The sequence below is a fragment of the Hordeum vulgare genome, chromosome 3H, assembly GCF_904849725.1.
Source record: "Hordeum vulgare subsp. vulgare chromosome 3H, MorexV3_pseudomolecules_assembly, whole genome shotgun sequence".
In the NCBI taxonomy this organism is placed as follows: Eukaryota; Viridiplantae; Streptophyta; class Magnoliopsida; order Poales; family Poaceae; genus Hordeum; species Hordeum vulgare.
Genome location: NC_058520.1, coordinates 127,215,719 through 127,287,807, shown reverse-complemented (window position 1 = coordinate 127,287,807; position 72,089 = coordinate 127,215,719). Strand labels below are relative to the sequence as shown.

The 72,089-nt window shown below is 43.5% G+C and overlaps 3 protein-coding genes, 1 long non-coding RNA gene and 1 pseudogene across 14 annotated transcripts; 3 read left to right on the top strand and 2 right to left on the bottom strand.

Annotated features, from left to right (window-relative positions):
* The first annotated feature begins 20,520 nt into the window (after window positions 1–20,520).
* Window positions 20,521–55,476, top strand: LOC123441563 (annotated as a pseudogene).
* On the top strand, window positions 23,219–34,379 carry LOC123443221 (replication protein A 32 kDa subunit B-like). Of its 6 annotated transcripts, none has more exons than XM_045119533.1 (11): window positions 23,219–23,548; window positions 24,418–24,518; window positions 26,312–26,744; window positions 31,054–32,915; window positions 32,995–33,102; window positions 33,180–33,277; window positions 33,347–33,388; window positions 33,461–33,538; window positions 33,654–33,741; window positions 33,880–33,946; window positions 34,028–34,379. In XM_045119533.1, the coding sequence occupies exons 4-11, from the start codon at window positions 32,700–32,702 to the stop codon at window positions 34,141–34,143; spliced, it is 813 nt and encodes a 270-aa protein (XP_044975468.1). In that variant the 5' UTR covers window positions 23,219–23,548; window positions 24,418–24,518; window positions 26,312–26,744; window positions 31,054–32,699; the 3' UTR covers window positions 34,144–34,379. The 6 variants fall into 6 exon arrangements, with proteins under 6 accessions (XP_044975468.1, XP_044975467.1, XP_044975472.1 ...); XM_045119532.1 differs by having other exon boundaries at window positions 23,222–23,548; window positions 33,844–33,946; XM_045119537.1 differs by having other exon boundaries at window positions 23,223–23,548; window positions 34,054–34,379.
* Window positions 24,525–25,659, bottom strand: LOC123443223. The gene is made up of 4 exons (XM_045119538.1): window positions 25,299–25,659; window positions 25,110–25,208; window positions 24,748–25,010; window positions 24,525–24,661 (listed from the first exon to the last, which is right to left on the bottom strand). Exons 1-4 carry the CDS (start codon window positions 25,461–25,463, stop codon window positions 24,538–24,540), a joined length of 651 nt encoding a protein of 216 aa, XP_044975473.1. The 5' UTR covers window positions 25,464–25,659; the 3' UTR covers window positions 24,525–24,537.
* A 1,495-nt stretch (window positions 55,477–56,971) lies between the features above and the next one.
* LOC123439666 lies at window positions 56,972–61,422 on the top strand. Of its 6 annotated transcripts, none has more exons than XR_006630131.1 (8): window positions 56,972–57,374; window positions 57,967–58,044; window positions 59,485–59,685; window positions 59,819–60,113; window positions 60,198–60,282; window positions 60,396–60,471; window positions 60,780–60,925; window positions 61,059–61,422. It is a non-coding gene; the product is annotated as an uncharacterized LOC123439666 (long non-coding RNA). The 6 variants fall into 6 exon arrangements; XR_006630134.1 differs by adding an exon at window positions 60,573–60,635 and having other exon boundaries at window positions 59,485–60,113; XR_006630135.1 differs by adding an exon at window positions 60,573–60,635 and having other exon boundaries at window positions 59,485–60,113; window positions 60,768–60,925.
* A 389-nt stretch (window positions 61,423–61,811) lies between these two features.
* Window positions 61,812–63,443, bottom strand: LOC123439665. Its single transcript, XM_045116355.1, has 2 exons — window positions 63,142–63,443; window positions 61,812–62,208 (listed from the first exon to the last, which is right to left on the bottom strand). The coding sequence occupies exons 1-2, from the start codon at window positions 63,340–63,342 to the stop codon at window positions 61,933–61,935; spliced, it is 477 nt and encodes a 158-aa protein (XP_044972290.1). The 5' UTR covers window positions 63,343–63,443; the 3' UTR covers window positions 61,812–61,932.
* Window positions 63,444–72,089: the final 8,646 nt, after the last annotated feature.

Here is a 72,089-nt window from a genome sequence, read left to right as displayed (position 1 = left end):
GATAGGAGATCACTGTTACCATGGTTTATGTGATATGGGAGCTAGTGTTAGTGCAATACCCCGTTCCCTATATGATGAAATCAAAGATGAGATTGCACCTGCTGAGCTAGAACCCATTGATGTCACTATTACGCTGCTAATAGAGACACTATCTGCCCTCTGGGAATTGTGAGAGACGTAGAAGTCCTGTGTGGTAAGACAAAGTATCCTACTGATTTCCTCGTCCTTGGTACTACACAAGATAGCTTTTGTCCCATCATATTCGGTAGACCCTTTCTCAACACTGTCAATGCTCACATTGATTGCATTAAGCAGACTGTCATAATTAGTTTCGAGGGTGTGTCTCATGAATTCAACTTCTCCAAGTTTGGAAGACAACCTCATGAAAAAGAGTCGTCTAGTATGGATGAAATCATTGCTCTTGACTCTATTTCCGTACCTCCTACGGATCCTTTAGAGCAATATATGCTTGAGCATGAAAATGATATGCATATGGAGGAAAGAGATGAGATATATAAAATTGTCTTAGAACAATATCCTATTCTCAAGAATAATCAGCCTGTTGAACTGCTTGGGGATCCTCCCCCACCAAAGGGTGATCTTGTGTTCGAGCTTAAACAGTTGCCTGATACTCTTAAGTATGCCTATCTTGATGAGAAGGAGATATATCCTGTTATTATTAGTGCTCTCCTCTCAGAGCACAAAGAGAAGAAGTTACTAAAAACTCTGAGGAAGCACTGTGCTGCTATTGGATATACTCTTGATGATCTTAAGGGTATTAGTCCCACTCTATGTCAGCACAAGATTAAAACCGATCCTGATTCTAAACCAGTTGCTGATCATCAAAGGAGATTAAATCCTAAGATGAAAGAGGTCGTTAGAAAAGAAATATTAAAGCTTCTGGAAGCACGAATCATTTATCCTGTTGCTCATAGTGATTGGGTAAGTCCAGTACATTGTGTACCTAAGAAGGGAGGTATCACCGTCGTTCCTAATGATAAGAATGAATTAATCCCACAAAGGATTATTACTGGCTATAGGATGGTAATAGATTTTCGGAAACTGAACAAGGCAACCAGGAAAGACCATTATCCTTTGTCGTTTGTCGACCAAATGCTAGAAAGGCTATCCAAACACACACACTTCTGCTTTCTAGACGGTTATTCAGGTTTCTCGCAAATACCTGTTGCACAATCTGATCAGGAGAAAACCACTTTCACCTGCCCCTTCGGTACCTTTGCTTATAGACGTATGCCCTGTGGCTTATGCAATGCACCTGCCACCTTTCAAAGATGTATGATGGCTATATTCTCTGACTTCTGTGAAAAGATTGTCGAGGTTTTCATGGATGACTTCTCCGTTTACGGGTCTTCCTTTGATGATTGCCTCAGCAACCTTGATCGAGTCTTACAGAGATGCAAAGATACCAACCTCGTCTTGAATTGGGAGAAGTGCCACTTTATGGTTAATGAAGGCATCATCTTAGGACACAAAATCTCTGAAAGAGGCATTGAAGTTGATAAGGCTAAGGTTGATGCAATTGAGAAAATGCCTTGCCCCACAGATATCAGAGGTATACGAAGTTTCCTAGGTCATGCTGGTTTGTATAGAAGGTTCATTAAAGACTTCTCTAAGATTTCTAGGCCTCTTACCAACCTATTGCAGAAGGATGTTCCTTTTGTTCTCGAGGAGGATTGTGAGGAAGCTTTCGAAATACTTAAGAAGGCTTTGATAACCGCACCTATTGTTCAACCACCTGACTGGAACTTGCCCTTTGAAATCATGTGCGACGCTAGTGATTATGCTGCTGGTGCTGTTCTAGGACAAAGAGTTGACAAGAAGTTGAATGTTATTCACTACGCTAGTAAAACTCTAGACAGTGCCCAAAGAAACTATGCCACTAGGAAAAGGAGTTTTTAGCAGTCGTGTTTGCATGTGAAAAGTTTAGATCTTATATAGTTGATTCCAAAGTCACTATTCACTCTGATCATGCTGCTATTAAGTACCTTATGGAGAAGAAGGACGCTAAGTTTACGCTGATCAGATGGGTTCTCCTGCTACAGGAATTTGATTTGCATGTTGTTGACCGAAAGGGTGCCGATAACCCTGTAGCAGATAACTTGTCTAGGCTAGAGAACGTCCTTGATGACCCACGACCTATTGATGACAGCTTTCCTGATGAGCAATTAAATGTCATCTGCACTTCACATAGTGCACCATGGTATGCTGATTACGCAAACTATATCGTAGCCAAATACATACCACCCAGTTTCACCTATCAGCAAAAGAAGAAATTCTTCTTTGATTTGAGACACTACTTTTGGGATGATCCTCACCTTTATAAGGAAGGAGTAGATGGTGTTATTAGACGTTGTGTGCCTGAACATGAACAGGGGCAGATCCTGCAGAAGCGTCATTCTGAAGCCTATGGAGGACACCATGCTGGAGATAGAACTGCTCATAAGGTATTGCAATCAGGTTTCTATTGGCCCACTCTCTTCAAGGATGCTCGTAAGTTTGTCTTGTCTTGTGACGAATGCCAAAGAATAGGGAACATCGGTAAGCGTCAGGAAATGCCTATGAACTATTCACTTGTCATTGAACCGTTCGATGTTTGGGGCTTTGATTATATGGGACCCTTCCCGAGTTCCAATGGGTACACTCACATCTTAGTTGCTATGGATTACGTCACTAAGTGGGTAGAAGCTATCCCCACTAAAAATGCTGATCACCACACCTCTATTAAGATGCTTAAAGAAGTCATTTTCCCAAGATTTGGAGAACCTAGATATTTGATGACTGATGGCGGTTCACACTTCATTCATGGTGTTTTCCGCAAGATGCTCGCTAAGTATGATGTCAACCATAGAGTTGCATCTCCTTATCATCCTCCGTCTAGTGGTCAAGTGGAGTTGAGTAATAGGGAGATCAAATTGATCCTACAAAAGACTGACAATAGATCTCGAAAGAATTGGTCTAGCAAACTTGACGATGCACTATGGTCTTATAGGACTGCTTATAAGAATCCCATGGGCATGTCGCCGTATAATATGGTTGACGGTAAGGCATGTCATTTACCTCTTGAGCTAGAACACAAAGCTTATTGGGCAATCAAAGAGCTCAACTTCGATTTCAAACTTGCCGGTGAGAAGCGGTTGTTTGATATCAGCTCATTAGATGAATGGAGGGCCCAGGCATATGAGAATGCCAAGTTTTTCAAGGAAAAGGTTAAGAGATGGCACGATAAACAAATACATAAACGAGAGTTCAATGTAGGTGATTATGTCCTGCTATACAATTCTCGCTTAAGATTCTTCGCAGGCAAGCTTCTCTCTAAATGGGAAGGTCCTTACGATATCGAGGAAGTATATCGTTCCGGTGCCATCAAAATCAATAACACGGAAGGAAATTTTCCTAGAGTGGTAAATGGGCAAAGAATCAAGCATTATATCTCCGGTACTCCCATAAACATTGAGACCAATATCATCAATATCATAACTCCAGAGGAGTACATAAGGGATGTTTATCAGCTTGTTTCAGACCCTGAAAACGAAGATGTATCTGTTTCGGTAAGTAATTGGACTCCGAAGATTTTCCAATAGGAAATTTCCTCCGTTTTGGAATTTTGGAAAATTAGAAAAATAAAAAGCAGCCCGGAGAGCGCACGAGGTGGCCACAAGCTTGGTAGCCGCCACCTACCCCCTGGCGGCGGCTACACGGCTTGTGGGCACCTCGTGTGCCTCCCGGACTCTGTTTTCTTGCGGAGCACTCCTTCTAGTCCAGAAAAAATTATTATATATACGCCCGAAGGTTTTGATCTCCGTATCGCGCAGTTTTCCTCTGTTTTCGTTTCGAGCCTGTTTCTGTGGCAGATCTAGATCATCATGACTTCCCCAAACGCTCCTAAGGACAAGATCTTCGAGAAGGTCATCAATCCCTACCTCACGGAAATGCTGAAACACCCTCAATCTATCAAGATGAGCGAGGGGATGTTGCAAATCCGTGATGTTGAGGGGCCTAAGAAGACCGGAAGCATGGAGACGAGGCTCGAAGCAATGGAGCAACAAGTCTTCAAGTGCCAAGGGATGGTGGAGCGTGGACTCAACGCCAACCACATGATGATCACGGAGTTCACCAGCAATCACAAGATGGATGCCATTGACATTGGGAAACACCTCTCCAGGCTCTATGACAGGGTTGACCAACTTCAGGGCCAAATCTATGACCTACAAAACCAAAACTGTGAGTATGAGTATAGACTTAAATCAATAAGGTTGGCTGCAGATTTGAGGATTCCGGCGACTCGTTCATCCTGCCATGATGGAGCACCTATGCCTTGGAAGACGGAGGATCAGACTGGTTCAGCAACTCCACAACCATCACCACCAAAGGAAGACAACTAACATTGGTATGGGCCATCCCCTTGGCTTCCGCCAAGCTTGGGGGATTTTCCCTGGTATCGTATCACCTTTATATTTTTTGCTTTTACCTTTGTTTTAGTTCTTTCCTTTTCAGTTTTTATTTCTTCTCCTAGTGGACTAAGTCTTTAGTGTTTAGTTTGAGTCTTGTGCCTTGTGTCTCCCCCGACGTATTCGAGCTTGCGAGCTATATAATAAAGAGTATCTTAGTCAAGGGCTTTGCTTTGTGTCGTGATCAAAAGTATGAAAAGAACGATAGCATGAAAGATCATGAGATGATCTTATGGAAAGTGATAGCTTCACATATGACACGTATGATGATTGAAACTTGTTGAGAATAAATCAACATAGACCTCAGTCATTGTTGCAACTAATAAGAAGTAATCAGGACAGAGAGGTTCACATATAAATATATCATCTTAGACACTTTTTACAATTGTGAGTAGTCACCAAACTATTACGTGCTTAGGAGTAGATGTTGGACAAGGAAGACAACATAATAAATTGTGTTTGCTTGGTTCCAGAAAATGTTATATGATTAGAGATCCCTTAGCATGTGACGATTGCTTCCACCTCATATTAGCCAAAACTCCCGCGCCAAGTAGAGATACTACTTGTGCATCCACAAACCTTCAACCCAGTTTTGCCATGAGAGTCCACCATACCTACCTATGGATTGAATAAGATCCCTCAAGTAAGTTGTCATCGGTCCAAGCAATAAAAATTGCTCTCTAATATGTATGATCTATTAGTGTGTGGAAAATAAGCTTTGTACGAACCTATGATGAGGAAGACATAAAAGCGACAGACTGCATAATAAAGTTCTTTATCACACGAGGCAATATAAAGTTATGTTCCTCCGCACTAAGAGGACACGCATTCAAACCTCAAAAGCACATGACAACCTCTGCTTCCTTCTGCGAAGGGCCTATCTTGTACCTTTACTTTTTTCCCTTGTAAGAGTCATGGTGATCTTCACCAATTCCCTATTTTTTCCTTTGTCTTGGCTACCGTCACATGCTTGGGAAAGATCTATATTCATATATCAACTTGGAGTTGAGTACTTATGCTTTATTATTGTTGACTTTACCCTTGAGGTAAATAGTTAGGAGGCAAAACTATAAGCCCCTATCTTCCTCTGTGTCCAGCTGAAACTTTGATACCATGAGTACCACGTGAGTTGTAACAATTGTGGAAAATAAAAGAGATGATTGAGTATGTGGGTTTGCCTTACAAGCTCTTATTTGACTCTTTCTGATGTTATGATAAATTGCAATTGCTTCAATGACTTTGGACTCTTGTTGGTTACTTCTTGGTAAGGTTTTTGCTTCATACTTTGCTTTGTGAAGGAATTGTTACTTTCCCATAAGAATCTTTATGTTGTATTGCTGTTCTATGTGTGATCATGATGCCCTCATGTCCGTATTATGTTTTATCGACTCCTTCGTCCCTAAACATGTGGACATGTTTATGGAACTTGGTTTTCGCTTGAGGACAAGCGAGGTCTAAGCTTGGGGGAGTTGATACGTCCATTTTGCATCATGCTTTCATGTTGATATTTATCGCTTTATGGGATGTTATATTACTTTGTGGTACCATAATTATGCCTTTTCTCTCTTATTTTGCAAGGTTTATTTGAAGAGGGAGAATTTAGGCAGCTGGAATTCTGGACTGGAAAAGGAGCAAATCTGAGTCCTCTATTCTGCACAACTCCAAATGCCCTGAAAATTTACGTGGAATTTTTTGGGAATATATAAAAAACACTGGGCGAAAGAAGTACCAGAGCGGAGCTACCACGGCCCCACAAGCCTGGTAGCCGCCACCCCCCTAGTGGCGGCTACAGGGCTTGTGGGCTCCCTGACGGCCCACTGGCCCCCCTCTTTTGCTATATGAAGGGTTTCGTTCCAGAAAAAATCAAGAGGGAGCTTTTTCATGGTTTCGCCGCCGCCACGAGGCGGAACTTGAGCAGATCCAATCTAGAGCTCCGGCAGGACGATCCTGCTGGGGAAACTTCCCTCCTGGAGGGGGAAATCGTCGCCATCATCATCACCAACACTCCTCTCGTCGGAGGGGATGCATCTTCATCAACATCTTCATAAGCACCATCTGCTCTCCAATCCCTAGTTCATCTCTTGTAACCAATCTCCGTCTCGCGACTCCGATTGGTACTTGTAAGGTTGCTAGTAGTGTTGATTACTCTTTGTAGTTGATGCTAGTTGGATTACTTGGTGGAAGAGTTTATATACAGATCCTTGATGCTATTCATCACACCTCTGATCATGATTATGATTATGCTTTATGAGTAGTTACTTTTGTTCGTGAGGACATGGGATAAGTCATGCTAATAATAGTCATGTGAATTTGGTATTCGTTCGGTATTTTGATATGATGTATGTTGTCTTTTCCTCTAGTGGTGTTATGTGAACGTCGACTACATAACACTTCACCATACTTGGGCCTAGAGGAAGCATTGGGTAGTAGTAAGTAGATGATGGGTTGCTGGAGTGACATAAGCTTAAACCCTAGTCTATGCGTTGCTTTGTAAGGGGCTGATTTGGATCCACTAGTTTAATGCTATGGTTAGACGTTGTCTTAATTCTTCTTTCGTAGTTGAGGATGATTGCGAGAGGGGTTAATCATAAGTGGGATGCTTGTCCAAGTAAGGGCAGTACCCAAGCACCGGTCCACCCACATATCAAACTATCAAAGTAACGAAGGCGAATCACATGAACATGATGAAACTAGCATGACAGAAATTCCCGTGTGTCCTCGAGAGCGTTTTTCCTCCTATAAGACTTTGTTCAGGCTTGTCCCTTGCTACAAAAGGGATTGGGCCACTTGCTGCACCATTGCTACTACTTGTTACTTGTTACTTTTCACTTGCTACGTTTCACCTCGCTACATCATCACTTGTTACCGCTACTTTCAGTGCTTGCAGTTATTACCTTGCTGAAAACCGTTTATCAGAGCCTACCGCTCCTCGTTGGGTTCGACACTCTTACTTATCGAAAGGACTACGATTGATCCCCTATACTTGTGGGTCATCACCGACCAGGACGGAGGAGTTAGCACGGCCGGCTGCCCAGTGGCCTGGGCCACGAGCCGGTCGAGCTACTTCTTCTCCTCAGCAATCACCAGTGCCTCGGCCAGCCGGCTGTTGTCGCGTGCACACTTGATCGACTTCTTGTAGTCACCAGCAATGGTTATGATGCCCTTGGGCCCAAGCATCTTCATCTTAATGTAGGCATAATGGGGGATTACCATGAACTTGGCGAGCGCCGGCCTACACAGAAGTGCGTGGTAGGGGCTATCGAGGTCCACCACCTCAAACCAGATCGGCTCGCGGCGAAAGTGAGCCTTGTCGCCGAAGAGGACGTCCATCTGGATCTTGCCGATGGGGCAACAGGACTGCCCTGGCACGATGCCATGAAAGACAGTGTTGGATGATACGTCTCCGTCGTATCTACTTTTCCAAACTCTTTTGCCCTTGTTTTGGACTCTAGTTTGCATGATTTGAATGGAACTAACCCGGACTAACGTTGTTTTCAGCAGAATTGCCATGGTGTTGTTTTTGCGCACAAATAAAAGTTCTCGGAATGACATAGAAATTCACGAGGATTTTTTGTGGAATATATAAAAAATACTGGCGCAACAATCAACCGGAGGAGTGGAGCGAGGAGCCCACAAGCCCACAAGGCGCGGCCCCCCTGGTCGCGCCTAGCAGGCTTGTGGGGCCCATGGAGCTCCACCGCCTCCAACTCCAGCTCTATTTAGTCCCTTTCGTCCAGAAAAAAATCAAGGGGGAGAGTTCATCACGTTTTACGATACGGAGGCGCCGCCACCACCTGTTCTTCCTCTAGAGGGCAGATCTGGAGTCCGTTCTGGACTCCGGAGAGGGGAGATCATCGCCATCGTCATCACCAACCTTCCTTCATCGCCAATTCCATGATGCTCTTCATCGTTCGTGATTAATCTCATCGTAGGCATGCTGGACGGTGATGGGTTGGATGAGATCTATCATGTAATCGAGTTAGTTTTGATGGGGATTGATCCCTAGTATCCACTATGTTCTGAGATTGATGTTGCTACTACTTTGCCATGCTTAATGCTTGTCACTAGGGCCCGAGTGCCATGATTTCAAATCTGAACCTATTATGTTGCCATCAATATATGTGTGTTCTTGATCCTATCTTGCAAGTTGTAGTCACCTACTATGTGTTATGACCCGGCAACCCCGGAGTGACAACAGCCGGAACCACTCCCGGAGATGACCATAGTATGAGGAGTTCATGTATTCACTAAGTGCAAACGCTTTGTTCCGGTTCTTTATTAAAAGGAGAACCTTAATATACATTAGTTTCCATTAGGACCCCGCTGCTACGGGAGGGATGGACCATAGATGCCATACAAGTTCTTTTCCCTAAGCATGTATGACTATATACGGAATACATGCCTACATTACATTGACAAACTGGAGCTAGTTACATATCTCTCCATGTTATAATTGTTGCATGATGAATGTCATCCGGCATAATTATCCATCACCGATCCAATGCCTACGAGTTTTTCCTACTGGTCCTTGCTATGTTACTTTGCCGCTACTGTTGTCACCGTTGTCACTGCTGCTACTATTACTGCTACTGCTGTCACTGCTGCTACTGTTACCGTTGCTACTGTTGCTATCACACTACTTTGCTACTGATACTTTGCTGCAGATACTAAGTCTTTCAGGTGTGGTTGAATTGACAACTCAACTGCTAATACTCGAGAATATTCTTTGGCTTCCCCTTGTGTCGAATCAACATATTTGGGTTGAATACTCTACCCTCGAAAACTGTTGCGATCCCCTATACTTGTGGGTTATCAAGACTATTTTCTGGTGTCGTTGCCGGGGAAGCATAGCTCTATTCTCTGAGTCACTTGGGATTTACGTCTGTTGATCACTATGAGGAATCCGAGAGATCCAAAAACTAAAGTCTTGCCCTCAACTACGAGGGCACGTAAGGAACAGCCATCTAGCTCTACACCTGATTCACCTTCAGTTATGAGTAAGTTTGCGACACCACCTCCTGCTAGAAATTTTGATGTGTCGCCTGTGCTTGATGATGCTACTTCTGCTATCCATGATGCTTGTGATGATGCTTTGCTTGATACTACTTTGCCACTAGGTGCATTCCTTGATGCACACATTGCTAGAGTTGGTGCTAGATGTGATTATACTTCTAAGACTGCTGAGATTATTGAAGTAGAACCTGCTGCTTCACCTGTTAGAACTAGATCTCCTAGATATAAATTGCCTGATATACCTAAGGGTTATGTTATGGAGGGAGAGATAGTTGAGGACTTTCTTGCTTGTAAGGATAGCTATGATGGTGAGAATTTACTGCACAAGTGGAAAGAAAAATCTCTGAACGCTAGGATGAAATACGACCCGAAGTTTGCTACTTCGCCTATCTTTGTGACCGATAAGTATTATGAATTCTTTGTTGATCCTGAGTTAATCACTCTGGTCGAATCTGATCCTTTTCATGGTTATGAGTCTGAAACGGTTGTAGAACATCTTACTAAGTTGCACGATATAGCCACCCTATTCACGAGTGAGGAAAAGATCCGCCACTACTACCATATCCTTAAGTTGTTTCCTTTCTCTCTAAAGGGTGATGCTAAGACTTGGTTCACTTCTCTTGCTCCTGGTTGTGTGCGTAGTCCCCAGGATATGATCTACTACTTCTCTGAGAAATATTTTCCTGCCCATAAGAAGCAAGCTGCCTTGCAGGAAATATATAACTTTGCGCAAGTTAAAGAAGAGATTATTCCACAAGCTTGGGGGAGGCTTGTCCAGCTGCTGAATGCTTTGCCTGATCACCCTCTTGAGAAAAATGAAATACTTGATATCTTATATAATGGACTAACCGATGCTTCTAGAGACCACCTAGATAGTTGTGCTGGTTGTGTTTTTAGGGAATGAACTGTGGAACAATCTGAGATTCTATTGAATAATATCTTGTGCAGTGAGAATGCTTGGACTATTCCCGAACCACTTTCGAAGCCAACTCCCAAGAAAAGAGGTATTCTATTCCTCAGTATTGAAGATATGCAAGAAGCTAAGAAATATATGAAAGAGAAAGGCATTAAATCTGAATATCTCAACAGTCTACCACATATCGAAGAGATCCATGGTCTTGATAACCCGACACGGGTAGTAGAGGTAAATTCTCTTCGTAGATTCAATGAGAGTGATATTCCTTTCGATACACATGCTAGCTTATGCTTGGATGAATTTGATAACTTTGTTGCCAAACAACAAAGTTTCAATGACTATGTTAGCAGACAATTGGAACAAAATGCTCGTATGCTTAGTCATTTAAGTGCTTGTGTGGATAGAAATGTCAATGATCTTAAGCTCTTGAGTAAACATACCTCTATGTTCACCACTCAAGTAGAACAAGTACTTAAGGCTCAAAATAACTTGCTCAATGAGTTGAATGACAATTTTGTTAGAGTCGTCACTAGAGGCGGTAGAATGACCGAGGAACCTTTGTATCCTGAGGGCCATCCTAAGAGAATTGAACAAGATTCTCAAGAAGTTAGCACTGATGCACCTAGTCATCCTGGTTATAGGAAGAAAAAGAAAGATGATAGGAACATGCATGCTAGCAAACCTGTTGCTGTTGCACCTAAGAATCCAAACGATGTCTCTGTTTCTGATGCTGAGACACAATCTGGTGATGAACATGAGCCTAGTGATAATATCAATAGTGGTGTTCATGATGATGCTCAACATAGCAACGATAAGGATGTGGAGATTGAACCAGTTGATCTTGATAACCCACAACCTAAGAATAGGAGATACGATAAGAATGACTTCATTGCTAGGAAGCATGGTAAAGAAAGAGAACCATGGGTTCAGAAACTCATGCCCTTTCCTTCCAAACCATCCAAGAAAAAGGATGACGAAGATTTTCAGCGCTTTTTTGAAATGATTAGACCTGTCTTTCTGCAAATGCGTTTGACAGATATGCTCAAAATGTCTCCGTATGCTAAGTAGATGAAAGATATTGTGACCAATAAAAGGAAGATACTGAGGTTGAGATTTCCACCATGCTTGCCAACTACACTTTTAAGGGTGGAACTCCTAAGAAACTAGGTGATCCCAGTGTGCCCACTATACCTTGCTCCATTAAAGGAAACTACGTTAGAACTTCTTTATGCGATCTTCGAGCTGGTGTTAGTGTTATGCCTCTCGCCTTATACCGTAGACTTGAATTGGACAAGTTGACACCCACTGAAATCTCCTTGCAAATGGCCGACAAATCAACTGTTTTCCCTATCGGCATTTGCGAGGATGTGCCTGTTGTGGTTGCCAACGTTACTATCTTAACAGACTTTGTTATTCTGGATATTCCCGAGGATGATGCCATGGCGGTCATCCTTGGAAGACCCTTTTTAAACACTGCAGGGGCTGTTATTGATTGCAACAAAGGCAATGTCACTTTCCATGTCAATGGTAATGAGCATACGGTGCACTTCCCGAAGAAACAATATCGAGTACATTGCATCAATGCTATTGAAAAAACTTCATCGATTCTTATTGGGAGCTTTGAATGCCCTATACCTAATGTTAATATGAAGTATGATTTGCTTGTTGGGGATATGCACATCCCCATTGAGGTAACCTAGTGACTATTCAAAAATTCTCCGTTTTTTCTTGTGAATCAAAAAAGTTTGTCAAGGAGACTTGATCAACCTCATTGATGGATTTCTTTTGATGACCATGAGATGGATGAATCTAAGAGTCACAAACCTCTGTTCCAAGTTTTTACCTTCGGTTGCTTAGAATAAAAATGATAGATTTAGCTTTAGTTTTCCCTGTTTTCTGCTTTTTGCGTCCCATAGAAAATTGTCCCGAAAATAAAAATTCTTCAAATGCCCTGAAAATCAAGTATGATTTTTTCTGGAATTTTTGAAAAATTCTGAGATGGAGAGCTAGTCAGGGGGATGCACTAGTGGGCCACAAGCCCAGGAGGTGCGGCACCCCCTGGCCGCGCCTACCAGGCTTGTGGGGCCCACATGTCCCCCTCCACTTATTCCAGCTCCCATCTCCTTCTCCTACCTCCAGAAAAAATCGTTCTACAGCTCAAACCCGTGTTCTTGCTCTTCTTGCTGCGATTTTCGATCTCCTTGTGCAAAGCCCCATTCACCAAACTGTTTTGGGGAAATTGTTCCTTGGTATGTGACTCCTCCATTAGTCCAATTAGTTTTTGCTCTAGTGCCTTATTCGTTGCGTATTCTTGCTGCCTTGGTGACCCTGTTCTTGAGCTTTGCATGCTAATTTTAGCTGGTCCCAAGTAGTTTTGATGCGTGATATGGCCTCTAGACACTTGTAAGAGTAGTTGCTATGAGTTTCGTTGAGCCTTGTTCGCTTTTCCTTTGAGTGACTGAAAATTTCAGAAAAGGAAGATGTTCAGGAGAAACTATCATGGTGGTTCCGCAAGCAAGAAGGGTCCCCGTCTCGCGATTCGGGAGCCTGATCCTTACCAACAGAGGAACGCACAGGTACAACCATGTGAATGGCCTTCTGATGAATTCATGATCGAGGTAGGTTTCAAAGATGAGTTTGATACACTTGTTCACAACGTCGGACTCGAAGAATTCATCTTCGATAAATGTGAACAGTATGCTACTCTCACTGCCTCTTTTGTTCGTAGATTCAAATTTTCAGCTGGCCGTGAAACATCCATACTGTTTAATATATACGACAAATTGTATACCATGGATTTAGAGGATTTCAATAGAATTTGCAAGATACCAGTTTGGGGTAGTCTCAATGATCCTCCTAAGTCTTCGGTTAGAGATTTCATCTCTAGTATAACTGTTGGAGAAACTAGAGACATTACACAGGCTACCATGGGGAGCATTCATTTTCCTGCCTTGCATTACTTTGCCCTCTTCATAGGTAGATGCATTAACGACAAAATTTAGCATTGTCACCTCTGCGCACCTGACCTTAGTATTCTTAAGAGCGCAGTAACGGGTGATAGAAGATTCAACATGGGAGCAATAATCGCGAGGAGGCTAAATAATAATCCCAATGAAGGGGATTTCTTTCGTGGGATCTATGCCACTCGCATAGTCAATTTTCTTGGAGTACCCATCCGCGAAGGAGATCCCCCGCTCCATACAGCCTTCCTTGATCGTGCAGCTATGACACGCTATTAGTTCCTTGAGAGGGATAATGAATCCCTCCTATACCGGTTAATATTTAACCAACAGCGCGTTTTCCATATTACCCTTCCTGCTCCTGCCCTCTTTGACTTTCAGGTAAAACGGAGATATTACATAACCAGAGGAGAGGCAGAGGAGTATGAGAGGGAGGCAAAGGTTGCTCGCCTCCATGAGGCAACTATTCAGGCGATAGCTGCCGCGCTCCCGTACAACCCCCATTATGATTTTGGATATCGCTCGGACCAGCCATGGGAGTAAACCAACTTAGGCCAAAAGCCTAAGCTTGGGGGAGTACGTGTTTCTCACCGACCTTATATTCTTGCCCATGCTTTCTCTTTGTTAGTCGGTGTTCACACTTTGCCACTGTATCATCCATGCTAGTCTATTTCTTTTTCTCGCTTTCTTCTCGTGTGTTTGTCTAGTTTGAGAAAACCCAAAAAGATTTCCCTTTCTTCTTTTGCTTGTTGGGAGCTTTCCCGTGTAAATAGTTTACTTTTTCTTTGGGTCAAGGTAGAAGATCATGGTTACAATGTTTAGTGGCTCTCGCATGCATATTTGTTTATCTGTCAATGAGCCATATTACTTTGTATTCTCCTTTGTGTTTGCTTGCACATTCCAGCGTAGTCCAATGCACGAGCACTCTTATTATTGTTCACATCATTCGTTCGTGCAAGTGAAAGGCAATAATGACGATACATGATGAAGTGACTGAGCTTGGAAAAGCTGGTATGAACTCGATCTATTTTGTTTTTGTAAATATGACTAGCTCAACGTTCCTGATTCAACTTTGTTGTGAGAGAAACATGTTTGCAATGACAACTTAGAGATCATAGTTTCTGATGCCATGCTTAATTAGCTAGAAGCTTATAATGGTTTGTCCTGGATGCCAACATGAATTTCAAGATGATTATGATGTAGTATGATAGGATGGTATCCTCCTTTGAATGATTCAAGTGGCTTGACTTGGCACATGTTCACACATGTCGTTGAAACAAAATCAACATAGCCTCTATGATATTCATGTTTATGGTTATTTATGTCCTACTCATGCTTGCACTCAATATTGGTTAATTTCAATGCATTTTGATGACTGTTGTCGCTCTCTAGTTGGTCGCTTCCCAGTCTTTTGCTAGCCTTCACTTGTACTAAGCGGGAATACTGCTTGTGCATCCACTTCCATAAACCCAATGTTGTTCCATATGAGTCCACCATACCTACCTATATGCGGTATCTACGTGCCGTTCCAAGTAAATTTGCATGTGCCACTCTCTAAATCTTCAAGAAATAATCTGTTTTGCATGCGTGAACCGCTCATGTGGTGATAAGGGGCGATCAATATCTTCCATGCTAGGCGTGTTATCCTCGATATGTGTTTATTCACTATCATTTACGAGAACGTGGCCAGTAATTGGAATGCCCAGTTCCATGCTGAAATCAAAAAGATAATTGCAAACAAAACTCCCCTTGGATTGATGTTGGTATGGACGGCACCCGAGTATTCGGCTAGTCGTGGAGTGTGATTGATCGGTGGTGGGGGAGTCAAAACTTTATTTTTCTGTTTGGGAACCGCCTATAGTATGTGTAGCATGGAAGATGGTGAAAACTCTTGGTCATCGTGTTGACAATGAAAGCATGCCACCCAAAATTATTTATCTCTGTCTTCAAAGCTTGAGCTCTGGCACCTCTGCGAATCAATGCTTCCCTCCGCGAAGGGCCTTTCTATTTATGTTTCTGTTGAGTCATCCTCTTCTTATAAAAGCACCAATTAGAGAGCACCTCTGTCATTTTTATGCTTTGCTTTTAATTGATATTGAGTATGACTGTGACTGGATCTTCTTTGCCATGAATTACAATGTTTAGTTAGTCCTTGGTCTTTGAAGATGCTCTGCATTTATGTTTTGCGGTCTCAGAAAGAGCTAGCGAGATACCATCTGTTCATATTGCTTCATGATTGTTTTGATTGAAGTGTTGACGTTTGAAACTCATTATTATTGCTCGCTAGTTGATTATGCCATTGATATGAGTTTGCCATGAGACCTGAATGTCATTGCTTATGTGGTTTGCTTATGATATTGCTAAATTTCTGAATATGAGTTAGACATAATTGCAACAACAAGATCAAACAAAGTTCGTAAAAGATTTTCTTTTGTCTCTTTCAGTTTGTCAACTGAATTGCTTGAGGACAAGCAAGGCTTTAAGCTTGGGGGAGTTCATACGTCTCCGTCGTATCTACTTTTCCAAACTCTTTTGCCCTTGTTTTGGACTCTAATTTGCATGATTTGAATGGAACTAACCCTGACTAACGCTATTTTTAGCAGAATTGCCATGGTGTTGTTTTTGCGCAGAAATAAAAGTTCTCGGAATGACCTGGAAATTTATGAGGATTTTTTGTGGAATATATAAAAAATACTGGCGCAAGAATCAACCGGAGGAGTGGAGCGAGGAGCCCACAAGCCCAGAAGGCGCGGGCCCCCCTGGTCGCGCCTAGAAGGCTTGTGGGGCCCACGGAGCTCCACCGCCTCTAACTCCAGCTCTATTTAGTCCCTTTCGTCCGGAAAAAAATGAAAGAGGAGAATTCATCACGTTTTACGATACGGAGGCGCCGTCACCACCTGTTCTTCCTCTGGAGGGCAGATCTGGAGTCCGTCTTGGGCTTCGGAGAGGGGAAATCATCGCCATTGTCATCATCAACCTTCTTCCCTCTCCAATTCCATGAAGCTCTTCGTCGTTCGTGAGTAATCTATTCGTAGGCTCGCTGGGCGGTGATGAGTAGGATGAGGTCTATCATGTAATCGAGTTAGTTTTGATGGGGATTGATCCCTAATATCCACTATGTTCTGAGATTGATGTTGCTACTACTTTGCCATGCTTAATGCTTGTCACTAGGGCCCGAGTGCCATGATTTCAAATCTGAACCTATTATGTTGCCATCAATATATGTGTGTTCTTGATCCTATCTTGCAAGTTGTAGTCACCTACTATATGTTATGACCCGAAAACCCCGGAGTGACAATAGCCGGAACCACTCCCGGAGATGACCATAGTATGAGGAGTTCATGTATTCACTAAGTGCTAATTCTTTGTTCCGGTTCTCTATTAAAAGGAGAACCTTAATATCCCTTAGTTTCCATTAGGACCCCGCTGCCACGGGAGGGATGGAAAATAGATGTCATACAAGTTCTTTTCCCTAAGCACGTATGACTATATATGGAATACCTGCCTACATTACATTGACGAACTGGAGCTAGTTACATATCTCTCCATGTTATAACTGTTGCATGATGAATGTCATCCGGCATAATTATCCATCACTGATCCAATGCCTACGAGTTTTTCCTACTGGTCCTTGCTACGTTACTTTGCCGCTACTGCTGTCAGTGCTGCTAATGTTACTGCTACTTCTGTCACTGCTGCTACTGTTACCGCTACTACTGTCACTGATGCTACTGTTACCGTTGCTACTGTTGCTATCACACTACTTTGCTACTGATACTTTGCTGCAGATACTAAGTCTTTCAGGTGTGGTTGAATTTGACAACTCAACTGCTAATACTCGAGAATATTCTTTGGCTTCCCCTTGTGTCGAATCAACAAATTTGGGTTGAATACTCTATCCTCGAAAACTGTTGCGATCCCCTATACTTGTGGGTTCTCACTGGACGGCTGCAGGTCCTTCTCCTTGAGCCCTAGCTTGAGCAGGGTGTCGTGGTAGAGGATGTTGATGCTACTACCTCCGTCAACCTGCACCCGCGAGAACCGGCAGATAAGTGTCTTGGAGGCGATGGTGGGGTCGAGGACAAGCGCGTAGGTGCCGCGGTTCGGCATCACCGCCAGATGGTCCACCCGGCTCCATGTAACTGGCTTTTCAGACCAGTGCATGTATTGGGGAACCGAGGGGATCATGGCGTTCACTTCATGCCAGCATTGGCACTGGCTATGCTTGTCGCTTCCTTCGCTGGTGAAGACGACGTAGGCCCCATCCTGCTCGGGGAGTGGTCATGGAGACGACCATAATTGGGAGGTGGAGGAGCTTGAACCGGTGCCGGCTGTAGAGCCGGGACCCTTGGAGCCGGCGCTGGGGTAGTCGGCAGACGCTCGCCTCGCGACAGGCGTTGTGCGAAGCTGCACTATCAGAGCGTGTGGGTGGCCGGCTACGCCCCAGTGTGCATTTTGTAGGGCGCATTGAGCATATGCTTGAAGATGAGCTTGGGCAGCTAGGTGTTCTTGCCAGTTCTCTCGCAATGAGCGCCGGGTTGCGTAGCCGGCTGCTCCTCCTCGATGGTCGCAACCTGCTTGCTCCCAGACAGGGCCTGTTGATCTGCCTTGCGCTTGTTGTTGCGGTTCTCGACAACCGGCTTGGTTGTCGCAGACGAAGGAGCGGGATTTTCCGTTGCGCTGACCTTGATCCGCATCGTGGAGTCGGCGGTGGCGTATTTATCCGCCTTGGCCATCAGCGCCACCAAAGAGGTCGGCTCGGAGCACATGAGCTTGTGCTTGAGAAGGGTGCCGTCTCGGTAGCCTTCAATGAAGTATTGGATCGCTTGAACCTCATGCACTCCTTCGCAGGAGTTGCGTAGTTCGGTCCAACGCGTGGCGTAGTCGCACATGGGCTCATCCGGATTTTGGACGCACATGGTGAGCTTGCGGGGGCGGCCAGGGCATTTGTAGGTGCCGGTGAAGTTGCAGACGAAGGCCTCCTCAAAGTCAACCCAGGTGTTGATGCTGCCGGCTGGCAGGCTATTAAGCCATGTGCGCGCCGAGCCGGTCAGCATGAGTGGCACGTAGCGGACGGCTACCCGCTTGTTGCCCTTGGCGATGCCGACTACAGTAGTGTAGTCGATCGGTCAGTCTCCTGGCTTGGTCGTGCCATTGTACTTGGGGGTATCGCGGGGAAGGGTGAAGCCGGAAGGAAACGGCTCCCCGCGGATCCCGGGGCCGAAGCATGTCGGTCCGATGGGACCCTCCTCCTCCAAGATGGCTGACTGCGCCAGCCGGTCGAGGCGACTGCGAGCGTCATTCTCGCTGCGAGGGACTCGGGGACCCAGCTGGTCCGAGACTTCAAGCCGGACAGGTGGCACAGGGGTGCGATCCTTCTTCTGCTTCTCAGGCAGCTGGACGGTGCGGACCGACTAGTCGTCACCTCCAACCGCCTCACGGCGATGGCTGGAAACCGCCGCGTGTTTGCTCGGGCGCTCGGAGCATCGATCACCACTCTCCCCAGCCTTTCGGTCGGAGCCGTGGGGAGGGGAAGAGTGTTGCGCCTGCCGGTGGCTGCCGGGGATGTCGTAGCCCTCGAGGTCGAAACGAGGGGAGACTGATAAGTCGTGGTGCGGGTCAAGAGGGCCCTGCTGCTCGTTGGCTGCAGCTAGGAGGTCGCGGACGCGCGTCCCCTGCCTAGCGCGTTCCTCGCCCTCCAGAGCAGTCATCTCCACTAGGGCCACCTGGATGGCCCGCATGTTAGCTGCATGAGTGTTGTAGATGGGCAGCTTGCCGCCAAGGATGTCGACGACAACCCGGCCACGACCCCGAACGTCACCGCGCCGACTGGGACCGTCAGCGGCCGGAGTGAAACCATAAGCGAAGACGTACTCGCGCTTAGCGGACTCCATCTGGCGCTTGGCCGTGGTGAGGGCAGTGCCCTCCGCAAGCAGCTACTTGCGGGCCTCCTCCAGCTCAGCCCTAGCCGAAGCCGGATTGGCAGCTGACGTGATGGGGGTGGTCAACCCCGCAAGGGTGGCGTGAAGCGGGTCGGAAAGGCCCGTACAGGCCGCGGCTACGTCTGCTGCAGTCTTGGCACGGCTCGAGCTGGTGCTGGAGCCAGTGATCATCACCTCCACGGCAATGGGAGAGTCGGCGACGTTGCGCGGGGCCGAAGACCCCACGCAGACTGGTGGGTCGCTGCAGTCGAGCACGTCGCTGGGGTACTCGTCAAGGACATGCGCATCCTCAAGACTGAGCTTGCTGAAGAGTGCGTAGAGAGAGTCGATGTCGACATCCCTGCCAAGGTGGCGAGGCTCCTCATCGAGGGGTAGGCCATCGAAGAGGGTGCAGAGGCGATCGATGTCCGCAACAGTACCATCAAGGCACGGCTTGCTGAGGGGCTCGGCGATGGATCGTGCGGAGTAGGTGGAGTCGGTGATCAACACCGCGGATGCTCCTACGGGAGCAAGCTCCAAAGGCGTGTTGATCAACCTGGACGCGCGACGCCTGAGTATGTTGGCGCGGGATCCCGCCCGGAGCTTAACTCCGACCGGTGCCGCGTACGACCCCACGGTGGGCGCCAACTGTCGTCGTTTTCTCACGACAGTAGCTATGGGTAGGCTATTTGAGAGAGGTGAGGACCGAAGTGGCACTGGTGGGCTTCAGTAACGGGGTTGGTAACTAGCGAGCAAGACGCACGATGTACCCAGGTTCAGGGCCCTCCGTGGGAGGTAAAACCCCTAGTCCTGCCGGATTGGTTGAAGAACCAGTAGTGTTTATAGAGTGCTCCTAGAGCTGTTCGACGGAGGAGGAAGAAGGAGCAGCCAACTCGTGTTCTAGCTCTCTTGTATGGGTGTGTGTGTGTATCAGAATGGCGGACCCTCTGCATGGAGGGGGACCGGGGGGTTTTATAAACGAACGCCCCAGCCTACAAAATGGATAAAAGGTACTAAAGGGTGACCCGGCTGGCAGCCTCTTCGGCTAGCGAGTGGGTCCGGCGCTGAGCGGTCTTGTCTTCAGTCGGGCCCGCCGGCTGCAGGGTCCCATCAGGCTATGGGACCCGCCGGCTGGCCAATGTGAGAGGTGTGTGTTCTTCACGCGCGGGATGGAAGGGACGCCGGCCGTCGTCTTGCGGGATCGAGCATCGGTCAGCGGTACGATCGCTTCCCCTGTAGCCATGCCTCGCGAGGTAATGGAGTGGTTGGGGACGGGAATACATTGTGCGACATTGACAAGTCGTAGCCGGCTCCGGTCAGCGATACGGCTAGCGCCACTGTAGCCACGAGTATCCTTTGCCATCATATATGTACTGTCGTTCCTTCTTCTTCAAGCAAAGGCTCCTGTCGTGTCCAAGGGGTCGAGCTGACAATAGCTTCCTAGCCGGCTGGCGGCTAGCCAGATGGCCAGGGAGAAGACGGCCGCATCCTTATCCAGCACGGGTCGCGTAGCCAGCCAAGGTGTACGCGGCAGCGTCCCTTGTCGGTCTAGGTGTAACGACAGTGCCCCTAGACGGTACGGTTGCGCAGCCGGCCAAGGTGTAGAAGGCAGTGCCCTAGCCGGTACGGGTTGCATAGCCGACCAGGGAATGCTAGTACTTGGAATGCATTCTTCCCAAGTTATGCCCAAAGGTCATGGAGTAGGCTCGATGAGCCTACGCCGAGGTTATGCCCCCGTCACCAATCTCAATACAACTCCTAGTCTGCTCTTCTCCACATACAACTCCTAGTCCTGCTCTTCTCCACTAATATTGGGGAACACGCGGTGAACAGCAGGTGCCAAAGGTTTGAGAAGAAAGCAACTCATCCCATGACCAATCTCAATATAACTCTAGTTCTGTTCTTGTCCACAAATATTGCCAAACACCTGGTGAACAGCATGTGCTTGTGCATCATACAAAACAAAACGAGGTAATAGCATCAGGGTACTATAACTTGTACTGAATGTGATAGTTTAGTCCTAGAAGTTACAATTTGACCCTACCCAGTCCCAGAACTTGCACCTCATGTGCATATCCAGTCCACAGCTAATAGGAGCTCGCCAACTGGACCGGGTGGGACCAGGCGGGTCAGCTTTGGTCGTTTTGCACACATCCCCTGTGTTTAACCCTAATTAATTGGGAAACGTTTTCATATGGCTCGCCGGTCGCTCGCTCGCTCGCGCGGGTCATGCAACATTTTTCGCACGCGCGCGCTTCACTGGTCAGTGAAGCAACTTTTATACCGTGTAAATTTGCTGCAACTACTATTTAATTTTGCTACTAGCGTTTTTCATTTGTTACATTTGTCCACTAAAAAAGCTGCATCCACGGTTGGTTGCAACTCGAGTTCGTTGTATTTTTGCTACAACCGGCGTTTTGACTTTTGCTACAACCGTGTTAATTTTAGCTACAACCGACATCATTTTTTGCTGCACCCGTTCACTAAAAAGGTTTCACGTATATATTTTTTTACTACAATTTTTTTATTACAACCGTTGACGAAAATTGCTGCATCGTGTCAAAATTCTACTGCATCAGAGAAAAAATGTTGCATGAAAATCTAACGGTGCGGACGCGCGACGGTTGACGGATCGTGCGGCCCGCGTTCGGCCGACGCGCCGGAGAGCACTGGCCTAATTAATTTAGCTACCCGCAGTGGGAAAGGCATACCTGGTGGGAAAGTTGCTTCTGATGGATTTGTTATTTGGGGGCAGAGCCATGTGAATGAAAGTATGATCACCAGAGAATCACGGCCTGTGGCAAAGAGGAAGGGCCACACTGTGATTGGAGGGACGGTGAACGAGAATGGCGTCCTCCATGTCAGGGCAACATTTGTTGGATCAGAGAGTGCTCTGGCACAGATTGTAAGGCTAGTAGAGTCAGCCCAAATGGCAAAAGCTCCTATGCAGAAGTTTGCCGATGAGATATCTAAAGTCTTTGTCCCCCTGGTGAGTTCAGTTACATTGTGTTCATCCAATAACACTGTATTCTTATCATTACTGAACAATTAGCTTTGTGCTTGCAGGTCATCTTTCTTTCTTTGCTTACTTGGCTTACATGGTTCTTAGTCGGGAGGTTTCAATACCATCTTCCATGGATAGCTTTCAGCTAGCTCTTCAGTTCGGGATATCAGTTATGCTGATCGCCTGCCCTTGTGCCCTAGGACTTGCAACTCCAACTGCTGTGATGGGCTGATGGTTGCAACTGGAGTCGGTGCCTCGCAAGGTATTCTGATCAAGGGTGGGCAAGCTCTGGAGAGTGCGCAGAAGGTATCAATAATAAGTATAAAAGTGAAAACATGTTAGCAAATGGTGCTTCTTTTGTTCACGAACATCGTTTGTGTATGAAATTTTACAGGTGGACTGCATTATTTTCGACAAGACAGGAACACTAACGGGTGTGGATCTTTCCTAACTCTATGCGCGCGTAATCCATATCCAGACCACAGATCCGTCCGGTTTCCACATCACGGGGCCCAGCGAACCATCAGACATGCATGGTGTATTGTGGCCTGTGTTTTTTCTACTAGGCGTATATGAAGCAGTATTTCCTCAGCTGTGGGACCGGGGCAGTACAGATTCCCCTGACGCCGCTGCTTTTTAGGCTCGTGTACTTTTATTCCCCCCTACGCGCGGTACATATTCCCCTCATGCATGAATAATTGATAGTTAGTTCAGAGAGAAAACGGGTCCGATCATGCTTATAGACATCACTGTTACATGTTTTGATGCCTGATTAGTACGTATTAATGAAGTGTGTTTTTTTGAACAAGAACCGCCATAAAGTTCTGCGCACATGCATGATATGGTTCTAATGGTAATGCAGCAAAGTTCTTCGAAAAAAATGCAAAAGAAAAAAGAAAACCAGTTCTGCTAACTCCGCCCGTTTCCTCCCCTGCCTTGCTATCTGTTCCCGTTTCCTCCCATCCACTCGTTTCTTCCTAACACTTCTACCCTGCCCACCGCTTCCTTAATCACAACTCCCACCTCACCTGTTTCCTCCCCTCCACTCGTTCAAGTCTATGGATCTAGAGATGGTGACGCCGCAACTTCGAAATTCCATTACCACCCCAGATGCTGGTCCAGGCGGTCTTCTAGTTTGCTACAGGTCGCCGCGGCAGCCGCGGAGGAGAGCAGTTCATGTCGATGAATCCATCAAGCGGCCGTGTCGTTGAATCCATCAAGCAGGTCTTGAGGCCGCTCGTCAGCGCGAACTAGTAGCCGATCTAGTGAGTGATTCCCTATTCGCCTTTTTTTTCAGACCCATTCCTTGAGAATTGACATCGGTCAGATATGGTACAGGGGAGAACTCACGACACATTTTTTCCAATTTTATTAGACTATGCGGAGGTCATCTTGGTTTTGGTACAGCATGCTGATTCCATTCAGTAATATCCACTTAGCCTGTATCATCCTTGACATACTTTCCTATGTCTGTTGTAGACCCATTCACATTCGATTTAGTGAAACAATTAGAACGTTCAATCGTGCTCTCAGATTTTCATAGGTTTTTTACCCAGTACCAGGATATGTACATATGACATACACATGCTTCTATGTTTGGTTTAAAATAAATATTGCTAAGAGCATCTACATCACAGATGTGTCTATTTCTCCTGACCGGGCTGCCCGTACGCATGAGACGGATATAAGATGTCTATTGTAGATGGTATAATAGAGTATTGTCAAGTAATTCTGATACCGTATGAAAAACAAGACAATTAAATATCCAGCTTGTTCGAACTGTTTTCGTTTTTAGCAACATTCTGCTGCAAAAAAGCCATTCATCTTGACATTGATATCCACTTGATGTCCAAGACTCAGTTGCAATTTACCATACTTTTTCCTTACAGTATACACATAGTTCGGGAACGATTCCCCTATGAGCAAGTAATGTATGAGGATAAATTTTTTGGAACGATAACATGAATAATTGACTGTCCAAAAGCATTGGTTGTAATTATTAATATATATCATACATATAAAGGTTTGTTCTAGAAACTTCGATCCTTGAACGATACACCAAAGCTAGTTTTAGAGACCGTTTAATATCACGCGCACACCTTGTTCCTAACCAGACATTTCCTGTATCTTTCAGGCAAATGTCCAATGTTGCTTTCTAGTCCCAGTACATCGACAAGCATGTTCATCCTGGAATGGAGTACTCCGTCGTTCTGCTGCAAACGACAGAAAGATGAGGTATGATCACATATCCACATTATGTGAAGGAAAACATACACAATATCTGATAAAGCAACAAACGAACCGTGTTTAATTCTCTCTTTAGTTTACTACCCATCCAATTGCGCCCATAGTGCAGTGCGTAAACTCCGCTGTCTGACCTGTAAATATGATAGACAATTATTGAACACACATTTTTTATTTTCCACGCCTGTCAAAATTAATAAGTTTGGCTTGGCAACGTTACCTGCTGCAGAGCCCAACATTTAGTCCCTTCGGGAACACCGTATTCCATCGTTTCATGTCAGGATCCCAACCTTGAAAGAAAGAGTGAATGCATTTTTGTAATGAATGGTGAAGGCTATCTGCAACCTTTATGTGTCTGCTTTGGATGACTTTGTCAGGCTCGTCTCCATTGTTCATTGTTGGGTCAAGAACAATGATCCTCCTCTTTAAGAAACCCCATATGTACGTTGACCATGAGAAGTTAAACTTCACCGGTAGTATGAACTATAGATACAAAAACCCATGTTTGTGCATTCAGATAATATTATACATACTACATAAACAAATGTCATGCTATCACATGTTAAGTCCGTTCGCATTTACCTCTGTGCACCTGTGGACGTCATACTTTATATGTTCCCCGATGAACATGTCCTGAATGTACCTAATGCTTGTTATCACATCTCCTCTACTCACATGGTTCTGGCAATAAATAACACACCGGTTATTAACGACAACTACTTTGAAAATATAAACTTACGTTCCTGAGCACAGCACAAAAGGTGTACTCACCACAAAGTCTGGTTCAATCCAATGTCGCCAGCACCCTTCACCTTTATCGAATGCAAAAGCAAAGTCCATTTGCTGGTACCTCCTCACTGCCATAATCATAAAGTCATTTTCTATGACACCACCTTCTGAAAGGTTCATCCTGATTTGATCTGCCGTGAGCTCCATATATTTTGGTTGTGTGCTGATTATCCAGTTGCTGCAAAAGAAAGATTACACACAATAAATCAAATAAGCATGTATGACAAACAAAACAATAAGTAAAACGAAGCAATGCGCGAGCATGGTCATTGTCACCAAAGGATTTCATACTCGTTTCTTGCATTTGTTGGCTCCTTCATAAACATCCTGAAGACCTTTTCACCATCAGCCGGTGCTCTTTCCGGAGGATCATAGCCAAGAACAAAAGGAGAACGTGCAGCCTTGCCCGGCTTAACTGTTCTTTTCCTTAGCAGCTGTGTACTCAATCCATCTTGTGTATGTGTAACATTCAGGTTAATCGTTGCCTCTTCAAGCTCCTCACGCATCTCCAACTCTTGCGCAGCAATCTCCCTGTTCAGGCTAACAGGTGTTGTTCCTACTGCCTTTTTTGGCTCAATCCCCTTATGCACGGGAGTGCATATTATCTCCATCCCTTTCCCTGCAAATCCACATTTGATGAACAATCTTCATGCAAGGAAAAAACATCCCTAAGAATTTACTAAGGATAATTCATCACATGGTTAGGTCACCTGCCAGGCCGCTCGTCTCCCCTGTCGATGCCGGTGTTGTGTTGGCCGATGGCACAGAGCTCCCATCTGCATATACCCAAACCTGTGATGTAAAATATGACTGAAAAAGAGATTGTATGTCTCCAAAACATCATGGAGTGCAAATGTCTTTACCACGTGGTGTCAATGCGGAGCTAAAATCAGCCATTAGGTCTGTGGTTCTAAAACCCGTGAAATCTATTTTGAACCTGCTTGTACCTGTAGGTGAAGAGGTTTGATAAATCTTATCCGTTTGTCTTGTTGCAGCAACAATTGTCAATTCTCTGGCCTCTGGCTGCACCTGCTCATCATTTTCAATGCCGAGATCATATGATGGAACCTCTGTGTTCAAAGCTGAATCAGGGCCATAGATCCATCTTCTACCATCTGCTGATCTACCCTGAATTGGCATTTCTTCATGAAATTCTTTATCAATGGTCTCTTTGTTTGCTTGGTCTGCGGCTGCGATTAGTTCATCCAGATTTCTAGCTGCATCGTCATGTTCATCTTCTGTATCTTCTACCCTTGCTCTTTTTGGGGAACCACCCATCTGATTGACATTTGACATATGGATAACATTAACATGATCTGTATCTGTTTCTTTTGAAGTTGCAGGACACATAGCTGCACGAGGTGAGAATCGAGATTCTTCCCCAGACTCAATGGGGGAGAGAACATCGCCTGCAATGTTATTACGGAGGTATTACATAGAATTTCATTGTATGAGATCAACAAAATGCATTTCATATAAGGATTAAATAATACACAAACATCATTTGATTACCTTGTTTGCCTTGTTCCCTAGACCTTTTTTTGCTCTGTCGTACAGCTTCTGATATCTCATCAATATCTGCAAGGATCTTGCAGGTCTCTTCTTCGATAAAATTTTTGGTCTCCCTTATAATACCATCCCAGCCATCAGAGTGGTGTTTGTTTATCTTTGCCCCCTTCTTAGATGCTAGTTGCAACAATGTTTTGCATCTAGCTGAATATTGCCCCACCTTCTCCACCAGTATAGATGCAATCTGACATTACACAATATATACTTATCATTTCCCTACAATCATATATATGCGTTCTATGCTATGTTGCCCATGGTGATAATGCTAGTACCTCCTTAATCACAGGTCCTTTCTCAACTTTGCTTGACTCAGCTCCGGAATTTGTTATCCTAAAGAATGATGCCGTTGAACTCCTGTTTCTGCTATAACACACCGTGTGCGCCAGCCTTGGCTGAACAATAATAGTGAGTCAAACTTAACACAAATCACAACAGAAGAATAGAAAAAAAGAATACATTATTCTTTCATTATATTAGCGTACCAGTAGTAGTCTGTATATCACAAACTCCGCGTTTCTTCCGGTGCTTGTATCCTTGTCGATTATCATGTTAATCCTCTTCTGGGTGTAAGCCTTGCACCTCGGAAAAACGTCGTGTGGTAGATTATCATCCTCAATATCAAGATTGTCCAAATAAAACACCTGCGACAGTTTTTAACTATATTATTACTCCTGATATACACATTACATCTCGTAGCTCGTTAAAAATAGTCGATGGTTTGCCAATACCTGAATGAAGAAGGTACAACCAGAAAGGTTTGACTTAATTTTGCCTCCAAGGAGTTCGGACTTGACTCTCCCACCTGATAGGAGCACTTCTTCCCAGACATATTTCCCCCAATTATACATATGTATGAGATCAGGAGTGTGCAGACCGCCCCAATAATCTGTCATGAAGTAGTTGTGCTTCAATGGCGGTGCAAGAACATAGGTAACCGCGCAAATGGCATAGGCAACCTTGAAAGCATCTGATTCTGACTTGGTCATTGGACTTCCTTATTCTTTCTTCACAATTTCCTCAATCACTTTAATCCGCGTTTCAGTGTTGCTTATCCCTAGAGTTTGCTTGACTGAGGTCACTACGTGGGATGCTGGAATCTTGTTTATTGTTGCTCCTTCTCCAGGCACACCTAAAACCTTCTCGACGTCTTTGTCGTCAAATGGAGTGTCCCTTCTCCCATCCACTATTATTGCTGAAGCTTTCTCATCCACCTTGCTGAGAACCCACATTTGCTGATGCCTATTGGTCCTTGTAATTCTTGGTAGATGCATTAGACCACTAAATTTCATCTCCGTAACAAGCTTCACTTTCTCCTCTGACAAGTCATCAGTCATGTTCTTAAACCTCTTCACACTGCCTCTGGAATTTATTGTACAGTTAGTCTCCTTTTTATTCCCCTTACCGCATACATCCGACTCAGATTCCCCCTGTTCTTCTTCTTGCCCTTCAGCTGTTGGATAGGCATCAAAGGCGTCTAAGCTTTCATCATCTGATTCATGATACAACGAGCAAGACGAGTCCGAGGCCATGACCTTCAGATAACATGAGCATGTGAATCAGATCATACCATTGCAGGATATGTGAATAAACTGAATGCAAGAAATTGTTTAATCTATCGCATTGTTGGATTATGCATGTTAACAACAAATTAACAAGCATTTGTGAGGTAAGGAAGCCCAAAATTAATGCAAGGGGGTAAAATACCAATTTCCAGATTCGTGGATCTTTGCTAGCTTATTCTTACATTCATTTACCGCGAGAAGCAATGTTATAGAACCAAGATTATAATAGAGATATTACCACTACAAATCACACAAACCAAATAATATGTCACTAGGCCAGTGTGAATCTTAATATCCACTTGTAGTATCATTGATTTTGTGCATTCAAATGTTCGTGTGTATACGAACACCAACCCAAATACAACCTACTCGTGCATCCTAGATCTGTACCCAACCCTCCACTTGTAGTATCATGTATTTGTAGATGGATTCGAGGTGTACCTTTATATACTAAAGAGATGGTATAAAGAGTGTATATTAATCACCACCACGAACACTATATCCATGACTTTACAAAAAAATGCAACTATCATTAACAATATATTCTGTACCCAACAAGCTAATATGTACAAACAAGGCATATACAAATTTCTGCAAGGGGGTGGGGGGACAAAAACATCAAGCTGCCTATATTGACTATACTTGCTTCTCGCGAACAGAAATGTATGGATGGATGCCAAACCTCGTGTAGATCTTGCCCCAATCACCGAGCTGTCGGATTGAAGTCTGTTGGAGCTGTGCTCGAACAGAAAGGATGGATGCTTCCACTTGCTCCCCCACTAGGGAGCTGTGGGTATGGATGGGGAAGAAAGCAAAGACATGTCCTTGTTGGGAAACGTCGCATGGGAAACAAAAATTTTCCTATGCGCACGAAGACCTATCATGGTGATGTCCATCTACGAGAGGGGATTTCCGATCTACGTACCCTTATAGATCGCACAGCAGAAGCATTAGTGAACGCGGTTGATGTAGTGGAACGTCCTCACGTCCCTCGATCCGCCCCGCGAACCGTCCCGCGATCCGTCCCACGATCTAGTGCCGAACGGACGGCACCTCCGCGTTCAGCACACGTACAGCTCGACGATGATCTCGGCCTTCTTGATCTAGCAAGAGAGACGAAGAGGTAGATGAGTTCTCCGGCAGCGTGACGGCACTCCGGACGTTGGTGGTGATCTGATCTCGGAAGGGCTCCGCCCGAGCTCCGCAGAAACGCGATCTAGAGGTAAAACCGTGGAGGTATGTGGTCGGGCTGCCCTTGAAAAGTTGTCTCAAATCAGCCATAATTGCTCCATATATATAGGAGGATGGAGGGGAGGCTTGCCTTGAGGCTCAAGGAGCACCAAGGGGAGGAGGAGTCCTCCTCCAATGCTAGTCCAACTAGGATTGGAAAATGGAGTCCTTCTCTACTTTCCCACCTCTTTTTTTTCTTTTCTCTTTGATTTTCTATCCTTGGCGCATAGGGCCCTCTTGGGCTGTCCCACCAGCCCACCAAGGGCTGGTGCGCCACCACCAAGACCTATGGGCTTCCCCGGGGTGGGTTGCCCCCCCCCCCCCCCCGGTGAACACCCGGAACCCATTCGTCATTCCCGGTAATTCCGAAAACCTTCCGGTAATCAAATGAGGTCATCCTATATATCAATCTTCGTTTCCGGACCATTCCGGAAACCCTCGTGACGTCCGTGATCTCATTCGGGACTCCGAACAACATTCGGTAACCAACCATATAACTCAAATACGCATAAAACAACGTCGAACCTTAAGTGTGCAGACCCTGCGGGTTCGAGAACTATGTACACATGACCCGAGTGACTCCTCGGTCAATATCCAATAGCGGGACCTGGATACCCATATTGGATCCCACATATTCTACGAAGATCTTATGGTTTGAACCTCAGTGCCAAGGATTCATATAATCCCGTATGTCATTCCCTTTGTCCTTCGGTATGTTACTTGCCCGAGATTCGATCGTCAGTATCCGCATACCTATTTCAATCTCGTTTACCGGCAAGTCTCTTTACTCGTTCCGTAATACAAGATCCCGCAACTTACACTAAGTCACATTGCTTGCAAGTCTTGTGTGTGATGTTGTATTACCGAGTGGGCCCCGAGATACCTCTCCGTCACACGGAGTGACAAATCCCAATCTCGATCCATACTAACTCAACGAACACCTTCGGAGATACCTGTAGAGCATCTTTATAGTCACCCAGTTACGTTGCGACGTTTGATACACACAAAGCATTCCTCCGGTGTCAGTGAGTTATATGATCTCATGGTCATAGGAACAAATACTTGACACGCAGAAAACAGTAGCAACAAAATGACACGATCAACATGCTACGTCTATTAGTTTGGGTCTAGTCCATCACGTGATTCTCCTAATGACGTGATCCAGTTATCAAGCAACAACACCTTGTATATAATCAAAAGACCCTAACTATTTTTGATCAACTGGCTAGCCAACTAGAGGCTTGCTAGGGACAATGTTTTGTCTATGTATCCACACATGTATATAAGTCTTCATTCAATACAATTATAGCATGGATAATAAACGATTATCTTGATACAGGAATTATAATAATAACTATATTTATTATTGCCTCTAGGGCATAATTCCAACAGTCCTCAACTACCCACCGACAGGTATTTTCTCTTTTCACCCCTTGGTCGTCTGGCCCACACCTGCTGCGGAGAGGTAATTTACTATGTTGACCCTCTGGCCCAATTATTTAATACCAAACATAGTGTTACTTTGTTTTGCAGTACATTAAAATGACAAGTAATAACAATGGTGATAGTTTATAATAGGAGGATAAGCTGTTGCACTTCACTTTATTTTCGTAGGTACAACTACGATTGAACCTACTACAACTTGCTCCCGCTTGCATCTTGAATAGAACATGCTAAAACGTTGATTAAAACACGAAGGATGCTACACACGTTGGCATTTCTAGTAGGGACTAATCTTCGGAGATCATAACTAGGGGTGCTTAAAACAGTAACATACAAATTAGCCACCAGGTCTCTAATCCAATGACATGCATGAGGCTCACTTAGCCACCCATGCAGACGTGACAGCTAAGATTGCAGCGACCGGTGCAGTAGCCGCTAGAGCCATCTGGAGAGCTTTGTTCATCCCCTTGAGCTTCTTGATCTCAGCATTTGCCTCCTCCAGCTCTTCGTAAGCCTCGTCTAGCTTCTCTTCACACCTCTCGTGTCTGTTCTTGTGGTAGTTAGCAAGATCAATAGCAGCCTGATGACGCTGGTTCGTGTACCTCTCCAGATCTTCCTCCCAAACTAGCACCTCGCAATACCTTGCACCTGGTACCTTCTCACACAGGAGATAACAGTAAAAACATAACCCGTACGGTATATGAAATATATGATGATTTTTTTAGTAAGCTCACATTGCAATTGGCGCAGTTCAAAACGAACTTTTCACGCCTTGCAACCGACGAACCATTGCTCTTTGTGCATTGCCTTCCACACGCGCAGTGCAGCCTGGGGGCGTTTTGATTGTTGGCCATCACTTTTGGTGAGAGAGAACAAGATACTAAGTGATAGCAGGTTCTCAAAAGTTTTGCTATGGGCTGCTTCTTACTGTGGTGTTTCTATAGAGCTCTCACCCCTTTTTGTAGAGAACCTTGCATAGATGTACATTAAAGTCCCGTTACTCATACAACCAACCGCGCAGAAACCATAGTAGGCAAGGGTGATAACTGTGGTATACTAACTGGCAGCATGCACTGCTCACGCCACTCCCTGACACTGTGCGATGTCCAATCCCATGTTTTATGCGCATGCTGTACCTAGGTGAATTGCTTTACGCCATGTCAAATCCCCCTTTTGATTTCCGCCGCTGCCTCTTCCCCCCCCCCCCCCCCCCCCACACGCTTCATGTTATCCTTTTGGTCACGGGCCTGCTTGGCTGCCGGATTTTCCATTGCCGTTAACTAGTAAGCTATGTTAACAAATAAGTTAGCTTGTTCCGTTGCCTTCAGAGAGCTGTTGCAATTAATAAATATTGCTTAAAGGTTTTGTAATGCTGCCGCCTTTTATAATTGGATTCCATCCATGCATGAGCTGGATAGATGCCCTCCCACCGGTTGACATGAGTTGGGGTATGAGATTCTGACATTGGATTCCCTCCCTTGGCCAGTCTTGTACAGTGCTCATATTATATATTACCAAAACAGTCGGGCCCTGCCCCATGTCTCATCTCATAATAAAATCCAACCCATCCCCGTGACTGATGGGAACTCTTGTACCCATCCCTTGGACGTACCAAGAGAGCTCGTGCCTCGATCGTACGAGACCGCGTCGCGCGGGCATTATAAGCTGGCATGCCCCTCCCCCCTATAGATTCATCTACGTCATGGCAAATCCACACAGCTCCAACTCCGAGCTGTTCAATGGCCAATCAATTATGCCATCGGTGTCTCGCTCCATTGGTACATCATCCATCACTTTAAGTACATGTATGACCTTGTGTTTTATCTGAAAGGGATATTAGATGATTGCAGCTAATATCATACATGCTCATACAGAGAGCACCATCATCCCTAAGGCCATTTACAATTAAGGTGTTGTTAGATGCATTCTACGACGACACAGAGCAGTATCCATTCGTTATTGACGGCATGGCAGTGTCATCAGTAAGCCACAACCATAGATTTGTCACCATATATCATCCATTTTAAATTTATAACATTGGCAAAAACGTAAATTTCAGGTCGAGCTGCTAGGGATGGTCACAAACAAAACAGTAAGCATGGATCACTGCACGTTTGACCTGTATGATGGCACCGGGGCTGTCAATGTCATCTACTGGTAAGCTCCTGATGGATTGTCATACTTGTTGATTATAGGGCACAATTTGATATATAGCACTGACCTCAGGTTTGAAGGCGCCCAAGACTCCAAAGATGCCTGGTCGTTCAGGTTAACATATATTTGTATATATTGTGCTTTTTTTACAATGCCTTCTCACTCCTGATTGAATCATGCAAACAGCAATGGTATGTATGTACGTGTAGTCGGTAGAACTACCAGCATGGAGCAATTCTTCCAGATCAAGGCCTACATTGTCAGGTGCGTGATCATGTTAATGTTTAAAACTAGTGTTTTGATTTGTCCTCTATGTGTTGTTTCAATATATCAAGGCACGTGACTTGATAGTCGTTTTTATCCATTTATCTATTTTCAGACCTATAAATAACTTCAATGACGTAACACACCACTTTATCTATTGCATCTACGCCCATATCGACATTAGCAGGCAGGCAAGATTACAGGTTTGTTGTTTTGCTTGCTTATAACCACAAGAATCTCGTCATCAAACACTAATGACTGTTTGTACATAAACCAACACGCGAGTATTGTTTCCCCATCTTCAGCATCAACAGTCATGCCAAAAAATCATCTCATTCCAGGACAGATTCCGGAACATTTTAACCTTCAGCAAAATATATTTTCAGTCCTGCGCGACCCAGCTTACAGGTGAGCGCATCGGTAACATGAAGTTTTTCACATAATTGACATAGAGTTTATCATGTTAACATAAAAAGTTCTTCATATCAGTAACACGAAGTTATTCCTATCCGCAGCGCCTTGGAACATGGGGTGAGTCTAAAGCTGCTTCGCAACGCAGTGGATGCAAGCCAAGATGTTATCATGTACTACCCATTTTCTCGTAGATAATTCTGTTAGGTTTCTGCCTATAATACACTGACACGACAATGTTTTTTTCTTTATTCCACGGACGTGGTAACGGAGCAAATAATGATTGGTGAGATATACACTACTATTGATGATTGCCATTTCAAATCTTCAAGAGTTTAACTAGTGAAAGATCATGACGTCTGTTAAAATGTATCGTCCTAATCGGATGCTTTTATTTGTTGAACTAATTGAGTGACCTTGTCATTTGTAAGACCGTGATATTTCCTATGCATATTTTCTACCCTGTTTACCTGCTTATTATAGCTCCAGCTTGAGACCATAGGTTTAAGCATGGGTAGCTAGTTTGTTGTTTGTTAAAATATTGCATACACATCCCATACATTGGTACTATCCTGGGACCCTGGCTTGAAACACATCTCCATACCGTACTCCCACTCTCTTCTGCCACCAACTCCCACCCTCGCATCCATCCATGTCTAGCATCATTCCGAAAGCAGTTCTTGATGATGAAAACCTTCTTGTAGAAATCCTTACTAGGCTATCATGCACTCGTTCCCTTGTTCGAAGCTCAGTTGTTTGTCCCCTGTGGATGTCTGAATCAAGATCCAATTCTTTCCTCCATGCTTATGCTCGTTTCAATAGCCCTGCATTTCTTGGTTTCATTGTTGAGTTTGAACGAGGCTTCTCTCTTCATTTCCGGGTTGTCGATGCCATAGCCCCCGAAGGTGAGACCAATCGAGCCTTGCTTCGTTCTTGTGTAGATGAGTATTCTCTCATACGACAACGAATAATCACGTCTGAATCTGGTGAGTTGCTAGTCAGTTTTAGAAGCCCTTCTTTTATTTCGTCTGAACCATCTGAGCTGATGGTCGATGGGTACTACAGCTTTTTTCCAAGCTCATTTCCACCAGTATACTCATTTGCAGCCCCACACATGCCTCGAGTCCCTTGATTGAAAGGCCAGCATAGCCCAAACTTCTATGGCCATTTTGGCATTCTCCCAGCCGCTGGTCAGACCGGGTTCTCATTTTTTATGAAGTACGCGGCTGGCCCTTTCATGAGAACTTGTGACGGCATAAAGTTTAGGTCCAAAGCTGATTTCCACGTTCATGTAAGTGTGTTCACAGATGACACTTGGTCAAGATTTGTGTCTGCACCCTTGCAATATCGTTCTCCTTGCATCTTTCATGAAGACCCTTACTCCATCTTGGCCGAGAACTTCCTATACATGATATATGTTGTAGGAATGATTGTCTGTTTTGACATTTCAAGCTCTGCATTTTCTGTAGTCCATCTACCTATATCAGCAAGGTCTTGCTTTGATTATAGTGTTTCCGTAAATGATTCTGGCATCTTGTCTCTGGTCAACTTTTGTGAACAATCTCTCAATACATGGCTACTTAAGTTGGTTGACGGCCGCTTAGAGTGGAGCTGCTCTTCAAGATTAGATTTAGTGCTGGATTTTTCTAGGAGAGTTGTTCCTACCTTGTGGCAGAGTGTGTTTGGCCAAGGGTATGGTGAGGTTGGCCCTACTGATATATACTCTGTTCAGATAAGATCATCTAGCAAGAACTCATCGGTTGTTTTGTTGACCTTCACATTTGAGCATGTTATGTTTGTTGTCGACATGGTTAACAGCACCGTCCAAGAGGTTCCATGGTTGCACGAGGATGGACGGATGAGGCAAGCATTTCCCTTGACTGAGCGCTGGCCACCAAGTTTCCGTGGCTGAAGATTATATCACAGATGGATTAGTTGTCTTTTGTGTTATTCAATGTATTTCGCATCTAATGGTTTCATCTTGCTTTGTGTAATTTTCAAATGAACATCTGATCGATCGTTGAATTCATGTTGGTGTTTGCCATGATTATGCTGGATTAACCGCTTTTATCAACTTTCAAGTTTCTATACATTAGTTTTAGATAACCGCTTTATCCACATTCACTATAGGTTCGTGTTGTTATATCTCTGTATGAAACACAACTTCATCCATATGAACAACAAGCACAACCACAACCAAAAACAACACTACCAACACGGACACCCACATCACGTTATTGGGGACCCCCGTACACGATAGTGCGTCCGCTCGGGAGACATTGAGACCCACAACAACAACAATGACACCAATATGAACAACAAGCATCACAACAACAAAAAACGGATCAATAAAGGCCCAATTGTGTCTGTTAAAAGTCCTTTGTATCGATAGACGACATACCCGTGGGTGGTTATACAAAGACCCACGGGGTGCGTCGTGTTTTGCTAACGCGTGTACTAAATCCCCTCACATCATGGTGATATGGCCCCGGAAGTGTTGTGTCAAAGTGACACCCATATTTAGACACCATGACTTTCTATCGCTCTACGAGAGACCCGTGGACGGTTTATATCAAACGCGTACTAAAGCCCCTCACATCCAATGTCAAACAAGCCATGTGATCAAAGTACTCCACCACCACAATAAAAACAACACCACCACACCACCCCCACAACTAAGAACAACACATATAGCACACGACGCTTGGATGCTAGAGTCACGGTACAATAATGTTAAAAAAACACCTCGTGTGATGACGTTTTTATGAACTTACGATAGAGGCCCAATAGTACATAGACAGAGTACCAACCATATCAGTTAACAACGGTGCATGCGACCATATAACTCACTATTGTTTACTAAAAGTCCTTGATATCGGACCATTGAGACCCGTGCATAGACACAATTGAGACCCACATCAACAGCAATGACACCAATATGAACAACAAGCAACTCACCAAAAACCATCCTTGCGCGATAGAGGCCCCACTATGTTTGGTAAAAGTTCTTTGTGTCACTGTACGAGAGACTCGTGCCGGTTTATATCACACGCGTACTAAAGCCCCTCTCATCGTGGTGTGTCAAAGTGCCTCCCCTATCCGATGTCAAACAAACCATGTGATCAAAGTACTCCACTACAACAACATCAACACCGAGACCAACAATACCGCCACGACCACCACAACAAACGACAACAACACGAACAACACCACCACCACCACCACCCCAACAACTAAGAACAACAAATATAGCAAACGTCACCTAGATACTAGAGCCACGGTACGCCAATGTAAAAACAACACCTCGTGTGATAAATTCCTTCCGAACTGTACAATAGAGGCCCAATAATACATGGACAAAGTCCTTCATATCACGCCATTGAGAACCACAACAATAACAATGGCACAGATGTGATCAAAGTACTCCACTACAACAACAGCCACACCGAAACCAACAACACCCCCACAACTAAGAACAACAAATATAGCACACGAGACTTAGATACTAGAGTCACGGTACGCCAGCGAAAAAACAACACCTCGTGTCATGATGTACTTCTGAACTGTACAATAGAGTTTCAATAGTACACACACAGAGTACCAACCCTAACAGTTAACAACGGGGCATGCGACCATATAACTCCCTATTGTTTAGAAAAAGTCCTTCATGTCGCGCCATTGAGACCCACAACGACAACGATGGTGCAAATATGAACAAAAGCAACACAACAACAAATGATGCGTACTAAAGCCCCTCACATCGAGTTGATGTGGACCATTGAGACCCGTGCATAGCCACAATTGAGACCCACGGCAACAACAATGGCACCGATATGAACAACAAGCAACTAACCAAAAAACACCCCTGCATGATAGAGGCACAACTGTGTTTGGTAAAAGTCCATTGTAACGCTCTACGAGATGCCCGTGTACGGTTTATATCACACGTGTACTAAAGCCCCTCACATCGCGGTGATGTGGACCCGGTAGTGTTGTGTCAAAGTGCCTCCACTGTCCGATGTCAAACAAGCCATGTGATCAAAGTACTCCACTACAACAACATCAACACCGAGACCAACAATACCGCCACCACCACCGCCATGACCACCACAACAAACAACAACACCACCAACACCACCACCACCACCCCTACAACTAAGAACAACACATATAGCACACGACGGTTGGATGCTAGAGTCACGGTACGATAATGTTAAAAAAACAACTCGTGTGATGACGTTTTTTATGAACGTTACGATAGAGGCCCAGTAGTACATAGACAGAGTACCAACCATATCAGTTAACAACGGTGCATGCGACCATATAACTCACTATTGTTTACTAAAAGTCCTTGATATCGGACCATTGAGACCCGTGCATAGACACAATTGAGACCTACATCAACAACAATGACACCAATATGAACAACAAGCAACTCACCAAAAACCATCCTTGCACGATAGAGGCCCCACTATATTTGGTAAAAGTCCTTTGTATGACTGTACGAGAGACCCGTGCCGGTTTATATCACACGCGTACTAAAAGCCCCTCACATCGTGGTGATGTGGACCCCGGGAGTGTTGTGTCAAAGTGACTCCCCTATCCGATGTCAAACAGGCCATGTGATCAAAGTACTCCACTACAACAACATCAACACCGAGACCAACAATACCGCCACGACCACCACAACAAACAACACCAACACCAACACCACCACCACCACCACCACCACCCCAACAACTAAGAACAAAAAATATAGCACACGACACCTAGATACTAGAGCAACGGTACGCCATTGTAAAAACTACACCTCGTGTGATAAAGTCCTTACGAACTGTACAATAGAGGCCCAATAGTACATGGACAGAGTACCAACACCCATTAGTTAACAACACCCCCACAACTAAGAACAACAAATATAGCACACGACACTTAGATACTAGAGTCAGGGTACGCCAGCGAAAAAACAACACCTAGTGTCATAAAGTACCTCTGAACTGTACGATAGAGGTCCAATAGTACACACACAGAGTACGAACCCTAACAGTTAACAACGGGGCATGCAACCATATAGCTCACTATTGTTTAGAAAAAGTCCTTCATGTCGCGCCATTGAGACCCACAACGACAACGATGGCGCAAATATGAACAAAAGCAACACAACAACAATTGATGCGTACTAAAGCCCCTCACATCGAGTTGATGTGGACCATTGAGACCCGTGCATAGACACAATTGAGACCCACGGCAACAACAATGGCACCAATATGAACAACAAGCAACTAACCAAAAAACACCCCTGCATGATAGAGGCCCAACTGTGTTTGGTAAAAGTCCTTTGTATCGCTCTACGAGATGCCCGTGTACGGTTTAAATCACACGCGTAGTAAAAGCCCCCCACACCGTGGTGATGTGGACCCGGGAGTGTTGTGTCAAAGTGCCTCAGACAAGCCATGTGATCAAAGTACTCCGCTACAACAAATCAACACCGAGACAAACAATACCGCCACCACCACCGCCACCACCACCACAACAAACAACACCACCACCAATACCACCACCACCACCCCCACAACTAAGGACAACACATATAGCACACGACGCTTATATGCTAGAGTCACAGTACGATAATGTTAAAAAACACCCTTGCATGATAGCGGCCTCACTGTGTTTGGTAAAAGTCCTTTGTATCCCTATACGAGAGACCCGTGCCGGTTTATATCACACGCGTACTAAAGCCCCTCGCATTGTGGTGATGTGGACCTTGGGAGTGTTGTGTCTAAGTGCCTCCCCTATCCGATGTCAAACAAGCCATGTGATCAAAGTACTCCACTACAACAACATCAACATCGAGACCAACAATACCGCCATGACCACCACAACAAACAACACCAACACCACCAAGACCACCACCCCAACAACTAAGAACAACAAATATAGTACACGACACCTAGATACTAGAGCCACAGTACGCCAATGTAAAAACAACACCTCATGTGATAAAGTCCTTCCGAACTGTACAATGGAGGACCAATAGTGCACACACAGAGTACCAACCCTAACAGTTAACAATGGGGCATGCGACCATATAACTCACTATTGTTTAGAAAAAGTCCTTCATGTCGCGCCATTGAGACCCACAATACCGCCATGACCACCACAACAAACAACACCAACACCACCACCACCACCACCACCACCACCCCAACAACTAAGAACAACAAATATAGCATACGACACCTAGATACTACGTACATAAAGTACTTCTGAACTGTACAAATAGAGTTCCAATAGTACACACACATAGTACCAACCCTAATAGTTAACAACGGGGCATGCGACAATATAACTCACTATTGTTTAGAAAAAAGTCCTTCATGTCGCGCCATTGAGACCCACAACGACAACGATGGCGCAAATATGAACAAAAGCAACACAACAAAAAAAATGTATCAATAGAGGCACATCTGTGTTTGGTAAAAGTCCTTTGTATCGCTCTACGAGAGACCCGTGGGCGGTTTGTACAAAAACCTATGTGTGTGTCTTATTTTGCTCACACGCGTACTAAAGCCCCTCACATCGAATTGATGTGGACCATTGAGACCCGTGCATAGACACAATTGAGTCCCACGCAACAACAATGGCACCAATATGAACAACAAGCAACTCACCAGAAAACACCCTTGCATGATAGAGGCCCCACAGTGTTTGGTAAAAGTCCATTGTAACGCTCTACGAGATGCCCGTGTACGGTTTATATCACACGTGTACTAAAGCCCCTCACATCGCGGTGATGTGGACCCGGTAGTGTTGTGTCAAAGTGCCTCCACTGTCCGATGTCAAACAAGCCATGTGATCAAAGTACTCCACTACAACAACATCAACACCGAGACCAACAATACCGCCACCACCACCGCCATGACCACCACAACAAACAACAACACCACCAACACCACCACCACCACCCCTACAACTAAGAACAACACATATAGCACACGACGGTTGGATGCTAGAGTCACGGTACGATAATGTTAAAAAAACAACTCGTGTGATGACGTTTTTTATGAACGTTACGATAGAGGCCCAGTAGTACATAGACAGAGTACCAACCATATCAGTTAACAACGGTGCATGCGACCATATAACTCACTATTGTTTACTAAAAGTCCTTGATATCGGACCATTGAGACCCGTGCATAGACACAATTGAGACCTACATCAACAACAATGACACCAATATGAACAACAAGCAACTCACCAAAAACCATCCTTGCACGATAGAGGCCCCACTATATTTGGTAAAAGTCCTTTGTATGACTGTACGAGAGACCCGTGCCGGTTTATATCACACGCGTACTAAAAGCCCCTCACATCGTGGTGATGTGGACCCCGGGAGTGTTGTGTCAAAGTGACTCCCCTATCCGATGTCAAACAGGCCATGTGATCAAAGTACTCCACTACAACAACATCAACACCGAGACCAACAATACCGCCACGACCACCACAACAAACAACACCAACACCAACACCACCACCACCACCACCACCACCCCAACAACTAAGAACAAAAAATATAGCACACGACACCTAGATACTAGAGCAACGGTACGCCATTGTAAAAACTACACCTCGTGTGATAAAGTCCTTACGAACTGTACAATAGAGGCCCAATAGTACATGGACAGAGTACCAACACCCATTAGTTAACAACACCCCCACAACTAAGAACAACAAATATAGCACACGACACTTAGATACTAGAGTCAGGGTACGCCAGCGAAAAAACAACACCTAGTGTCATAAAGTACCTCTGAACTGTACGATAGAGGTCCAATAGTACACACACAGAGTACGAACCCTAACAGTTAACAACGGGGCATGCAACCATATAGCTCACTATTGTTTAGAAAAAGTCCTTCATGTCGCGCCATTGAGACCCACAACGACAACGATGGCGCAAATATGAACAAAAGCAACACAACAACAATTGATGCGTACTAAAGCCCCTCACATCGAGTTGATGTGGACCATTGAGACCCGTGCATAGACACAATTGAGACCCACGGCAACAACAATGGCACCAATATGAACAACAAGCAACTAACCAAAAAACACCCCTGCATGATAGAGGCCCAACTGTGTTTGGTAAAAGTCCTTTGTATCGCTCTACGAGATGCCCGTGTACGGTTTAAATCACACGCGTAGTAAAAGCCCCCCACACCGTGGTGATGTGGACCCGGGAGTGTTGTGTCAAAGTGCCTCAGACAAGCCATGTGATCAAAGTACTCCGCTACAACAAATCAACACCGAGACAAACAATACCGCCACCACCACCGCCACCACCACCACAACAAACAACACCACCACCCCCACAACTAAGGACAACACATATAGCACACGACGCTTATATGCTAGAGTCACAGTACGATAATGTTAAAAAAACACCCTTGCATGATAGCGGCCTCACTGTGTTTGGTAAAAGTCCTTTGTATCCCTATACGAGAGACCCGTGCCGGTTTATATCACACGCGTACTAAAGCCCCTCGCATTGTGGTGATGTGGACCTTGGGAGTGTTGTGTCTAAGTGCCTCCCCTATCCGATGTCAAACAAGCCATGTGATCAAAGTACTCCACTACAACAACATCAACATCGAGACCAACAATACCGCCATGACCACCACAACAAACAACACCAACACCACCAAGACCACCACCCCAACAACTAAGAACAACAAATATAGTACACGACACCTAGATACTAGAGCCACAGTACGCCAATGTAAAAACAACACCTCATGTGATAAAGTCCTTCCGAACTGTACAATGGAGGACCAATAGTGCACACACAGAGTACCAACCCTAACAGTTAACAACGGGGCATGCGACCATATAACTCACTATTGTTTAGAAAAAGTCCTTCATGTGGCGCCATTGAGACCCACAATACCGCCATGACCACCACAACAAACAACACCAACACCACCACCACCACCACCACCACCACCCCAACAACTAAGAACAACAAATATAGCATACGACACCTAGATACTACGTACATAAAGTACTTCTGAACTGTACAAATAGAGTTCCAATAGTACACACACATAGTACCAACCCTAATAGTTAACAACGGGGCATGCGACCATATAACTCACTATTGTTTAGAAAAAGTCCTTCATGTCGCGCCATTGAGACCCACAACGACAACGATGGCGCAAATATGAACAAAAGCAACACAACAACAAAAAATGTATCAATAGAGGCACATCTGTGTTTGGTAAAAGTCCTTTGTATCGCTCTACGAGAGACCCGTGGGCGGTTTGTACAAAAACCTATGTGTGTGTCTTATTTTGCTCACACGCGTACTAAAGCCCCTCACATCGAGTTGATGTGGACCATTGAGACCCGTGCATAGACACAATTGAGTCCCACGCAACAACAATGGCACCAATATGAACAACAAGCAACTCACCAGAAAACACCCTTGCATGATAGAGGCCCCACAGTGTTTGGTAAAAGTCCATTGTAACGCTCTACGAGATGCCCGTGTACGGTTTATATCACACGTGTACTAAAGCCCCTCACATCGCGGTGATGTGGACCCGGTAGTGTTGTGTCAAAGTGCCTCCACTGTCCGATGTCAAACAAGCCATGTGATCAAAGTACTCCACTACAACAACATCAACACCGAGACCAACAATACCGCCACCACCACCGCCATGACCACCACAACAAACAACAACACCACCAACACCACCACCACCACCCCTACAACTAAGAACAACACATATAGCACACGACGGTTGGATGCTAGAGTCACGGTACGATAATGTTAAAAAAACAACTCGTGTGATGACGTTTTTTATGAACGTTACGATAGAGGCCCAGTAGTACATAGACAGAGTACCAACCATATCAGTTAACAACGGTGCATGCGACCATATAACTCACTATTGTTTACTAAAAGTCCTTGATATCGGACCATTGAGACCCGTGCATAGACACAATTGAGACCTACATCAACAACAATGACACCAATATGAACAACAAGCAACTCACCAAAAACCATCCTTGCACGATAGAGGCCCCACTATATTTGGTAAAAGTCCTTTGTATGACTGTACGAGAGACCCGTGCCGGTTTATATCACACGCGTACTAAAAGCCCCTCACATCGTGGTGATGTGGACCCCGGGAGTGTTGTGTCAAAGTGACTCCCCTATCCGATGTCAAACAGGCCATGTGATCAAAGTACTCCACTACAACAACATCAACACCGAGACCAACAATACCGCCACGACCACCACAACAAACAACAACAACAACACCACCACCACCACCACCCCAACAACTAAGAACAAAAAATATAGCACACGACACCTAGAGCGAACTGTACAATAAAGGCCCAATAGTACATGGACAGAGTACCAACACCCATTAGTTAACAACGGGGCATGCGAACATATAACTCGCTATTGTTCAGAGAAAGTCCTTCATATCGCGCCATTGAGACCCACAACAACAACAATGGCATAGATGTGATCAAAGTACTCCACTACAACAACATCAACACCGAAACCAACAACACCCCCACAACTAAGAACAACAAAAATAGCACACGACACTTAGATACTAGAGTCACGGTACGCTAGCGAGAAAACAACACCTCGTGTCATAAAGTCCTTCTGAACTGTACGATAGAGGTCCAATGGTACACACACAGAGTACCAACCCTAACAGTTAACAACGGGGCATGCAACCATATAACTCACTATTGTTTAGAAAAAGTCCTTCATGTCGCACCATTGAGACCCACAACGACAACTATGGCGCAAATATGAACAAAAGCAACACAACAACAATTGATGCGTACTAAAGCCCCTCACATCGAGTTGATGTGGACCATTGAGACCCGTGCATAGACACAATTTAGACCCACGTCAACAACAATGGCACCAATATGAACAACAAGCAACTAACCAAAAAACAACCTTGCATGATAGAGGCCCAACTGTGTTAGGTAAAAGTCCTTTGTATCGCTCTACGAGATGCCCTTGTACGGTTTATATCACACGCGTACTAAAGCCCCCCACACCGTGGTGATGTGGACCCGGGAGTGTTGTGTCAAAGTGCCTCCCCTATCCGATGCCAAACAAGCCATGTGATCAAAGTACTTCACTACAACAACATCAACACCGAGACCAACAATACCGCCACGACCACCACAACAAACAACAACAACACCAACACCACCACCACCACCACCACCCCCACAACTAAGAACAACAAATATAGCACACGACACTTAGATACTAGAGCCACAGTACGCCAATGTAAAAACACCCCCTCGTGAGATGAAGTTCTTCTGGACTGTGCGGTAGAGGCCCAATGGTACATGGACAGAGTAACAACCCTATCAGTTAACAACGGGGCATGCGACGATATAACTCACTATTGTTTAGACAAAGTCCTTCATATCGAGCCATTGAGAACCACAATCAAAGTACTCCGCTACAACAACTTCATCACCGAGACCAACAACACCCCCACAACTAAGAACAACAAATATAGCACACATCACTTAGATACCATAGTCACGGTATGCCATTGTAGAAACAACACCTCGTGTGATAAAGTCCATCTGAATGTTACAAAAGAGGCCCAGTAGTACACCGACAGAGTACCAACCCTAATAGTTAACAACGGTGTATGCGACCATATAACTCACTGTTGTTTAGAAAAAGTCCTTCATATCGCGCCATTGAGACCAATATATAGACACAATTGATACCCACAACAACAACAATGGCACCAATAAGAACAAAAAACAACACAACAACAGAACACGGATCGATAGAGGCACACCTGTGTTTGGTATAAGTCCTTTGTATCGCTCTACGAGAGACCCGTGGGCGGTTTATACAAATAACCCTGTGTGTGTCGTATTTTGATCATGCGCGTACTAAAGCCCCTCACATCGTGATCACCGCCACGACCACCACAACAAACAACAACAACACCGACACCACAACCAACACCACCACCACCACCCCCACAACTAAGAACAACAAATATAGCATAGAGGCCCAATATTACATAGACAGAGTACCAACCATATCAGTTAACAACGGTGCATGTGACCATATAACTCACTATTGTTTACTAAAAGTCCTTGGTATCAGACCATTGAGACCCGTGCATAGACACAATTGAGACCCACATCAACAACAATGACACCAATATGAACATCAAGCAACTCACCAAAAACCATCCTTGCACGATAGAGGCCCCACTGTGTTTGGTAAAAGTCCTTTGTGTCACTGTGCGAGATAACCGTGCCGGTTTATATCACCCGCGTACTAAAGCCCCTCTCATCGTGGTGATGTGGACCCGGGAGTGTTGTGTCAAAATGCCTCCCCTATCCGATGTCAAACAAACCATGTGATCAAAGTACTCCACTACAACAACATCAACACCGAGACCAACAATACCGCCACGACTACCACAACAAACAACAACAACACCAACACCACCACCACCACCTCCACCCCAACAACTAAGAACAACAAAAAAAGCACACGACACCTAGATACTAGAGCCATGGTACGCCAATGTAAAATCAAACACCTCGTGTGATAAAAGTCCTTCTGAACTGTACAATAGAGGCCCAATAGTACATGGACAGAGTACCAACCCCTATTAGTTAACAACGGGGCATGCGAACATATAACTCGCTGTTGTTTAGGCAAAGTCCTTCATATCGCGCCATTGAGAACCACAACAACAACAATGGCACAGATGTGATCAAAGTACTCCACTATAACAACATCAACACCGAAACCAACTACACCCCCACAACTAAGAACAACAAATAGAGCACACTGCACTCAGATACTAGAGTCACGGTACGCCAGTGAAAAAACAACACCTCGTGTGATAAAGTCCTTCTGAACTGTACAATAGAGGCCCAATAGTACACACACATATCACTTGTTACTCTATGCTTGCTACGTTTCACCTCGCTAAACAATCACTTGTTACCGCTACTTTCAGTGCTTGCAGTTATTACCTTGCTGAAATCCGTTTATCAGAGGCTTCTGCTCCTCGTTGGGTTCTACACTCTTACTTATCGAAAGGACTACGATTTATCCCCTATACATGTGTGTCATCAAGTACCAACCCCATCAGTTAACAACGGGGCATGCGACCATATAACTCACTATTGTTTAGAAAAAAAGTCCTTCATACCGCGCCATTGAGACCAATATATAGACACAATTGAGACCCCCAACAACAACAATGGCACCAATATGAACAACAAGCAACACAATAAAAAAAATGGTTCGATAGATTCACACCTGTGTTTTGTAAAAGTCCTTTGTATCGCTCTACGATAGAACCATGGGCGATTCATACAAAAACCCATGTGTGTGTCGTATTTTTCTCACGCGCGTACTAAAGCTCCTCACATCATGGTGATATTGACCCGGGAGTGTTGTGTCAAAGTGCCACCCCTATCCGATCTCAAACAAGCCATGTGCTCTGAGTACTCCACATCAGCAACATCAACACCGACACCAACAAATACCACCACCGCCACCGCCACCACCACCACAACAAACAGCAACAACACCAACACCACCACCAACACGACAACCACCACCACCACAACTTGAGACAGACGCATGTCTAACAAAGGTAATGCGTGTCTATCAAACCGTTGGGAGACATTCTAAAGACATCATACAAAAAGATAAAATCGTTAATCATGTGAGCGAAAAATTAGAAATGCTAAATGATTCTAATACCTGAAATGATCTTAGTCACACATGTTGGAACTATAAAGATAATATTGTTTTCCAGAAAAATGGCAAGTTTATATGGTTTTTTCTGGTTTTGCTTTGGCGTGTTGTGTCACTCTTCTCTAATACAAACTTTTTTCAGCTTTATTCGTGTGTGCAAAAAGAGAAAAATGGCCCAACATATCATTTATATTCATTGTAGAATTTCGACATTCACATCAGGGCACATCGAATAACCATGTAGATTCATTTTAATGTTTTTGGACCATACTATTATTAATTAGTTTGTATGCTTGTAGGGGGTTTCTATAAATATAAATGCCCAACCGTATACTGAACATGATTTTTTTTAGGAATCCTATCTGTACAACTCTTTATGCCCAACACTAATCAAATGACCAGCAGAACTAAGAATCTAGAAAACTACAAAGTCCAGTGACGAGCAAACCCCTGCCTACCGGCAGACCCTACCGAACCAATCCCTCCCACTGCCCCACACGAACAGGCCAAAAAAATCCCCTCCTCCCAACAAACACAAACCCTATCTGCAGTCTCCACATTTCCCCTGGAGCCTGCGTCGCGGTGGATTGGTTGCACAGATGGCATCGTCTTCGTCGTCCGCAGGACCTCGCTCATCCTCATATGCTGAGCAACATGGCTACCACCTGAACCCTTCTCCTATTCCGTATCGTGAGCACAAGTTTGACTATGTGGCATCTGAGCAATGTTCGTGCAGTAATAAACCTACGAGATGGATTGCTTGGAGCAATGCAAATCCAGGTCGCCAATATCTAACCTGCGACAAATCTCGGGTAAGCATTCACCTTGTTCTTTGTTCCCCCTTGTTTCCAATGGATCTTTCTTCCCTCATCAGCTTTGCAACTTCTATTTTCCAGGTCGGTGGCTGCAAGTACTTCAGTTGGTTTGATGACCCTACTACGCCCTTCCTTCGCTAACTTCTGGTCGATTTGCGTGACACGGTGAACAACCTTCGGAGGGAGAACACTCAGCTCAGGGGAAACAATTTAGATTTGGAGCTGGGGATCGAAGAACGAAGGATCTATAATCTGTCTTTGCAGGATGCACTTGGCAACATGAAGCAAGAAAACAATGCTCTGGAAGCGAAGTTGGCGAGAACAGAAGCCTTGCTAAAGGCAAATACACGAGCACTGTGGACCATGTTCCTGCGTGTGGTCGTTCTGCTTTGCCTCTTGTTTCTAGCCAGCAAAGTTGTTGCTTACTAGGTAGCATTTCAGCTTGTTAGGGTAGTATTCGTATTTCACTGCTCCTGATGTGGGTAACAGATGTACTTCTATGCTCGCTTGTGTTTGTTTCATGATGCCTGCCTACCTTAAAAATGATGGTTGCATCTTATATACACGTCTAATTCTCCTGAACTGTTCTGTACACTGAGTTAGTTCCGAATTTCAATTTCTGAATACAATAACTTGACGAATCATTTCATAGCAATGAGCTAGTTTTGAATTTACATTTCTGAATACCATAACTTGACGAAGCATCATAGCAATGAGTTAGTTCTGAATGCTATTTTTGAATACAATAACTTGACGAAGCATCATAGTAATCATCATAGGGAAACCCATGACGGTTGCATCAGAAATTAGCCTCAAAGGGGTAAATTTTTGTTCCACTTTGTACTCAGCATTGGTACAATAGCTAAGGCATCTCATCCTTTTTTACATAGCCCACTTTACAAGCCAGAATCAGGATGCTCATTACAATATCACAAAATGGTACTGATTTTGGTGATCAGATATTGTACAAAATGATCAAATTCCAATGTTCAAAGCATCACATCGTTACAAATTCCTAACAACAAGTGCACAAGCCGAGCACCTGAAGACTTTGATGTCAAGTCCTATTTCAACAAACATGATCACTTCTACTGTTTTATTACTGGAATACGCCGAAGATTTTGCCTGAGCAGCAATTCCGCTTGTGCCCTTCCAGTCCGCACTTTGTGCACTTTGGAACTTTCCTTTTCTTCTTCAAAGAACCTCCAAAAGATGGGCATTTTGATGCCTTGTGTCCCTTACCTCTACAAAGTGAGCAAAACTTTGTTCTTGGCTTGCTGACATTTTCATAAACAGGCTTTGCTCTTGCATTGGTTGGCCTGCCTCGATCTCGCTTCCTTGATATAACATTCATCGAGCTTGCCAAACCTGTTCTTACTGGTGTGACAGGCATGGCACTCCCACTTAGTTCAGCCGCTGTCTGATCTTGTAACCCGAGGCCATCACTCTCCTGGTTTGTATCCTTCAGGACATCTATTGCATCTAGCAAGTGCTTCATTGCAGCTCCATAAGCTTCAGTATTCTTATCCCCCATCTTTACAATCTCAAGTGCCTTACTATACAAGTGGGAATGCTGATAAGTTGCGTCCTTCAGTGCACAATTGCCAGCTTTATATATCATCAGATGCTCAGGCAGGTTCTCGCAAGCGTTCTTCGTCCATCTGTTCATTATGTGTACTTGTGGAATCTCCTTAACTCCAAGATTTATCATGACCTGTTATAAAGAAATATATCGCCTTGGTCAAAAGAACATGTTGTATACATAATTGGGTATATTAAGCGAATTGTCAGACACACACTTATTCTAGCTCAGTTATGGCTGTGAGCGTAAGTGTATTAAACTTTAGCACATCTACTATAACTTCCAACTTGCCAAATAAACTCTAAATCTAATACAGATCAGGGTAGTATGAAAGTTGAGACGTACCCGGATAGCATGACAACACATCATTCCCATGTGAGTGTAAAGACCACACTCACATAAATAGCCTCTGGATTCTTTATCAAACAACACACGATATTGTGTCCTCGACCAGGCTTGCCTCCTCTCTGCATATATGTGGCTAACCATGTACACCACTCCTAGCTCTGACGGCCAAGCCTCTTGTAACACAAATGAACCTGACAAGTAAATTGCGTGCTGAAACATCTCATACATAGCTGCGGTGTATACCTTGCTCGCATGGTATTCTAGCGGCACTCCGAGGTTAAGAACTGTGCCGCCCTACAACAAACTCTTGATAATCAGTTTACCTCCACCAACTCCAAATCCGCAATTTCGTGATATAGTACTAACGGTCTCTGCTTAGCAGTATTTTTTTGAAAAATTCTTTATATATGACTTACCACATGAGTCTTCTTCTCTTGAAAGTCTTCGTCTGATTGGCGGTCGAACATTAATTTCTGATATTGCGTCACAAAATTGTTCATGGATGATGCTGGCTTCACATATGTCTTGAGCATGTGGTTTGCGCTCTCCGAACGTTGTGTGCTCGTCATCCTAGCGCAGAACACTCCTGCAAAATATGGCTTTGCCCATTTTTCTCTAACTTCGTATATTTGAGTGAGAAATGGGTGTTCTTCAAGTTGATATTTTTGAATCAAACAAGCTCATGCTACTTCAAACTCATCTACAGTGAGCATGTACTCTAGAAGTTTGTGAAACTCGTCTCTGAAATCACTGTTCTTTGAGTAAATAGGTCCTAGGTTTTCCCTTGCTTTCTATAGTACATGCCATTTACACCATCTGTGTGTTGAATTAGGCCACTGAGAAGCTATGGACAGCTCCATTGCACGAGCTTGGTCTGCATAAGAACAATAATGGGCCTTCTCGGCGAGTTGTATTCAGATAGAACTAGTAATGCATTTATTTCACTAGAACATAGTATGATTTTATTTACCTGTGAGTATTGTTTTTGGAGCCTTCCCTCCCATCAATGCCGCAAATTCCCTGAACACCCACTCGAAGGTTTCAGTTGTTCCATCACGAAGCAGAACTCCTCCAAGGATGATGCTCTGGAAGTGATTGTTGACACCAACAAACAATCCGAACGGCATGTCGTACTGGTTGGTACGGTATGTTGTGTCAAACGTTATTGCATCTCCAAAGAATTTGTACTGATGGCGACTCTTACCGTTTGTCCACATAATTGCCCTGATTTTGCTACCGTCATCCACGAGCACGCTGTCTACAAAGTAAGGATCCTTCTCTTTCAAATCAGAGAAAATCTGAATTGTCTTCTTAATGTCATCGTCTCCCTATTGCTGATTCATCCTCTTGCATAGATAACGCAAAGATCTTTTGTTAAAGGGGAGGTTTTCCATATCTCCAAAAAAGCTTGCAATCACACCAAAAGTCTTGGTTAATGATATGTTGTTGTTCCTAAGGTGCATGACAATGTCTTTTGCATGGGCATCAATGTGCATGTGAGATGCCCAGTGCAACTTTTCTCCATAGGGTTGTGCCAAACCATGATTATGCTCAGTCTTCAAATCATGTATGAACCAGCCATAGTCAGCAGTGCGATGCAACCTCATAAGCGCAGGACATTGGCAGCATACTGAATGTGAGTTATCCCTACGTGGCTTCCCCTGAAAACAATGTTCGTCGGCACAGTGAGTCAAGAATAAGTGTGAGCTTTCACGAAAAAAAAACAGAAAGTCCAAATGTGGGCACATTATGTGATACAACTCACCGCGCATCCACGAACTATGTCCTGAACGGTCTTGCATTTTTGAACGTTTCTTATGGATTGCCCATACTTGATGCCAAAACTAGTCTCCCAAGAGTATAAATTGTAGAAGTCGTATGCTTCGCCCAAAGAATCAAACTCCTGGCTGATCTCTGGCTTCACAACGAACCCCGACTTCTTATCTGCGAAATTTCTCATGGCCTTCTCCAAAGCACTTTTCCTACCCGGTAATGTTGCACGGCAATCGGGTATCTTGCCAAGTTGGAACCTAAATGTGGGGGAGATGTTAGCCGCAATTGAAAATAAAAGACATGAAATAATTTGTCAGACTGTGCAAAACACTCTGACTTCTGTTCAGATTTTGTTGCTTTGCAAACGTGATATAAGTATACATCTCCTAGAGTATAATCAATTGTTTCGAATACTTACTGCAAAAACAAGTCAAATAAATGCAAGTTTGTTCGGAACGTTTACGCTTCTAGCAAGAGACTGCTGCAAAAAAACAATTCATGTTGACAGTAGTATCTACTTGACGTTCAAAACTCTGTTGGCATCTACTGTATTATTTTCCTTTTATTATCCACTAACTTTGTCAACGATTCCAAAATCAGGGCAAGTAAACTGTTGCCGGTATTCCGACTACAAATCAAAAAACACAGAAAAATGATGCTAGTAATCAGGTTACAAATACCAAACTGAATGTTTATGCATAGAAAACCGGCCTTCAGGTTTTATAACCGAATGAATAACAAAATTGAATGTTAATATCTTCATCATTCACTGTTTATAACTGAATGAATACCAAAATAAACTTCATGTTTATAACTGAATGAATACCATACTGCTGCGGGTAACTCACTGAATGTCAAACCGTGACTGCTAACCACATCAACTTCAATTATACAAATACCAAAAAGATTGTTTGTACATAGGAAGCCAGCGTAACAGGTTACAAATACCATACTACTAACCACATCAACTTCAATTATACATCTAGTAGATACTGCACATGTCAGATACTAAATCCTATATGACAAGCCAAGCTGAAGCCACCATGCTCTGTACAAAACAAAACGACTTGTTCACTGAATATGACGTGATACACGACGATGAGAAAAAGTTGCGAATGTACCTTTGAGGCCACGGAGTGGGAGTGCCTTGCGATTCTCCCAAGTGCTCCCTGTGACTGGGGTTGTCGGTGTTGTCGTTATCGGGTACATTGGTGAAATCTTGCTCTTGGAAAACCTGTACCTCCGGTTCCTCAGAGAGTGGAGATCTTGAATCTCCAGCTTCTGATTCTTCTCCATCTTGGTTCGAGTCCTGCGAATTCGGGGGCATGCACTCGCCCTCCTCGTCCTTTTCCTCTGGCCCTCTTAAATCTTGAACAGGCTCTGGCTGTGTTGGCTGGGAACAGAAGCTGCCATGGAGATGGCAATGGCTAAGATTTAAGCACTTGGGAGAAGATGATGACAGAAAATAGCAGCTTATGAAGGGAGAAACCTGAACAGCAGCTCCGTCAATGATTCGACACCACGATTCATTGGTCAATGGTGAACAAATCTGAACTTTGCGGATCTGCGCGAGGTTGAAGCGGGGATGGGGGAGCCTGGTTGGTGTTCTCCTGCGATGCGGCTGCGTCTGACGGAGTGGGTGGATTCAAATTTTGAATCCAATAGCCTGCCGGGGTGTGTGGGTCACGGGTATGGTCTTCCCTCCTGTATGCGAGTACGAGCTAGGGTCGTGCACAGGTACGAGCTAGGCTTTGTTCGTCAGATACGATTTGACTGTATAGAATCCGTATTGCGCAGAAAAAAATGAGAACCACATATTCTGGTGGGCCATGTGGGCCAGGATCGCCCTGATCCACATGCAGCAGCGACGACAACGATTGCAGTTGCGCGCGCAATGAGTTAGTAATGGCCATATTCGAACACTAACCATTGGGAAGCCTATTGTTGTCAATACCGGGCTCTTTGAAAACATGGTCCTACGTGAATTCTATGACTATGTTGCAGCAGCAGAGGCACTGGCGGAGCTCCCCGATGGGTAAGGTATGGCACTTGCCATACCTTGATTTGGAGCAAAAAAATTTAATACTCGTAGTGCTAATAACTAATGACTCAATGTCTCAATTAACACAACCAAAAGAGGCCAACCTGGATACTTGGTGCGTACCTGCCCTGTGCCCACCACATCGCTGGATGACTTAATGACTTGATGGTTTGTTATATTTCCTCCGTCACGGTTCAGAAGACACGGTTAAACTTGCGTGAGTTTTTAAAATAAACAAGGTTTAAGGTGCGAAAGCAATTATTCTTATTAATTAGTACTGGTACTACTCATGTATGTTTCATCCCAATTTGCTGCTCAAGCATTAGTACTAGTATTTTCTCAGTTGATTATGCGCATTAGCATCTACACCTGCTACATCTCACAACCAATCGGTGACTACCTTGATCCCAGTGATTTTTCAAGCGTGCCCTCTAAACCGTGACAGAGAGAGTATTGAGCGAGAGATCTTCAAAAGTATTAAACTTGATAAAATTAAGTAAGATTTTTAGAATGAGGGTAGGGCATTGACATTACCTGGGTCTTCTAGACATCATTGAAAGCTTCATTATCGGTATGTTTTAAGTTGTTTTTTATTTAAACATGTTTACATTTTTATTGTATTTGGTTTTTATTTGTAATGTGTATTGACTCTTTCGATTTGCATTAAAAGAATTCGTTCCTTAAGACTTCGCCACATCTTAATTTTTTTTCTTCCTCCGCCTCTGAGCAGAGGTATGCTTTCTAACTGCATGCTACGTATGTGTATGCGCTGTCTTCTTAGTAGATTCTTCTTGTAGTGTCTTGGTAGCTCAAGTTCCATTGATTTTCAGGTCAACAGTGAGCATCCTGGCGAAAGCGATAGTGGAGCATGCCAAGAAATTCCACTCGGAAGAAACCCATATCTGGCCTGAAGCAAGGGATTTCATTTCAGTCACCGGACACGGTGTCAAGGCAAAAATCGGCGACAAGAGTGTCATTGTGGGCAACAAGAGCTTTATGTTGTCACTGGACATTGATTTCCCCGTGGAAGCTTCAGAAATCCTCATGGAAGAGGAAGAGAAGGCACACATAGGGATCACGGTGGACTGTCCACCTGCCCTCCCTGTTGAGCGATGCGATGCCAGCCACCTAACTAAGCCGGTTAAGAACGCAATGCTGCGCAACTGATATTACTTTGCAGCCGACCCAAAGAAACCTGATATAAAGTGATAGTGCTTTATTTCGACGGGATTATAAAGTGATCGCAGTAATGTTTTCCTACAATGATGATGATTACTTCCTGGTAATAGACACTAGCCGCAGCAAAGATGGGGCGAAAGATGCTAGACCGGATCGATCAAACGCAATCTGTTCTTCACTGTAGCCTGCCGTGTCGACCTTCTTATGGCCCGTCAGACGGCGACCGGCGAGCAGCGTCCCGTACGTCCACGTCTCTCAACGGCCGATTGAAGCCATTCATTCATACAACTTTTTTATATTCCCTGCCTGCTTGCTTTGTATGGATGGTTTCACCGTTAACCAACTGGATCGATCGTCGACGTACAGAGAACATGACTGGGGGTAACTAAATTAATTAGGGTTAAACGCAGAGGATGTGTGCAAAATGACTAGAGCTGACCCGCCTGGTCCCGCCCGGTTCAGTTGAGGAGCTTCTATTGAGTGTGGAGTGGGTATGCACATTTCAAGTTTTGAAACTAGATAGGGATCAAATTGCAACTTATAGGACTAAGCTATCACATTCGGTGCAAGTGATAGTATCCTCGATGCTATTACCTCAAACAAAAAACAAGACCAATCTCAATACAACTCCTAGTCCTATTCTTATCCGCAAATATTGCAAAACACGCGATGAACAGCAGGTGCTCGTGCATCATTACACTCTCCAAGAGAGAATATGAGGCGGCCCGCTCGCCCATGCCACATCCCCAATTTACTGTGTCAAAGTAAATAAAAAAGGCGAATGACAGAATAAAATGCGTCTGAGATAACGCCTCCATCGGATAAAATTATGATAAATGCTTGCAGCCGGAGCGTCGGCCAAACCGTTCGGCCGGTCGCTCGTGGCTCGCACACCTGGCAGCATCCATGCAACATTGTTTATTGCAGATTTGCTGCAACCATGTATAAATTAGATACACTGATTCACACATGTAACATTTTTTTAGTACAGATTTGCTACAAACGCGGTTAAATTTGTTACAAGCCTTTTCTATTTTGTTGCAACTTGTTCATTAAAAAAGTTGCATCTATGTTTGGTTGCAATCCGAGTTCTTTGAATTTTTTGCTACAACCGGCGTTTGATTTTTGCTACAACCGTGTTAATTTTTGTTACAACCGGCATCATTTTTTGCTGCAATCGTTCACTAAAAAATTGCATACACGTTTGTCAAAATTGCAACCCGAGTTCACCGGATTGTTTTGCTACAACCCTTTTTTGGTTTGCTACCACGCATCATCAGCTTCGTTTTTTTGCTACGACCACGTAGATATTTTTTTGGCTACAACTTTTTTTTTGCAACCGCTAACGAAATTGTTGCATCGTGGACGAAATTTGTTGTATTGAGAAAAAATTATTGCATGGACATCTAACGACGCGGTCCGCTTTCCAACCCGACGCTTCAACTCGACAGCCCCGCTCCCTCGCCGCCGTCGTCGCCGCTGCACGCTGGTCCTCTGTGTGTCGCCTCCTCTTCCTCCACGACACCTCCGCGTACTCACAGACAACAGCCGCTGGAAGCGCCTCGGTCGTCATCGTCATCGTCACCTCCACCAGTTCCACGATCTGGCCACGTCACCGGGAGAAAGCCTTTTGCAGTGTTGTAGGGCCGCCGGGGAGTTGCGCAAGGGGCCGGGAGTCTCCGGGGATGCCGGCACTGCCTCGTCTCATCTCTCCCTCTTTCTCTCTCCATCTCAGTTTATGGAAAGATAGATACGAGAATAAGTTATTATGTACGTGCTCCTCCCTTGCAGGAACACAGAGTTGTGCAGCTGGTGGTGTCTTGACCAAGGATTGTCGTGATGAGCATCCATTGATGGCACTGCCTCCTCCTCCATATCATGCCCAGGTAGAGCTACCACTTCCTCCCACATATTCTCGATATTTATTTTTATTTATTACCCCTTGGCTTATATTATCTGAGATCAGTTCATCCCCATGTTTCAGTAATTCCCCTTTCCCCTCTCCCTATTTATAGATTGTTAGGCATGTTATTAGGTTAGTTAGTGGTTTTTTCCTTTATCCTAGGATGGCATCTCTGTTTACTAAGATGAATTAAGCAGGCTGGAGATGACACTACATATTATTTGCCCATCACATGTTTGTTGTAATGTCATACTTAAAGTGAGGTTTCTTTCCTACTTTGGATAGATTTGCTATCTATTTTCTATGGATGTGGCAAGTTACTTAGGATGATAAAGTGCCTCTGGTTAAAATTTGGAGTTCATCTCCAAGATTTAAGGATGGTAGATTGTCCGTGCTCAGGTCCTATTCTTTTTTTTGGTTTCTTCTTGCCTCTAATGCATCTTCAAATTTTGTTTCTTGGGCTATTTTGGCTCCTTGTTGGGTATTTCGATTCTTGGATTTTTAGTTTTTCTTTTTCTTTGCTTCAGATTCACCTGATTGAGTATTCTTTGTGTACCACCTAATTTGTTTTGCAGGTACCTATCTTTGGTGTTGATTGTCTCCTCACATTTCTGTGAGAGCTTTGGTTAATAGCAGATATCTTGGGAGTTCAGGTAACTGCTTTGCCCCCAACCCCATTCCTTTTATTTAGGTTTTTGATGCTCTGGACGTACTGTTTGGTGTCGCTTGGATTCTGACCTTCTGTACCGGGCACAAAAAAATATAAGATTACACATGGACACATTGCAAATGCGGATAGAAATATATTGGTGATTCGTTGTCACATGTATGCTACATCTGTAATCAGAAATTTAGGTCATACAAGTTTTTTGGTCTCTGCATTTGTGATACTTTTTCCTTTAGGAAGTAATTGACTTTTTGCCAAGAGTTCATCATTGTAAGATCTGAAGTTGAGATCTCAATTTAAAGCAGCGGTTAATTACTGACAGTAAAATAATTCGGCATCATTAGATTCTTCTATTGTCGGTTTGCCATCAGTTTTAAGGCCATGCCATCTTATTAATCTCATGATCGAAGAAGTTTTAAGGCCATGCCATCTTATTAATCTCATGATCGAAGATCGCCTCAATACACAAGTTGCTGGTGTACCGAAGCTCCGTTGTTGTTTTTTGTAGTTTAGCTTACTCCGTCAATGGAGATTGTTTCGATGTGATTTTAACAGTACCAGTTAGACTAATGGACTGACTTAGATAATGATCCCAATCTGTACTAAGTCCCGGTACTGTTTAGCTAGATAGCTTACTATTAAACTTTCATGTACTATTATAGGTGATTTTTTCCTTTTGCAAGGTGCAACTGCGAGTGCATAACAGACTAATATATTTAAATTGTTAAAATTGAACTAATAAAATCGTAATGTGTATTAATCATTGGGGTGGGTTAAACTCAATTGAGAAGAACACCAAACTGTTAATGCCATCAGTGATCGGCTGGTTCATTTCAAAAATTTATTTTACTATGTATGCTTGCATTTATTTTATCTTACGAAATAGAAGTAGTACATCACCAGAAGTGTTGAACAACCATAAGCGTGCACCACTACTCTAAGTGTTGTTAGCTGAATGTGCACATCTCTTGTGTTTGAACTAATGATGTAGTAAGAAATGTAGAACTTGCTCATGATCCACACGACAGAACCATATTCATAGGAACACAGAAGTGGTGCATCCATCTACCTCCTTTCTTTATAGTACTAAGGATAATATTTACCCTACCAAAAGGAAATAGTTCATTACATTGTTAATACCAGTTGCTTGGTTGATTAGCACAATACAATATAGTTCAGAGAGCCCTGTGGTATTTGTTTATTCAGTGGAGACACTTGATAGGTGCGGATTCAGAAAACAACAATTGATAGATAGGGACGAGCCTTGCATATTTATGAAAGAAAATATCGCTCTAGGCCTCAGTTTTCCTTTTTTGCGGTGTGCGGCTTTCAGTTTCTTTTTAAGCACCACATTTAATTACATCTAGCTAATATCATTGGTCTACCCATTGCTTCATGTACACCTTTTGTTGTAAACATCTTTCAGAATACTCTGTTTTGGTGACTCAAGAAAGAAAGAAACCCAAGATCTCCTGATATTTATGAGAAACCATATGATGAATACCTGATATATTGCACATTGCATGTATCAGTTACATCCTGATTGTAATATCAGCCACAGGTCACACACATGGTTTGTTTTATGTCTCTATATTGTCACAATGATGGACTGGTATAACCGTATAAGGTATATGAAAATCTGCACACATCTTGACATATCTGCATACATGAATGACTAATACTGCCATTTTCCCATTCTCTTGCTGATGTTTACATAATACTTTGCCTTTTCAAGTCTACAAATGTTTTCTCCTCTGCAGACCATAGAGGGATGCGTCACATGACACTCAATGCCATGTTTTCATTGTACTAGAAAAACTGATTGTCCTGATCAGTTTTGTTCATAACCGTATCTTGAAGATAAAAGGCAAAATAATCCGGTTCCCAACATTCAAATTTCGTAATCCAGCTTAAGTAGTTAAACACTTTTAGTTGTTCTCCTTAAAGTTACATTATGTGCCATTTAATCTAACCATTACGATCAAATTGTCTCCAGGGTTAGGTACCCAGATCGTATTTTAATACGAGGAAATCATGAGCAGGCAGATCAGACAAGTGAGGGACCTTTCTCAAGTTGGATATTTCTTAGTAGTGTTAGGATAGTTGTCATTTATTCTTTGAACTCATGCATTGCTGCAGGTTATGGCGTCTATGATGAGTGTCTTCGTAAATACGGCTCGGTGAATGTGTGGAGATGTTGCAGAGAAATATTCGACTATTTAAGGTAATATTTCTATGTTGCTTTTATATTGCATGTGGTAATGCTATGAGGCTGCTACTTTATTTCTTTGAATTAAAATCCTAATATACAAGAACTGGTGTATTTGTTATTTTCAGTTTGTCTGCACTTATCGAGAACAAAATCTTCAATGTCCATGTAGGCCTTTCCCTTGCTATTACGGCACTGGATCAGGTAAATTATTCTTCAGTGTTATATTTTTTAGTTCATGCATTCGGTTTCTATTATGTTATTATCATGTGCGCCCAATAGATCAGAATAATGTATGCGAGCAGAAAGGTGCCTCATGATGGTGTGTGTGACCGTCTTTGGTCTGATCCAGAGGGTGTTGTAGATGGGTGGGTATTAAGTCCTCGATTTACTATTGGATCACCATTTCGTTTGCAAAAGAAATTTTGGCATAAAAATTGCCGGTTTTATGCATGTCAAAGAACGAACATTTTTGCAAGGAAAACTAAATAGAAATGTAGTTTCTTTACCAGATTGCGTGCACTTCTATTTGCAATATGATTGAAGATGCAAAGAAGGGTTTGATTTCACCTCCTGTAACGACAATGATCAAGATGTACACTGCCAGGAAGAAGATAAGGGCATCGAGCCCTCCGAATTCGAGGCTACCGTCGCGCATGTGAGTTTCTATCTTGCGCCCCTCTCGTCGCTGGCTTTTTGCCATTCATGTGTTTCGTTTCTGTATTTAAAACTACTCTTTCGTTTTGTTTTGTCAAGATTTCACATGTTTGTGCTGCTTAATATCTCTGTAGGTTTTATTTCACTTGGAGAAAGACAATCAAGAGCTCAAGGGTGACCTTAAGGACATGTACATCAACACTGCAATATAAGTACCGTATGCGCAAGGGCTTCAGGAAGATACACGGCGGATTCTTGTGTCGTACCAAATAGATCGGATTTATTTGTAGATTAGTTTTTTGGCATCTGCGTTGTTGTGATGTTCATGGTTGTTGATTTCAGTCTGTAGTAACCAGCTCTTCTCTCTTGTTAGTGTTTTTGCATGGAATTCGATATGCCTGTGTTGACTAGGAACGGTTGTCAGTGCCTTTAATCAGTCATCCATCTTGTAAGATTGTCACCTCTCTATTAATAGACCTATGATCTTCCTCTGCTTTATGAGTGAACACTCTGCTGCTGCAGTTTTCAACAATCATCAAACCAGTTAACCAGCACTTTCATGTACATGTATTGCTAGCTTGCTCTATTAAATGTATTTTTTAGCAACTGGCGTGGAGCACACACAAACTTTAAAACTGAAACGTGGAGCGCACACAAACGTTAAAACTGAAACAGCTAGATTAGTGCGCAAACTCAGGCCTCAAGAGGCGCGCCCTGCCACTAGTACAAAACAAAAAAGACCAATCTCAATATCTCAATACAACTCCTAGTCCTGTTCTTGTCCACAAATATTGTGGAACACACGGTGAACAGCAGGTGCTCGTGCATCATATACAAAACAAAAAAGAGAATAACACGTATCATAAATCCTAATACAAAACACACCCTTAGTAAATAATACATAGATCAAATAACAAACTTTGTCAACAAGGTTATATAGATTACATAGAGAACATGAACTAATGAACAGACTTATTTGATCCGATACATATGCAACAAGTAATTATTTTAATTCGGAGGCAACATAGCAACGATGGCCAACGAGGTTGCCTTGCCTACCACTATCCCTCCCACAAACACTTTAAATACCGAGAGTACGAACTTGTTAGTAGAACACTGAAGCAATTGTTGTAGCTCCTTTTGCTCACTCCCCATGGAAGATTCACCTTCCAACTGGCGAAGCAGATGGAGCAGCTCGTGTTTCTTCTCCTCTACTCGCTTGGCTAGGCTCTCGGTTGGTTCTGCAACGATTGCGCCAGATTTGGCGCCACCAGGCAGGTGCTTCTGTGGCAATAACAAGAAATTTAGACAAGCCATGATTTGTAACAGTCAAACAAAAATTCTGATAAAACGGAATTATTAAAAGTAAAATTACATTCTTAGTATTGATAGAACGCAGTGGCGGAGGATGATTCTTTTTTGAGGTGGAGCGAACTCTAGCATAAAAAGTTGTGTGTATCCACAGACTTGGATTTACCGTGCTTAGTGGGTCCGAGCTTGTTGATGTTATTTTGTTATTTTGTCCTGAGAGCATCCAAAATGTATATTTATTTTATACTCCATCGTCCCATAATATAGAGCGTTTTTATATAGCTAGTGTAAAAACGGTCTTATATTATGGGACAAAGGTAATAGAAGATGGCAAAAATAGTTTACAAATAATCCCAGAACTGAGGATAGAGAACACTCCTAACTCCTAGTTCCTATCGATGGCAACTGCCCTGGTAATTGAATTCTGCTAGCTCCCCCAGCCAAATCCAAAATACGCAAATCGCTCTTGATGGGAGCACAAAAGTTTAACTTGTATAGCTGCCAGCCTAATTTTTCCATCGTATATGTGACTGCTGCATTAGCAGTTGTTCGGATCTTGCCAATAATGCGATGTACATTATTTTTTATAATGGAGTACAGAGTACACTAATGGAGTACAGTGATGTTGAGTTGCAATGGAACGGGTGCTTAAAAAATCGAATGCCCACCATGCGTGACTGCGGCCAATTCAGCTATTCCATCTCAAAGCGTAAGCACTAAATGGATCGCTTACAGCCCAGCAGCCCTAGCTACGCGGTGGCCAAAAAATCACCTCGCCCTACTGGGTCCTCCGTCGCTGATACAACAGAAGTCCGAGCATAGCCCAAATCCATAATTACGCTGTTAAAGAAAATACTAACAGATCTGATTACGGAAATTGCATAAGGCGAAAGAACGAGTTAATACCTTGTTATTATTAAGAAAATTTGGTGTTTCTGAAGAGCTGAACCGACGAAGTGAACTCCCGCCATGGCTAATCCTTGGCAGCAACATGCTCTGTTCCTCCTTGACGGCGGGTGAAGCGGCAGCCGGAAAACACGGCTGCTGCGGCCGCTGAAGAGCGCGACTGCAGACCTTCCTCGCCACAAACCGAAGAGCTGTCGCCATGGTAACAGTTCGCAGATCTTCCTTAATTTTCTTCTAGACGGGCGCAGATCTCTAATATTTATTTAACGGGCGGCCGTGTTGATCCTCTCCACGAGTCCCCGGGAACGCTAGCGTTTCCTCGTATCCGACTAGAACACGGCCCGCTATGCTCAAATCGTTTTCGCTTTCGTTACAACAATGGCCCGGTAATTCTAAAAGAAAAAAACGTTGTCCCGGTTTCTTCTTTCTGGTTACTTCTTTTACTGTTTCCTTTTTCATGCTTTTTATTTTTTCCGTTTACCGTTTTCCTTTTATTTTTGTTTTACTTTCTATTTTTCATGCCTTTTTATTTTAAAAATAACATAAGTATTATATGGACATTTTAATGCATAAATTAACATTTTTATAGTAAATGTTCATTTTTTCTATACATGGGAAGTGTTTTAAAAGATACAAAGAGCATCATTTAAAAATATTCAACGCATTTAAAAGTGTTCGTGCATTTTGTTAAAACAAATATGGCTGTTTTTGATGTTAATGCATTTTTCAAATGTTCAATAATTTCAAACAAAATTTTCATCTACTGCTGAAATGTTCACGTATTATTTTGTAAAAATATTGACATACTTTAAATTATATTAATCTAGGAGTTATCTTAAATTTGTGAGGCATTTAGCATGGGGGACGCTAATTTAAACGTGTCGTATATTTTGCATTCTTTTGTTATTGCGTTGATGGGCTTGATTATTTTGATACAAATGTAAGGTCAACATTCTACACTGATCAACCCGTACTGTGTCAATAAGGGTCGCAACAAAGGAACCATTTTAGATTATATAGAAACTTAGCCAAGACGACAATTGTATGGTTGTTTTTTTAGTCATCACTAAATTAAAGAAACACTTGGCCATAAGTAGGACTGCTCTGCTTAGTTCGTACACATACTTACATGATACCTTGTCTACCATTTCACGGATAGGATGGTACCCACACTTCATTCTTCATGTCAAATTAAGGTGTGTTTGGAAGCGAACAACCATTTTGGTGTGTGGCTAGAAAAATAAGACATTTTATTCGCGTGAGGCAGAAAACATTGAGTAGTAAACACCATTTTTATCGTTGTGTTTTGCAAACCTTTTCATTGTTTTGACTTGTTCTTTGTTCCCCTTCATTTCTCGCATTTACCCGTGTGGCCCTGATGCCTGAAACAATTCACCTGGAAGGCCGCTTGCTCGGACGTGGCAGAGGAAGGTGGTGTGGAGAGTACATTGGTCTGCCGAGAAAGGTCGGAGGAGAGGGCGACGTTGTTACTTGTTAGTGTGCGAGAGGTGGGAGATTGGAGGAGGATTTTCTAGGAGAAGAAGAGTAGTCGCAAGACACGGAGGGAGGAGAAAGTGTGTGGGGGTAGTTTATCGAAATGACATGTTACGTGATGTTCTATAAATTCCTAATAAACTGTAAAACCCCAACGGATAGTAAAAACATAAGTGCAAATAGGTGTCAACAAAAGAATCCAAATACATGGTAGTGTTGGCATGCATGGTAATTCTTGGCTACAAAGAGATGTTCGAATTCTCAAAGTATAAGAAAAAATAATAAGATGGTGAATGGCTTAATTGATATTGAACTCACTGAGTTTCTTAACCAATCATCTCCGTAGTATGGGCGGTGACATGTTGATAACCTAGTTGATAACCTACGATAAGACATGACCTACAAACATCAAATTAGTGACAACATGTGCTAACGTAAGTGAAAGACAACGAGAAACAAATACTTTATATTTAAAAAATATCTTAAAATTAATCTTTTTGAAAAGCAAAGATGATAGCTTCTCTTTCTTGCAAACATTCCTAGAAGAAGAAACAGAGAAGGCACTCCACTCATTCACAATGCACAACTTGCTTCTACTCATGGCTCCATATACATATTCTTGAGCGTGTCCTTGATCACATGTTTATTCTCTACAATTGTAGATAAAAAGTGAGCACACATGTTTGACCAAGTGGGACAGATATATAAAAATGAGAAGAAATAGCGGCGAGAAATTGAAGGCCATGGTATGGAGTCATGGTTAACGGGCCATGTATTAGAAAACGATAGCAACCCAAACTTTCAAGGCAATTGTCGATTCGTCGGCAAACTTGCTTGTAAGTTCAAACACCTATGTTGAATTCTCTATATTTGCACATGTACTTCAACATCATATAAACACTTACAATGGTGGGAGCGGGATGACCACCTTGGCCGCTCGATGATGACCCACTTACAATGGTGGGAGCGGCATGACCAAGGGGGAGATAGAAGTATTAGGACACACACTCACACACGAAGAGGCTGCCAACGAGAACGGTTGCACGCGAATGTAAAGGATATCAAGTCACCCATGATTGTAGCAGGCTAGGAGGTGTGGCCGACGGTGGAGAGGAATTGTGGGATTGAGAAGAGGCGTCTGGAGGGGGGGGGGGTGAATAGACATTTAACAAGATATATGAGCAATTTTTGGTTTGCTTGAAATTTAGGCATATTTTGCAAAAAATAAGTTGTATCGAAAAGTTTCTCCACATGCATATTTTGATCAAGCAGCGAAAAATAAACATCATGCATTTGCAAGAAATATAAAGGATGGTAGAGTAGGAAGATAAAAAACAATGAAGACACGGCGATTTTTGGCGTGGTTCCGATAATCGGTGCTATTGTACGTCCAAATTGATGGAGAGTTCAACACATGGAGGATAACAGCTGCGAGAGTCCATGGAGAGCTCCACCCATGAAGGGTCCACGAAGAAGCAACCTTGTATATTCCATCATGACTTACGTCCACGAAGGACGAACCTCACTCGGGATAGATCTTCACTAAGTAGATGTTCTCCTTGCCCTTACGAACTTCTTGTCCAACTCCACACAATTTGGAGGCTCCCAAGCGACACCTAGGAGACACCACTCTTCAAAAAGCAATAGATGGTGTTTGAATGATGAACTCCTTGCTCTTATGCTTCAAAAGATAGTCTCCTCAATACTCGATCGCCCTCTCACAGAATTTGGCTTCGTAGATAAGGATGATTGGGTGGAAATCAACTTGGGGAGGCTAGAAATCAAAATTCATAAGGTTGGAATGGAATATCTTGATCTCAACCCATGAGTAGGTGGTTCTCTTTCAGAAAATGAATGGTGGAAGTGTGAAAATGTTCCAAGGGACCCCTCCACGAAAGAGAGGGGGTGGGGTCGTATTTATAACCATCTCTAGAAATCCAACCGTTACAACATTATTGCCCAACTTGATGGAACCGAAGTCAAAACTCAGTTGTACCAACTAGTGCAAAATGTCCTAACTTTTGGCTTCTCGGTGAGACCGAAGGAAACATCTTGGTGAGACCCATTTTGGTTTGCGTAAGCACCTCCAATACTTCGGTGGATCCGAAAAGTAAAACTCAAAAAATTCAGTTTCAACAATTCGATACCAGCAACTTGGGCACTGCTTTTCGGTGTCACCGAAGCGAATCTCGGTTGTACCGAGGTGCTAGGGTTTTGCTTGGATTCTACTAAGGCTAACTCGATGGGACCGATGTGGAAATGTTGGTGTCGTTGAACTTGGTCGTTTAGATTTTGGACATAAGTTTTTTTGTGAGAAATTTGTTGAGGTTTTTGGTGGCATATCTCTAAGCCCTTTGATCCAGCAGATCATCTTCAATACTGTTGGGGAACATTGCATGGGAAACAAAAAATTTCCTACACGCACCCAAGATCTATATATGGAGATGTATAGCTATGAGATGGAGTAGATATACATACCCTTGTAGATCGCTAAGCGGGAAGCGTTAAGAAATGCGGTTGGTGTCGTCGTACGTCTTCGGGATCCAATCACGATTCCTCCTAATCTAGCATCAAACGGACGACACCTCTGCATTCAGCACATGTACAACTCGGTGACGCCTTCACCACCTCGATCCAGCGAGCGAAGGAGAAGTAGCATCTTGAGTTCTCCGGCAACACGACGACATGGTGGCGGTGATGGTGGAGGTGTCACGGCAAGGCTTCGCCAAGCGATGTTGCGACAGGAAGGAGGGAGAAGAACTACGATACACCTTTACATTCAATAACCAATAGCGGGACCTAGATGCCCATATTGGTTCCTACACATTCCACAAAGATCTTCATTGGTTGAACCACGATGCCAAGGATTCAACCAATCCTGTATGGAGTTTTCTTTGTCCGGCGGTATGTTACTTGCCTCAAATTCGATCATCGGTATATCCATACCTACTTCAATCACGTTACCGACAAGTCTCTTTACTCGTTCCGTAATACAAGATCTCGTGACTAACTCCGTAGTCACATTGCTTGCAAGCTTCTTGTGATGTTGTATGATGAACCACAAGTATAGGGGGTCAATTGTAGTCCTTTCGATAAGTAAGTGTGTTGAACCCAACGAGGAATAGATGGAAATGACAAGTGGTTTTCAGCAACGTAATTTCTGCAAGCACTAAAATAGTAGGTGACACGTAGTTTGATAGCAAGATAATTGGTAACGAGCAAGTAATGGTAATGATAAATAAAGTGCAACAAGGTATCCCAATCCTTTTGTGGCAAAGGACAGGCCAAAACAATCTCTTATAACAAGCAAAGCGTTCTTGAGGGTACACAGGAATTTCATCTAGTCACTTTTATCACGTTGGTTTGATTCGTGTTCGCTAATTTGATAATTTGATATGTGGGTGGACCGGTGCTTGGGTGTTGTTCTTACTTGAACAACCCTCGTACTTATGATTAACCCCGTCGCATGCATCCGTTACTACGAGTAAAGTATTAAGATAAAATCTAACCATAGCATTAAACGTTTGGATCTAAATCAGCTCCTTACGAAATAGCGCATAAAATAGGATTTAAGCTCCTCTCATTCTAGCAACCCATCATCTAGTAACTAATCCACAGTGCATTCCCTTAGGCCCAAATATGGTGAAGTGTCATGTAGTCGACGTTCACATAACACCACTAAGGGAATCACAACATACGCATCATCGAAATACCGAACACATATCAACTTCGCATGATTACTTGCAACATGTTTTCTCCCGTGACCTCAAGAACAAAAGTAACTACTCAAAAATAATAATCATGCTCAAGACCAGAGAGGTATTAGATAGCATAATGGATCTGCACATATAATCTTCCACCAAATAAACCATATATTAATCAACTATGTAAAGTAATAAACACTAATAGTCACTCACGAGTACCAATCTAAGGTTCCGGTACAAAGATTGAACACAAGAGATGAACTAGGGTTTGAGAGGAGATGGTGTTGTTGAAGATGTTGATGAAGATTGGCCTACCCAAGATGAGAGGGTTGTTGGTCATGACGATGGCTTCGATTTTCCCCTTCGCGAGAGAATTTCCCCCGGCGGAATCGCTCCACCGGGCGGCAAAAGTGCTCCTGCCCAAGTTCCGCCTCGTGATGGTGGCGTACTATCCTGAAAGTCCTCTCCTTATTTTTCTTGGTCAAAGCTCCTTAAATACCAGAAGATGAGCACCGGAGGTGGGCTGGGCTGAGCACAACCCACCAAGGCGCGCCTAGGGGGCTTGGCGTGCCCTCGTGTCTTCTACTCACTAGGTAGCCCCCCTCCGGTAGTTATTTGCTCCAGTATTTTTTATATATTCCAAAAATATTCTCTGTAAATTTTGAGCTCATTTGAAGATGTGTAGAATAGGTATCTCTCATATGCTTTTTCAGGGCCAAATTCCAACTCTCGGTATTCTCCCTCTTTGTGTAAACCTTGCAAATTATGAGAGAAAAGGCATTATGATTACTCCATAAAGCATTATTAAGCATAAAAACATTATAAATAAGATTAGGAAATCATGATGCAAAATGGACGTATCAACGCCCCCAAGCTTAGACCTAGCTTGTCCTCAAGCGAAAGCCGATATAAAAAACATGTCCACAAAGTTTGAGAGAGAGGTGTTGATAAAAACAAAATATGGACATAGTAGCATCCTGTTTATTATCATAGCAACAACAAATTTAGTAATGTGACTTTTTCGTGTAACTTCTATTATATAACTTCATCAAATAACATCTCATGAACAAGTAACAATTCATCACAACATAAAAGTATAAAGCATAAACCTTATTGAAAAACAACACACTATGTTCTTAGTCAACTTTGCAACTACAGTTCATCATATTTTCAGGAAGGGTCTCGTGTTAGAGCCTTTTGGAAAGTCCACATAATCAACCATCATTTAATCTTATATGATTGCTAACACTCACAACATACCCATGGGAAAAATGTTTCAACCGACACATAGAAAGATAGGAGCTTATAGTTTTGCCTTGCAATGTATTCACCTCAAGGGTGATGTCAACAATAATAACTCATGCCCACTCATATCCAACTGGGTATATGTGTCAAGATCTTTCCTCACCACATGATGCTTGCAAAAAGTAAAAGTAAAAAGGAGTAGGGAAGAATACTTTGACTCTTGCATAAAAGTAAACACATAAAAGAAAAAATATAGGCCCTTCGCAGAGGGAATCAGAGGTCGTCATGTGCTTTTTCATTTGCATGCCAAATCCCTTAATGCAAAAGAACGTCATGTTATATTTCCTCTTGTGATAACAACCTCTATTATGCAGTCTGGCGCTTTTATTACTTTGCCATCACAAGTTCGTACAACGCTCAATTTTCTCTTACACTAATTGATCAAACACATTTAGAAGCAATTTTTATTGCCTTAGTGCACCGATGACAACTTACTTGAAGGATCTTACTCAATCCATAGGTAGGTATGGTGGAATCTCAAAGCATGAGTTTGGCTTTGGGGTTTTTGGATGCACAAGTAGTATCTCTACTTAGTACGGAATTTTTGGCTAGCAAAGATGTTGAGCAAAGCACCACATGTTGAAGGACCTATAACAATATAACTTCTATGTGAATATGAACAAACATAAATCATTAGGTTGTCTTCCCTGTCCAACATCAACAATTTTTCCATATAATAAATAATGGGGGCTCACAATCATAAAAGATGTCCAAGGTAGTGTATTTGCATGTGAATCTTCACTTCCCTTATTAGTTCTTTCGCGAATTGCATCATTGACCAATGCTATGTTTGTCAATCTCCAATAATTTTTACTACTTATACTTTTCCTTATGTAAAGTCATTACTTACCATAAGATTAGCATATAATCCTTTTTCATTTATTCTTTATTTTATTTTGATTGCAACAAGAAAATAAAGAAGCAAAATACTCGAACTAAACTTTATTATATAGCTCTCACTCGATTACATAGATAAAAAGATCATGAAACTAGCACTCGAAAATAGATCATGCTAAACTTTTATTCAACTAACTCAAGAAATAGTTAAGGATCGAAATAAAGTAAGCATAGGAAATAAAAGTGATGGTGATACGATACCGGGGTATCTCCCCCAAGCTTGGCTCAAGCCTAGGGGAGTGCCCATACCCGTGTACTCAAGTCTCCTTTGGTGGTGAAGATGATGAAGGCGGTGGTGATGAAGCATCACACTTTAACTTCAGTAGGTACTCCATTTTATAGATGATGCTCTAAAGGGTGATGATGCGCTCCTCTAGCAAAATATTTTCATGCCCGAGAAATTTATTTTGAACACGAACTACTGCGAAAGCCCTAAAAGCTTCAACTGCAGTGGGGGTGAGGTGATCGTAATTGGGTCAAAGGATATATTCTTCCTCCTCTTATCTTGGCACAGATTACCGTCCTTCTTGAACGTGAACCTTCACAACATCCTTGCCCCTGTCTTCATCATTGGCTCCTCTGGGATACTGTCTTGTCATCTCCATCTTCATTAACCAAGCATCTTCTTCTACGTTGTTGGAGGAGGGAGAAGACATGATGCTTGGTTTGATAGATTTGATAAGAAAACAACACAAAACAAGAACACGGGATTTTTCTACGCTACGATGGTCAAATCGTCCGGGAGTACATTTATAGATTTTTTTAATCTTGGGAAACAAGAATATGGATGGAAAATGGAGTCGGGAAGGTGCCTGAGGTGGGCACAACCCACCGGGCAAGATAGGGAGGGTAGGCGTGCCCTGGTGTATCATGCTCACCTCAGTTGCTTTCCCATTTATTTCTTATTTTCCAAATTTTTGTAATATTCCAAAACTGACAAAAAATATTTTTGTGGATTTTACGAAGTCCATTTACTTAATGTATCACGTACCTCCTCTTTTTCAGGATTCTCGAGTGTTTCGGAAGGTTTATTTTATGTGCTCCTCCGGTGTCATGGTTTGAATAATATTGCTTTCAACATTAATTGGTTTACCTTACATATAGTGTTCAATTCTTTTTCCATTGACCACCTTCGGGTTAGTACCTTCGGCATTATTAATCTTAATAGCTCTAGAGATATAAACCTCTTCGATAACATATGGTCCTTCCCATTTGGAAAGAAGTTTTCCTACAAAAATTCTAAAATGGGAGTAGTACAAAAGAACATATTCTCCAACTTTGAATTTCCGCTTTTGGATTCTTTTGTCATGCCATCTTTGAACTTTTTCTTTGAATAGTTTGGCATTTTCATAAGCTTGGGTTCTCCATTCATCTAGTGAGCTAATATCAAATAACATCTTTTCACCGGCAAGTTTGAAATCATAGTTGAGTTCTTCAATTACCCAAAATGCTTTATGTTCTAGCTCTAGGGGTAAATGACAAGCTTTTCCATATACCATTTTGTATGGAGACATACCCATAAGATTTTTATAAGCTGTTCTATAGGCC

What these genes read in the sequence shown, in the direction of transcription:
- LOC123443223 (XM_045119538.1), bottom strand. Translation starts at nt 25,463, where the DNA reads ATGGAGCTCACGGCAGATCAAATCAGGATGAACCTTTCAGAAGGTGGT. An exon ending in GGATTGAACCAGACTTTGTG is followed by an intron (nt 25,209 to 25,298) that starts GTGAGTACACCT and finishes ATTTATTGCCAG; the next exon opens with AACCATGTGAGTAGAGGAGA. An exon ending in ACGTCCACAGGTGCACAGAG is followed by an intron (nt 25,011 to 25,109) that starts GTAAATGCGAAC and finishes TTGTATCTATAG; the next exon opens with TTCATACTACCGGTGAAGTT.
- LOC123443221 (XM_045119531.1), top strand. Translation starts at nt 32,700, where the DNA reads ATGGGAACTCTTGTACCCATCCCTTGGACGTACCAAGAGAGCTCGTGC. An exon ending in ATCAAGGCCTACATTGTCAG is followed by an intron (nt 33,539 to 33,653) that starts GTGCGTGATCAT and finishes ATCTATTTTCAG; the next exon opens with ACCTATAAATAACTTCAATG. An exon ending in CTGCGCGACCCAGCTTACAG is followed by an intron (nt 33,947 to 34,053) that starts GTGAGCGCATCG and finishes TCCTATCCGCAG; the next exon opens with CGCCTTGGAACATGGGGTGA.
- LOC123439665 (XM_045116355.1), bottom strand. Translation starts at nt 63,342, where the DNA reads ATGGCGACAGCTCTTCGGTTTGTGGCGAGGAAGGTCTGCAGTCGCGCT. An exon ending in ATTTTCTTAATAATAACAAG is followed by an intron (nt 62,209 to 63,141) that starts GTATTAACTCGT and finishes TTATTGCCACAG; the next exon opens with AAGCACCTGCCTGGTGGCGC.